This window comes from Microcaecilia unicolor, chromosome 7 (genome assembly GCF_901765095.1).
Source record: "Microcaecilia unicolor chromosome 7, aMicUni1.1, whole genome shotgun sequence".
NCBI classification, from domain to species: domain Eukaryota; kingdom Metazoa; phylum Chordata; class Amphibia; order Gymnophiona; family Siphonopidae; genus Microcaecilia; species Microcaecilia unicolor.
This window is the reverse complement of record NC_044037.1, coordinates 53,050,232-53,122,320: the sequence shown is the minus strand read 5'-3', so window position 1 is coordinate 53,122,320 and position 72,089 is coordinate 53,050,232. Positions and strand designations below refer to the sequence as shown.

Here is a 72,089-nt window from a genome sequence, read left to right as displayed (position 1 = left end):
TGGAGGAATTTGTCTCCTCCGATGTAGATGAGGGCAGCGTGTCTGAGGTCTCCCAACGGTCCTTTGCGGATTCCTTGGAGGAGACGGATCCCCGCTCGGATGGAGCGGATGACCCCTCTGCAGCGCGGCTTTTTAGCCCAGAGGATTTGCCCAACCTGTTGTTACAGGCCATGGACACTTTGAAGATTTCCTCTCCGGAGGACGTCTCTCCCTCAGCCCCTGTTGGCTCTGCCATTATGCTGGGGACGAAGCGCCCGCCTAGAACCTTCCACGTGCATGATGCCATGCACACCTTAATTTCGGCTCAATGGGATGTCCCAGAAGCGAGCCTTAAAGTGGCTAGGGCTATGTCCCGCCTCTATCCTTTGGCTGTGAGTGAACGTGAGGCCTATCTGTGGCCTACCGTGGATTCTTTGATCACTGCGGTGACTAAGAAAACGGCGTTGCCGGTGGAAGGTGGCACAGCCCTAAAGGACGCCCAAGACAGAAGATTGGAGGCGGCCTTAAGGTCGTCCTTTGAGGCGGCTGCTTTAAATTTGCAGGCCTCAGTTTGCGGCTCCTATGTGGCCAGGGCGTGCCTGACTATGGTACAGCGGGCTTCCCCCTCGGATCATTCCTTGAGGGCTGATTGGCCGGCCCTGGAATCGGGCTTAGCCTATTTGGCAGACTTGCTGTATGATGTCTTGAGAGCCTCAGCTAAAGGCATGGCTCAGACAGTCTCTGCGCGGCGGTGGCTTTGGCTGAAACATTGGTCTGCTGACCACGCCTCTAAATCCCGCCTGGCTAGATTGCCTTTTAAAGGCAAGCTGCTCTTTGGGGTCGAGCTGGACAAAATCGTGACCGATCTCGGCACGTCTAAGGGCAAGAAGTTACCAGAGGTCAGGGCTCGGGCTAGTGCTCGTCCCGGTACCTCCAGAGGACGGTTTCAGGAAGCCCGTCGGTACCCGCCCGGGCAGGTCGGGTTTTTCTGCCCCCTCTTCCTTTAAGAGGAATTTCTCCCCCAAGCAGCATTCCTTTCGCAGAGACCGCCGTCCCGGAGGTGCTCCCTCCGGTCCTCCCCCAGGGTCTCGTACCCAATGACGGGGTCTTGGTCCACGCCCCAGTGCAGATTGGAGGACGGCTGTCCTCGTTTCTGGGCGAGTGGACCACAATAACTTCAGACGCGTGGGTGCTGGAAGTCATCAGAGACGGCTACAAACTAGAGTTCTGCCGACCCTTAAAAGACGGGTTTGTACTCTCTCCCTGCAAGTCTCCGGTCAAAGCTGTGGCAGTGCAGCAGACCTTGGACAATCTGATCCGCCTGGGCGCGGTCGTTCCGGTGCCAGAAAGTCAGCTTGGCAAGGGACGTTACTCCATTTACTTTGTGGTACCAAAGAAAGGAGGTTCTGTCCGGCCTATCCTCGACCTCAAAGGGGTCAATCGGGCCTTGAAAGTGCGGCACTTTCGCATGGAGACTCTCCGCTCTGTTATAGCGGCAGTGAAGGCAGGAGAGTTCCTGGCATCCTTGGACATCAAGGAAGCTTACTTGCATATTCCCATCTGGCCTCCTCATCAACGCTTTCTGCGTTTTGCAGTCCTGGGACGACACTTCCAGTTCAGAGCCCTCCCTTTCGGGTTGGCTACTGCTCCGCGGACCTTTTCCAAAGTAATGGTGGTCATCGCGGCCTTCCTACGAAAGGAAGGGGTACAAGTCCATCCTTATCTGGACGACTGGTTGATCCGAGCCCCCTCTTATGCAGAGTGCGGCAAAGCTGTGGACCGGGTAGTTGCTCTTTTGAGCTCCCTGGGATGGATCATCAACTGGGAGAAGAGCCAGCTGCGCCCGACTCAGTCCCTGGAGTACCTGGGAGTTCGATTCGACACCCAAGTGGGCAGAGTGTTCCTGCCAGACAATCGGATTGTCAAGCTTCAGGCTCAGGTGGACCAGTTCCTAGTAGCCTCTCCCCTTCGGGCTTGGGACTATGTGCAGCTGTTGGGCTCTATGACGGCCACGATGGAAGTTGTGCCCTGGGCCAGGGCTCATATGAGACCACTTCAACACTCTTTGCTGCAGCGCTGGACTCCGATGTCGGAGGATTATGCTGTGCGCCTTCCCTTGGACCCAGCAGTGCGCAAGGCGCTGAGCTGGTGGATGCAGACAGACAAGTTGTCTGCGGGAATGCCTCTGGTGACCCCAGAGTGGATTGTCGTCACGACGGACGCCTCGTTGTCGGGCTGGGGAGCCCACTGCTTGGGAAGGACAGCGCAGGGGCTATGGTCTCCTGCAGAGGCAAAGTGGTCTATCAACCTCCTGGAACTCAGAGCCATTCGGTTGGCGCTTTTGGAGTTCATCCCGGTACTGGTGTTGAAGCCTGTACGGGTCTTGTCGGACAATGCCACGGCTGTGGCCTATGTCAACCGCCAGGGAGGTACCAAGAGCGCCCCTCTAGCCAAGGAGGCTATGAATATTTGCCAGTGGGCGGAAGCGAACCTGGAGCAGCTTTCAGCGGCCCACATTGCCGGAGTCATGAATGTCAAGGCGGACTTTCTCAGTCGCCATACCTTGGAGCCCGGAGAGTGGCAGCTATCTGCTCAGGCGTTCTTGGACATCACGAAGCGCTGGGGCCAGCCGAGCCTAGATCTGATGGCGTCATCGGCCAATTACCAAGTGCCGCGCTTTTTCAGCAGAGGACGGGACCCTCGATCCCTGGGAGTAGATGCTCTTCTCCAACAGTGGCCGACACAAGAGCTTCTCTATGTGTTCCCGCCCTGGCCCATGTTGGGCAGGGTGCTAGACCGGGTGGCAAAGCATCCCGGCAGGGTAATCCTGGTGGGTCCGGATTGGCCCAGGCGTCCCTGGTATGCGGACTTGATCAGGCTCTCAGTCGACGATCCTATGCGGCTGCCAGTGGAGCAGGGCCTGTTACATCAGGGTCCCGTGGTGATGGAGGATCCCTCCCCCTTTGGTCTTACGGCCTGGCTATTGAGCGGCAGCGTCTGAGGAAGAAGGGCTTCTCAGACAAGGTCATCGCCACTATGCTGAGAGCGAGGAAGCGCTCTACTTCTACTGCTTACGCCAGGGTTTGGCGTATCTTTGCAGCGTGGTGTGAAGCAGGCTCACTTTCTCCCTTCACTGCTCCAATTTCTTCAGTGTTGGCGTTCCTGCAAGAAGGTCTGGAGAAAGGCCTGTCGCTCAGTTCCCTTAAAGTCCAGGTAGCGGCTCTGGCTTGCTTCAGGGGCCGCCTGAAGGGTGCTTCCCTGGCTTCGCAGCCAGATGTGGTGCGCTTTCTCAAGGGAGTTAATCTCCTGCGCCCTCCTCTGCACTCAGTGGTGCCTGCGTGGAATCTCAACCTGGTGCTAAGAGCATTGCAGAAGCCGCCGTTTGAACCCTTGTCGAGGGCATCTCTGAAAGACCTGACGTTGAAAGCAGTCTTTTTGGTGGCTATCACTTCAGCCAGAAGAGTTTCCGAGCTCCAGGCGCTCTCATGTCGAGAGCCTTTTCTGCAGTTCACTGAGGCAGGAGTGACTATTCGCACAGTGCCTTCCTTTCTGCCCAAGATTGTTTCTCGCTTCCATGTGAATCAGCAGCTCTGTCTCCCTTCCTTTCGTAGGGAGGACTACCCAGAGGAGTACTCTGCTCTTAAATATCTGGATGTGAGACGAGTCATCATCAGATACTTGGAAGTGACCAATGATTTCCGGAAGTCGGATCATCTGTTTGTCCTGTTTGCAGGTCCTCGTAAGGGTCTGCAGGCTGCTAAGCCTACAGTGGCAAGATGGGTCAAGGAAGCCATTGCAGCGGCTTATGTGGCCGCGGGGAAGGTGCCGCCTATCCAGCTGAAGGCTCACTCCACAAGAGCTCAGGCGGCCTCGATGGCAGAGGCCGGTTCCGTCTCCTTGGAAGAGATATGCAAGGCGGCAACTTGGGCTTCGGCCCATACATTCTCCAAGCATTACCGCTTGACTGTGGCTGCTCGGGCGGAGGCCCGGTTTGGAGCTTCAGTGTTGCGGTCAGGGATTTCATTGTCCCGCCCTGGGTGAGTACTGCTTCGGTACATCCCACCAGTCTATGGATTGATCAGCTTGATGATATGGAAGGTAAAATTATGTATAATCATACCTGATAATTTTCTTTCCATTAATCATAGCTGATCAATCCATAGCCCCTCCCAGATATCTGTACTGTTTTTAGTCTGGTTGCATTTCAGGTTCAAGTTTAGTCTTCAGTTACTTCAGAAAGACTTCGTGTTCAAGTTTTTTCACTTGGATTCTTCAAGAGTTAAGACGAGTTTGTGTTACAGTGAGCTGCTGCATTCCTCTCCCCTCCGTTTTACGGGGCTGGATTGAGACTTAAAATTCTGCCGGCACTCCCTCCCGCTTCGTGCGGCTGTAGGGCAGCTTTGTACCCCTCCCGCTTCGGCGGTGTTAGGGTCAGTCAGCTCCTCCCGCGGTTGCGGTTGCAGGATAAGCCAGATCCCCCCGCATCAGCGGGTGTGGTGTCCCTCCCCCGCTCCGCGGGGATGAGCTGGACGGATTCCCCTCCCCCACTTGTGTGGGGATGAGCTGGGTTAATTCCCCTCCCCCGTTTCGGCGGTGGTGAGCTGGGCAGAGTGTCCCTTCGTGGGTGTAATTCTCTAAGTGCTGAGTCCTGCGGATGGAGCTTTGATATCGACATACTGAGGAGTTTCCGGCAGCACATGACCACATATAGGGAGGCAAAAGTTTGCTCTCTATCTCCACCTGCTGGTAGATGGACACAACCCACCAGTCTATGGATTGATCAGCTATGATTAATGGAAAGAAAATTATCAGGTATGATTATACATAATTTTACCTTTGTGTCTATCCAAGAATGCCTGTTAGTGTTGCTCCTTTATGTGTATCCATGTGAACAATTTACTTTCTCAACAGCTTGGTCACACTAACTTCCTACTTTTAGGTCAGTAGAGGCGATGACTTCCAAATCTCTTTCCTGTTTGCTAATTCTTCCTCTCCAAAATGGCATTTGGTCCTTTTAATTCTATACACTAACGGGGCAATTCTATAGCTTGGTGCCTTGATATAGGCAAAAAACAAACACTGAAGAACTGTCCTCCACAGAAACGAAGAACACCTCAATATAGGCACAGTGGCGTTCCTAGGGGGGTGGACACCAGGGGCGGTGCCCCGCCCCCCCCGGGTGCAGCCCCCCCCGATGCAGCGCGGAACCCCCCCCCGGGTGCACGCCGCTGGGGGGGGTGCCACAGCGCGCGCCTGCTCAGAGTTCCCTGACTTCGCGCGTTCGCTGCAGCTCCTTCTGACCCGGAACAGGAAGTAACCTGTTCCAGGGCAGAGGGAGCTGCAGCGAACGCGCGAAGTCAGCGAACTCAGAGCAGGCGCGTGCCGCGGCACCCCCCAGTGGCGTGCACCCGGGGCGGACCTCCCCCACCGCCCCCCCTTGGTACGCCACTGTATAGGCACCACAATGGAGCTTGCTTAAAGAGCAATTCTATAAGATTGTGTCTAATATTATATGTCAAATATAATATCCACAAAATCATATACGGTGCAGTCCCAGGATACATGACAGACATTATAGATCTGCCAATAAGAAACAAAGTCAGATCTTCAAGATCTTACCTAAACCTACACTACCCAAATTGCAAAGGACTGAAATACAAAACAACTTACGCATCTGGCTTCTCCTACATAAGTACAAAACTATGGAATGGCCTCCCAAAAGCTGTGAAAACAATCCACGACCACCTGAACTTCAGGAAATCACTAAAAACCAACCTCTTCAAAATGGCTTACCCCAACGATCCCACGTAAACCTCTTCACCCAGCAACATAGCAAGACTATAATCATACTGGACAACACGCAATCTTCATCCCTTCCGACTCTCCACTTATACCTCATGCGATCATTATACAACCTTGTATCTGTTATCAACTGACTAGGCAAACACCTCTGACGGTACTATGTAAGCCACATTGAGCCTGCAAATAGGTGGGAAAATGTGGGATACAAATGCAATAAATAAATAAATAAAATACGCATATACCCCCAAATTTTATATATGGTGCCTTAAGTTGTGTGTGCTAATTTGGCCACATGGCCAAATTACATGCACAACTTAATTGATTAACAAGATAATCATCTCTGATAATTGGTACTTAACAACCAATTAGCAGTGCTAATTGGCTAAATTGGAATTTACGTTCACAACTAGACGTATTCTACAACACTGCTCCTAAATTCTAATGCATGCAACCGAAAAAGGGGTGTGGTCATGGATGTGGAATGGGCGGGTTGTGGGCATTTCATATAATTATGCGCACTATTATAGAATACACCTGATTTGCGCCTAACTTGGCTCAGGTATTTAGGCTTGAGTGTATTCTATAAACTACACCTAAATTTAGGTGTACTTTATAGAACCACACTAACCACCATTTTTAAGGTGCTCTCTCTCTCTCTCTCTCTCTCTCTCTCTCTCTCTCTCTATATATATATATATATATAATTTCCCCCATAGGTTATAGCTTACTAGCACTTTCATAGGAGTGAATAAACTTGTGGACAGAGGTGTGTATTTGGATTTTAAGTAATAATTTCATCAATTTTTACTACCTTTAGTTTAGTTATATCTGATACTTGCAGTTAAAAAGTAAAAGCAAAAGTGACACTTAAATGACAATTCTTCATAAACCAAATGAAGCTGCAAAAACTAGAACAGGATTTTACTAATGCAAAAGTCATCACGCAATGGATGATCTCATCTTAAATTTTGCTGCTTTGACCTAGTGCTTTTGGACAACACTGACTATAAGACTGTATTTTCCAATAATGCCAAACAGTAAATTCTACCTTGACTGCAATGTCTTTTAAGGGGAGTTTCTCACGTTTTGCCACATGATGGCGCTTCAACTTTAAATTGACCTGAAACTAGAGCTCAGTTTTCTATTCCTGTACTGTTTACCAGAAGTCTTGCTAACAAGTGTTTTGCTGCTTTTGCTTTCATAATGAGTATGATACAAGCTGTGCACAAGTGCAAATAAATTCACTATATTAATGGCCTCTAATGCCCGCATTTACATTTGTTGGGCAGACTTGATGGATCGTACAGGTTTATCTGCCTTCATTTACTATGTTACTGTTACTATGTTTGTAACAAAGCAGCAATTTCTTACCCCAGTTTTAATACCTCCCATTTCCCCCCCCCCCCCCCCCCCCCCCCAATGTACCTAGGCTGGTTATTGCAATATTTTGGAAGTCTCATTGTAGAGAGGTTGTCTTGAAACTTTTGATTTTTGTTTGTGAATTATGTTTATGTTTATTTATTTATATCCCACCTTATATCCAAGACGGGTAAAAACACAACATCCATAATATCAAAAACAACAATGCAATATAATTCTACTGACATCTGCAACAGAGTAGACTCCCTGGAAGGTGTAGCGAAAATGGCACGGGATCTAACAAAGCTTGAGGAATAGTTAGTGCATGTCATATAAGATTTAATGTTAAACAATGCAAAGTCGAGGGGAGAAGTCAAGATGGTGACAAGTTCCTGATGCTCTGCACAGGGAGATCTCTGCTGGTTTTTACTTATGTCTTTTTTTTGTGCTCTCTGAATGCCTCATACTAAAAGGAATGGGGTAGTCAGGACAGTACCCCCAACCCAGCTAAAGATCGACCAGTTTAACATCAGTTCCCCCAAGACAAATGCCGGGTGTGTGAGTTCTGCTTAGGAGGAAGGCAGAGGAGTGTCTCCCTCTCTGGAACATGAAACATCACTTTCTCTCTCGGTAGCGGGCACGTCTCAGTGTCCTTCATGCAAAGGCGGCAGTTCTGGGTGTTCTGAATGCTGATAATAGAGCAGAGATGGAGGCGCCAGTGGGGGACGGAATGCTGAGTGGAGAACTGCTGGAGGAAGGTTCAGCTGGTGGCCGTTTGAAAGTGCCTGCAGCAGTAACTTTAGAGTTCATTTGAGGCCTTTACAGGTTGTGAATACTACGGTAATGAAGACTTCGACTGAGGTAACAATTCTGGTTGCTAAATTTGAAAACGGATTTTATGGGCCAAATTGACCATATTCGATCAGAGGTCAAAGACATAAGAACATAAGTGTTGCCATACTGGTATAGATCGAAGGTCCATCAAGCCCAGCATCCTGTTTCCAACAGTGGCCAATCCAGGTTATATGTACCTGGTAAGATCCCAGAACAGTACAATACATTTTATACTGCTTATCCTAGAAATAAGCAATGGATTTTTCCCATCTATTTTAATAATGGCTACAAGAATTTTAAAATGCAGCAATTGTGGATAGACTGTGCTTAGGCAGACTGAATACTTGGAAAATCACAATAGAAGACTTTATCTGTGCATTTTGAACTTTCCTAAGACTCTGGTCTCTCTCCCCCACCCCAATCCCTACCCCCCCCCCCCCCCCCCCCCCCCAGATATCAAAGCATTTCATTGATATTCTAACAGAATGGGTGTTGGTAGGTGAGAGGAGGGTAATAAACAGAGAAATAAACAGAGAAATACAGCTTTATAGTTTATAATGGGTTACAACGAAGGATGCTATATTGGAGAAACAGGCCAGATGCTTAAGACAAGATTCAATCTGCACAGACATCACATGAAAATAGCCGGTGCTAGTCAAGCCCCCACCCCTGTGGGCCAACACTTCACAAGACCAGAACACTGCACCAGTGATTTCACAGTAAGAATACTGATAGGTAATTTTAAAACAATACAGGAACGTAAGACCTTTGAAATAAGAATGATTGAATATTTTGACACCCAACAAACAGGACTTAATAAGGATCTGGGTTTTCTATCCCATTATAAACCATAAAGCTGTATTTCTCTGTTTATTACCCTCTTCTCACCTACCAACACCCATCCTGTTAGAATATCAATGAAATGCTTTGATGTCCCCATGCATACCCCCACCCTCCCACTCTGTCAGACTGTCAAAGTAATGCTTTGATGTTTCTCTTACATATACTATCTGCTACCACATTTGCTTATTTCCGATCTGACGAAGAAGGGCAACCTTCGAAAGCTAATCAAGAAATGTTTTGTTATGTCCAATAAAAAAGGTATCATCTTATTTTCTTTTCCATGTTTTATTTTGTTTGATTTCTATTAAAGTCACCCAAGAAAGAAGAAAAGCTTTTCTTGCAATGAGGCAAGAGGTTAAGGATTTGAGTGGTACTTTTTTGTTAACGTTTGCCTGTAAATTTAAAATCCGATATGGTTAACCAAAGTGCGAGTTTTTTGTTCCAGAACAGCTGTGCTCCTTTTTAGACTTGAAGAAGTTATAATGCCAATAACAACTATACTTGTGTATTAAGGATAGGGCCTCGAGGATGTAATTGCTAAGCCTTTTCATTTATTTTATTTCTTCTTTTTCAGTCTCCTAAATTCTGATATCTCTTCCCGTATCTTTTTGTGGTCTAAGGAGGCCAATTTACAATGTATGATATCTATGGAAGCTGATTTACAATGTATGATATTTATTCCCCCCCCCCCCCCCCCCCGTTTACTAAACCGCGCAGCAATGCTGACACAGCCAATTCAAAATGAATGGGCTGTGTCAGCATTAGTGCACGACAGTCACTAGCGTGGCTTAGTAAACAGGGGGAGGAGGTAGTTTCTTTTACTTATTAACTGTCTGTATTTCATTTTCAAGAGAAATCTTGTAACATTGTTAATAAATGAATAAATTAAAAAAATGTAAAGTCATGCACCTGGGCTGCAAAAAGGCAAAGCAGCAGTACAGTATAGGGATGAAATTATTCTATGCACAAAAGAAGAGTGGGGCCTGGCGGTGACTGCAACTGATGATCTTAAGGTTGTCAAATACGTAAAGTCTCTTTTTTCTCATTAAAGTACATAAGAATAGCCATACTGGGTAAGAACAATGGTCCATCTAGCCCAGTATCCTGCTTCTAACAGTGGTCAATTCTGGTCACAAATACGTGGCAGAAACTCAATTAATAGCACCATTCCATGCTCTCAAACTCAGGGCAAGCAGTAGCTTCTCCATGTTTAACTCAATAACAGGCTAAGGACGTTTCCTTCAGGAACTCGTCCAAGCCTTTTTTAAACCCAGATACGCTAACCATTGTTACCACATCCTCTGGCAGCAAGCTCCAGAACCTAACTATACTTTGAGTGCAAAATATTTCCTCCTATTTAAAAAAAAAAGTATTTCCATGTAATTTCATTGAGTATGCCCTGGTCTTTGTACTTTGAAAGAGGAAAAATCAATTCACTTCTACCAGTTCTACACCACTCAGGATTTCATAGACTTCAATCATATCCCCCCTCAGTTGTCTCTTTTCCAAGCTGAAGAGCCCTAACCTCTTTAGACTTTCCTCATATGGGAGGAGTTCCATCCCCATTATCATTTTTGGTCACTCTTCTTTGAATCTTTTCTAATTTCGCTGTATCTTTTTTGAGATATGGCAACAAGAATTGAATGCAATATTCAAGGTGAGGTCGCACCATGGAGTGATTCAGAGGCCTTATAATATTCTTGGTCTTATTTTACATCCCTTTCTAATAATTCCTAGTATCCTGTTTGCTTTTTTGGCTACCGTCACACACTGGGCAAAAGATTTCAGCATATTGTCTACAACAGTGTTTCCCAAGTCCGGTCCTGGAGTAACCCTTGCCAGTCAGGTTTTCAGGATATCCATAATGAATATGCATGAAAGAGATTTGCATATAATGGAGGCAATGTATGCAAATCAAGTGCATGCATATTCATTGTGGATATCTTGAAAACCTGACTGGCAAGGGGTACTCTAGGACTGGACTTGGGAAACAATGGTCTATAATGACACCTAGATGTTTTTCTTGGGTGCTGACCCCCAAGGTGGACCTTCGCATCAGGTAACTATGATTCGGATTATTCTTCCCAATGTGCATCACTTTGCATTTGTCAGCTCTACATTAAATTTCATCTGCTATTTGGATACCCAGTCTTCCATTTTCCTAAGGTCTTCCTGCAATTTTCACAATCCGCATGTGTTTTGACAACTTTGAATAGTTTGTGTCATCTGCAAACTTAATCACCTCACTCGTCATTCTATTTTCCAGATAATTTATAAATATGTTAAATAGCACCAGCCCCGGTACAGATCCCTGTGGCACTCCACTATTCACCCTCCTCCACTGAAAAAATGGCCATTTAACCCTCTATTTTCTGTCCAATAACCAATTCCTAATCCACAGAAGGACATTGCCTCCTATGCTATGACTTTTTAATTTTCTCAGGAGTCTCTCATTTATTTATTTATTTATTTGCAGCATTTGTATCCCCCATTTCCCCACGCATTAGCAGGCTCAATGTGGCTTACAAGTCACTGTATTTGGGTCGATGTTAAACAAATACAAATAAAATCAGGGTAAGATCTTTCTGAAAATCCAGATATACATCACTTGGTTCACCTTTATTCACATGTTTATTTATGCCTTCAAAGAAATGAAGCAAATTGGGAGGCAAGGCTTCCCTTGGCTGAACCCATTCTGACTATGTTCCATTAAACCATGTTTTTCTATGTATTTCCATAATTTTATTCTTTATAATAGTTTCCACTGTTTTCCCTGGCGCTGACGCCAGGCTTATCAGTCTTTAATTTCCCAGACCACCCCTGGAACCCTTTTTAAAAATCAGCATTACATTGGCCACCCTCCAATCTTCAGGTACTACAGATGATTTTAATGACAGGTTACAGATCACTAACAACAGATCAGCAATTTCATGTTTGAGTTTTTTTCAGTACTTTGGGGTGTATGTCATCTGGTCCAGGTGATTTATCACTCTTTAACTTGTCAATTTGGCTGAGTACATCTTCCAGGTTCGCCAAGATTTCTTTCAGTTCCTCCACATCATCACCCTTGAAAACCATTTCTGATACAGGTAGATCGCTTACATTTTCTTCCGTAAGGACCGAAGCAAAGAATTCATTCATTTATTAAGATTTATGTCCTGTTATATTCAATAATAGTGTAATTTGTAATTTACAATTAAACATACATAATTGACCAATACAATTTCAGACAAAGCTGAGATTTTGTTTTTAGTACTGTGTACAATTCTTGAGATTGTATCTCCAAAAACAAATAAACCAGATGGAGTCAATCCAGAGTGCAGCTACTAAAGTGGTCAGCAATCCTCATCGTAAAGCACAGGAAGACAGCCTTAAAGATTTAAATATACTCTGGAAGAGTGAGGGTAAGGTGGAAATAGTATAGAGGCATTTAAATACCATCAAGATATCAATACATGGGAATCAGGCCTTTTCTAACAGAAAGAGGCTCTGAAATGAAGGTCATAAGATGAGGGTGAAAGTAGGCAGGCGCAGGAGTAATATACGTGTAACCCTATGGGTTAAAATTTAAAGATTACCTGGCTCCTTCTGGATCTGGTGTGGAGACAGTGAGCAGTGTAGTGAAACTGAGTAGTCTGTGTGCATGCGCTGAGTGTTCCGCGTGCTGATGGAACTCTCAGGAGAGTGACAAACAGCTCAGGCTGGCAGTTGGGAGGGAGCTGTATTGGTGAGAACATGTTACTAGGATAAGACTGGAAGAAGGTTGATGCTGGAGATCATCACCTGAAAGAAAAGGCGCCCACCGTTCAAGAGAGCCAGAGAGAAAACAAAGAGAACAGCTAAGTGACTGAAACTATTTAAAAAAGTGCACATAAGAGAAAATAGTAAAGGAAACCTGAACAATAAGTGAGAGATAACTAAAAGAAGAAGGAAAAAAAAGAGTAGAGGAAAACTTACATGTTGAGATCCTTGAAGGTCTCCAGAAATCTGAAAGACAGGAGAAAAGAAAGTTTAAAGAATCTAGTGTTTTGTAAAATTGAATGTGCTTAAATGATTTATGTACCTAATATTTATACTTATCTGAAAATGCTCCCAATGTTTCTAAACTGATTTGTGTTGCAAACCTGTAATTGAAATACATATGTTAAATTTGCAAGTTGGTAAAATTTCATTAACATTTAAATATAATTCAAGTAATAAAAAAATATTTTCTTTTTATTGTTAAACTCCCTGGTTGGTGTTGAGTCATTTGGGGAAACATGGTGACATATTTGGTACCATCATTGTAATACCTTGCTCTGCCACCAGGGGGTTTACATAAGGAAATATTTCTTTCCTGAAATGGTAATGGTAATACAGAACCCTCAACGGAGAAACACATCCTTAGCCGAGGCAGGAAAAAATCAAAGAACTAGCAGCCTCAAACACACACACAGACACAAACACCACAGACCACAAACACACTCACAATCACACGCACACACCCCGAGCCTAAGCAATCCCCAAGATGACCAATCTAAAGGCATGGATCTTCTACTACATGATAATAATGTGGATAACCGGGATACCATCATCAACTCCAAATGAATGGAACAAAATACCAGTGTATACGCTCACTCCAACAACTGGAAGAGCCCAATCACTTTCTAACCAACAATGCAAAGGCCAAACAAACAACCAACACTGAGAAACCTGACATGAACAACATCCAACAAAACCACAACAGCAAAACAGGCAGTCCACATAAAGAACTACAAACTGTAAAAAACACTGACAATAAACAAGACATATATGCCTTGATATTCATAGCTTACACAAACACAAGATCAGCAGTAAACAAGACAACTCTACTAAGAGACTGGATAGAAACAGAACTCGGACTACTGCTCATAACTGAAACATGATTACACCTTGAAGACAACCCTGCACTGCTAGACCTATGCCCACTAGGATATAAAATAGTTTAACTGACATTTTGGAAAATTCAGAAGTTATAGATAGCGTTATTATTAGTGACTTTCGTCTTTGATTTAGATAGGAACAATGTTTTGAAATTGTATTTCCGATACATGGTTGATAGTTTTTTGGGTTCAAAGATGCATATATTTCCTGATACATCAAGGGAATCGCAGACTGGGAGGTGTGAGGCCTTGGCTTTTAAGCCAGGAATCATTGCCCTAGGTGGGACCTTCCTAGCGCGATTCCCTTGTAAGCGTTTTATTTCCTTATTACTTATTTGTTTGAACCTAAGAAATTATAAGAGTTTGTGGAAACAGATGAAGAATCCTCTGCAGCAACTTCCTTTAGTTACCACTGTACTGGCTGCAATAACCAATTAACCTTCCTCCCTCAGAAAATGTGAAGTGTAAGATTAACCATTTTGAGTTTTTCTTATTTTCTTTCTTTAAGATTGTTTTCCTGATCTTGGATCTTCCAATTGTGGACAATTATGTAAATACATATTGAGAGAAAATGTTTTCCTTTTTATATTAATTTCTGTATTTCCTTACATTTATGTGATAAATGTGAATGTAATTAAGTAAAATGATAAATAAATAAATAATAATAAAAAATAGTATAGATCAACAGAACCAAAAAAAAAGGAGGAGGCATTGCAATAATATACAAATCCTCCTTCACAGTAGAACCTGTAGTTAAACACATATCCTCAACACTCAAAATCCATGCAAAGTCACTGACAAGACACTAACTGACCAACTATGCATCATACTATTCTACCACCCACCTAGAAGCTGGACAAAAGCCTAAGATCATTTCATGGACTACATATCAAACATCTGCACCAATCACCGAAATGTCTTAATATTAGGAGACATAAACCTGCACCTAGAAAAACAAAACGACACAAACACCAGAACACTAATAAACTTCATAAACCAATGGAATGTCACAACAGAACAGGGTGACTCATCACACAGATTCTCAACGACCAACAACCACATACTAACAAACCACATATGGGAAGAGATATGTGGTTATTGGTCATTGAGAATCTGTGTTCAGACCACAGCAAGTTCACCTTCACACTAAAATGGAAAGAGAACGGCAAGAAAAGAGAATTAAGAACCCAACATACTTTCACAACCAGAGGATAAGTGGACAACCATACATTCTGGACAACAACGATAAATGAACTCAGTGACATATCACCTGAATATAAACACTTCATGAGAAAATGAGACGATACAAGCGAAAACACATTAAACAAAATAGCACCACTCAAAACTAAAGCAAAAAAATAAAAAAACAACCACGACCCTGGTTTAATGACAAACTATTACACATGAAAAAACTATGTAGAAAACTCAAAAGAGCATGGGTCAAAAACAAAATAGACACAAACAAAACCGTAAGGAGAAAAGCCTTAAGAACATATACAAACAGCATAAAGAAAGCAAAAGCAGGACCCTACAGTACTTATACAAACCTCGACCAGACCAATATGAAAAAAATATTTGAACTCATGAACTCACTACTGAAAACCCAGAATGCACTGGTGACAACTGAAAAACTACCAACTGCAGATGAACTTGCACAATACTTCAAAAACAAAATAGCAAACACAAGATCAAACCTTGAAAAAACACAAATATAAAAACTGTAAAACAATCAAGAACCCCACTGAGGCAGACAGAATATGAACCACTTTCAAACCACCTCAACCAGACATAGTAAAGACACTACTGACAAAATATGCGCATGTATACTGCCTACTAGACAACTGCCCCAATTACATGCTATGATCGGGGTTCAGACAGTCATAACCACCCTCATAACGAAATTCTGAAACTTAATATGCCAAGGACAAAATGTATTACTACTACAATTCGACATGTCAAGTGCGTTCGACTTAGTTGACCACACCTCACTAATGACACTGCTCGACAACATGGGAATCAGCGGTGCAGTGGCAACATGGTTCAATGGCTTCCTAAAGACCAGATCCTATATTGTAAAAAATGGCAAAACAAATGTCAACTTCATGGATCTCTGAGTGTGGGGTACCACAGGGATTGCTAATATCACCAATAATGTTCAATGTAATGATGGCGCCACTTGAAAAAAAATGGAATTAATGGGTTTCAACCCATTCACAAATACAGATGATGTCACCATCTTCATACCTTTTCAAAACAGTATCTCAAACATACAGGACAAAATTTTAAAAAGGCTTGGACCTCATTGAAGAATGGGCAACAACTTTCAAACTCAAGCTGAACAGAGATAAAAACAAATTTCTAGTACTATCCAGCCCACACAATCCCACACCATACCAAAAATTCACAATCAACAAACAAACATACCACATCGAAACACAACTTAAATTACTAGGATTTATTATTGACAAACAACTAACACTGGACAATCAAAATGCTTCAGAACACTATGAAAACTGAGAAGAATAAGAGACTATTTCCCTAGACAATCCTTCCGGATACTGATCCAATCAACGATGCTATCACAACTAGATTACTGTAATGCAGCATATGATAGGGTGCAAGGAAAACACACTAAAATCACTGCAAACAGTCCAAAAACACAGCAGCAAGACTGATCTTCAAGAAATAAAAAAAATTTGAAATATAAAAGCGCAACCTCACTACTCGAAACACTACACTGGCTACTAATCAAGGCAAGACTACTTTTCAAAGTGAGCACCCTAATCTACAAGATACTATTCGGAATGGCACCCGAATACATGCTTAACATGATCGAACTATCCCCAAGAAACACAAGCCCAGAAAACAGAAGCTACCTACTCCAATATCTATCCAACTGCAAAAACACTAACTACAAAACCATCTATTTTATTTTAGTTACATTTGTACCCCGCGCTTTCCCACTCATGGCAGGCTCAATGCAGCTTACATATACAGGTACTTATTTGTACCTGGGGCAATGGAGGGTTAAGTGACTTGCCCAGAGTCACAAGGAGCTGTGCCTGAAGTGGGAATCAAACTCAGTTCCTCAGTTCCCCAGGACCAGAGTCCACCACCCTAACCACTAGACCACTCCTCCACTCTACACAGTAGGATTTAGCTATCTAGGTTCCAAACGGTGGAACTCGATACCAAAAACCATGAGAAGCATCACAAATCTCCTACAATTCAGAAAAGAAATGAAAACCTACCTCTTCAAAAAATTCTACAACTAAACACAAAACTACCATTGCTTTCCCTCTTCAAATCTACCTCTTCAAACACTATGCAATTAAATATCACCTAAACTCTACAACTAAATACAAAAGCTACTACTATCATTTCCTCTTCAAAACTATTTCTTCGAACATCTGTGAATAACTACATGAACTATAGAAGCCCACTCCACATTGCACAACACTATTGTAACTCTACTAAAATGCAAATTGTAATGTAAACTGTAATCTCTACAAAGAAATGTAAATTGTAAGCCACTTTGAAGCAAGACTTGGTTTTGGATAATAATGTGATACAAGAATAAATAAACAAACAAACAAACAATACAAGAGGAGATGCTAGGTGCATCTGTGCTAATTGCTACTAGGTTTAAAACACATTAGTGGACATTTCCTTGTGGTAACTGCAGAGGACATGCTGGGCAAACCCCCCAACTACCACAAAGCTTGCGCTCTTACCATGCATTAATTTTTGCTAAGGCAAAGTAGGGGCAAAATCTTAGGGCTCCTTTTACTAAGGTACATTAAAGGAGCTTAGCCGAAATTGGGTGGCAGAGCCGGTGGTGGGAGGCGGGGCTGGTGGTTGGGAGGCGGGAATAGTGCTGGGCAGACTTATACGGTCTGTGCCAGAGCTGGTGGTGGGAGGCGGGGCTGGTGGTTGGGAGGCGGGGATAGTGCTGGGCAGACTTATATGGTCTGTGCCAGAGCCGGTGGTGGGAGGCGGGACTCTTGGTTGGGAGGCGGGGATAGTGCTGGGCAGACTTATACGGTCTGTGCCAGAGCCGGTGGTGGGAGGCGGGGCTGGTGGTTGGGAGGCGGGGATAGTGCTGGGCAGACTTATACGGTCTGTGCCCTAAAGAGGACAGGTACAAATCAAAGTAGGGTATACACAAAAAGTAGCACATATGAGTTTATCTTGTTGGGCAGACTGGATGGACCGTGCAGGTCTTTTTCTGCCGTCATCTACTATGTTACTATGTTACTATGATTTAGTGTGTGCTAACTGCTAAGAAGCCCAAACGAATAAAATGCATATCTTTAGTAAATACATGCTGTAATTGACAAGTTCTCTGTCAACTCTTTTTGTGATATCTAAGGTCAAAGAGGGGCTTCGCAGGGTGGGAAGGGGCTAACTACAGATTCAAGGATTTCCATATTTACAGTCCATTTTCTGAAAAGATCAGAAAATAGCAGTTTTAATTTGAGAATGCTACATTTGTAGAGGAGCTGTGGGAGGCACACAAAAGGTTCCGAAACATTTTATGTCACCTGTTAAGAATCTATGTTTGCATCACCGCTTCCGATATTTTCCAGAGAACAAACACTACTAGAATTTTTAGCTAACATATATTTTGTAAACACAACCACTGTTTTAAGCCATAAATAACTGCCTGCTTTTCTGCCTTATTCACAAAAGGCTTTTAAAAATAGATTTCTGAACTGATTGTCTAACAACTTGCACAGGTGTTGCTCTAAACAAAACCTAAAAGGGAACAGACTCTGCTTCTTAGCCCACCCACTATGTTCTGTAGTCTTGCAAATTGGTTAGGAATACATTCTATTTGAGTACTCAGTGAAATGTATTGCAGACTCATTGCTGGCCATTGAGACTATTGCAGATCTTTCTAGTTAGGAATTGGTACAGTGGTTGCTTAAGGGAACTTAGGGCCTCTTTTACTAAAATGCAGTAAGGTTTTGCACTTATACATGGAAGATACCGCATTAATGCCACACAGAGCAGAGAGTTACCGCATGAGCACTGCATTATGGGCCCCTTTTACCAAGCTGCGGCAAATGTGAGCAGGGCTTGTATTCAAGGAGGGGCTTATTGCATTATGGAATTTCGTAAGGTTCAGGGTTGGGATTTGAGGTGTTTGGAGGGGAGTTCAGGGTTGTAATTGATGGATGTCAGGGGTTAGGGGTTTGCATTATGGATGTTGGGGAGTTTAGTGATGACATGGGGGAGGGGGGGGGGGGCTGAAGGATATCAGAAGGAAAGGCAAGGTGGCTGCAATCTTCCACTATTTTGTTTGCCCACAGTGCAGCTGCATTTACTGCCTGGGCACCAGCAGCAGTCAATAGGCAGAGCACTCAGATAGTGGCAAAGCTCCACAAATTTCTGCCACAAATGTGCACTAAAGTCCCATATGTGTGGAGAATGTGCACTCTTAGGACTAGATTCTATATATCATGGCTAAACATTCAGCACATATTCTATAAAGTATGCCTAAATTTAGGTGTACTTTATAGAATAAGCCTAAATTCCTGTGTGGTTTATAGAATATGCCGAGTGCTAGTCCACATGACTAAATTTAGTCTCAGGTAGTTATGTCAAGTAAAACCTAGTGTAAATGCCAATGCCTAAATTACACACAAACCGGATGTATTCTATAACCATGTGCATAGATATTAGAAATGCCCATGACCCGCCCATTCCATGCCCATGGCCACACCCCTTTTCAACAATGTGACTTTGAATTTACACACATCACTTTATAGAATACTAGTAGAACCAAGCCCATTTCCTCAACAATGAAACGGGCCCTATAAAGGCTCTCTTGTAAGTGATTTTTTGTCTCTCCCCTGCCTTCCCCTCCCCTCCATGTCCAGCGATTCTCCTCTTCCCTGCCCTCCCATCTGTGTCTCGCGATTCTCTTCTCTCCTGTCCTCTCCTCCCATCCCATCCATGTCCATCGATTCTGCTCTGCTCTGCCCTCGATGTGCCGCGATTCTCTCTTCCTTTTACTTCATCGTTTTCTGGCTGGCCTGACTGGCTTCCCTTCCGTTGGTAACATCCTGACGTCAGCTCGCCTCCAGCGTTCCCTTCCCTCTCACTGTTCTGCCCTCTGATGTCATTACGTTTTGACGCAAGGGCGGTGCAGTGAGGGGGAATGGAAAGCTGGAGGCTGGCTGATGTCATCAGATGTTACGAACCCAGGCAGCCAGACAGCGATGGAATGTTGGAGGTGCAAATTATTATATAGGATGCTTAGACAGTTCTGTGCTTAAATTCTAATTAATGTCAATTAGTGTTAGTCATTGCTTGTTAAGTGGCAATTATCAGCACCGATTAGCTTGTTAACTAATTAGGTTATGTGCATTGTTATGAAATACGCTTTGATTTCTTCAAGGAAATCTCAGTGCGATATATAGAAGCCGGGGTTAATTACATTAGCCCACAATGAAAAGAAAGACTAAAGACACAACACTAAGGGTCGCTTACTAAGCCATATTGTAGGTGTGCTAGCGTTTTTATTGCATGCTAATAATTAGCACGCGCTAACGCTAGAGACACCCGTATATTCCTATGCGTGCCTTTAGCATTAGCACGTGCTAAAAACGCTAGTGCACTTTAATAAACAGGGCCCTAAGGGGTCTTTTTACTAAGGTGCACTGAAAAATGGCCTGTGCTGGTGTAGACACGAGTACTGGATGCGCGCAGATCCATTTTTCAGCGCGCCTGCAAAAAAAGGCCTTTTTGTTTGGCTGAAAATGGATGTGCGGCAAAATAAAAATTACCACGCCATCCATTGACATAGAGGTAAAGTCTCACACATTAAACTGGGCGGTAATGATCTACACACACACAATGAAATGAAAATGTTTAGGCTACCTATCCCTAGCAAATAGTGATGTGGTAGTCACAGCTAATATTCACTGGCACTATGCTGCCAAATATCAGCTTGGGAGCGAGCCATCTGGATTTAACTAGGTACAATCCTTTCTACCCAGTTAAATCCCTTTTTCATATTGACCTTGATGTATCATAGAAATTTAAGCAAAAACACTTCAAAGAAATTATGAGCCTGATTTACTAAAGTTGTTTTCCCCATAGACACAGAATACTTACAGAGTAACGTGGAGCCTCATTTTCAACAAAATTATATAGGTTGTTCTGGGGTTAATTTTCAAAAGAGAAAATCATAAAAAAATGGGCCCAAAGCAGCAGATGGATGTTTTTTTCTTGCAAAAATGTCCAAATCATTATTTTCTAAACATATTTTTACAGATGTTTTCTATGCAGTTTGTCAAAATCACAAAAGGGCATGTTGGGGGTGGAGTTTGGGCATTCCCATAATCTGGATGTTTTTCTGCCATAATGGAATAAAGCAAAAATGTCCAGGGCTAAAAGTTGGATGTTCTTGTCTGGACCTGTTTCAATAATGACTAAGTCATAAAAAGATATCCTAAATGAACAGATGACCACTGGAAGGATTAAGACATGCCCCCCCTTACTCCCCCAGTGGCCACTGACCAACTCCCACACCCCAAAGGTGTGAAAGAAACAGTATATATCAACCTCTACAACAGTTTCAGATGTTATGGCCAGTCCTATTGGAGCAGCGTGCAGGTCCCTAGAGAAGCCTAGTGGTCGGAGCAGTGCACTGTGGAGAAGGGGACCCAGGCCCAGATCCCAATCTGGCTGTTATACTTGTGGTGGAAAGTATGAACCCCCCAAAAACCTATTATACCCACAAGGTGATGCCTGCAGACATATGGGCTATTGCAGTGGTGTACAGTTGGGTACAGTAGGTTTTTGGTGGGTTTTGGATGGCTCTCTATACAATACAAGAAGGTAACGGTGAGATGTGTACCTTGGACCTTTTATGTGAAGTCCACTGCAGCGCTCCACTGCTCTGCTGAGATGTCTGTGGTGCCAGTCTACTAAGAATGCTGCCCCCCCCCCCCCCCCCCAGACGTCCCAGTGGCTTGATTTGTGCATTCTTCTCTTGGATATATATTTTTTGAAAATGGTCACAAAACAAAAATGCACTGAGCACAACCGCCCAAATTCTATATATGGCACCTAGAGTTATGTGTGTTAAATTGGGTGTGCCCAATGTTAACGCATGTAACTTAATTGAATAACAAGCTAATCAGCACTGAAGATTGGTGATAACAACCAATTATCAGCACTAATTGGCCCTAATTAGGACTTACACGCATATTATATTCTACAACAATCTGCGCATAAATCCTATTGTGCTTAACTATTTGGAGGCGTGGCTAGGGATATTTTTGGGCATTCCTACATTTTATGTGCATACATATAGAATTGCCCAACTGCAGGCACTTACAGTTAGGCCCAGTTATGTGCAAACCCCCGGATTCTATACAGTGAAGCCTAGAGATCGGCGCCAAAATTGGAACGGATTCTATAACAATGCATGTAATTTAGCAAGCTAAATAAGCTAATGAGCGCTGATAACAGCACTTAAAAACCAATAATGAGCACTAATTGGCACTGATTAGAATTTAGCCGCACAATTTCGCTAAGCATATTCTGTAACAATGTGTGCCGAACTTCTAATGCGTGCAAGTAAAAAGGGGCACGGTTATGGGTGTTTCGTGGGTGTTAGAAAATTTACATGCCTAGTTATAGAATATGGCCCAATGCACCTAAATCTACATGCTGGGATATATGCCACATTTTCATTGGTGTAAATGGATGCGCATAGATTTAGACGCTGAAATATCAAATAAGGTTATTCTATAATTGGTGCCTAAATCTAGGCACCGATTATAGAATATGCATAGTTGCAACTGATTTCAGCGCTGATTTTTTAGGCACCATTTATAGAATCTCCCCCAAAGTGTGATTCTATAAAGGACAGATACCCTTTATAGAATCGCGTTAACATAGTAACATAATAACATAGTAGATGACGGCAGAAAAAGACCTGCATGGTCCATCCAGTCTGCCCAACAAGATAAACTCATATGTGCTACTTTTTGTGTATACCTTACCTTGATTTGTATCTGCCATTTTCAGGGCACAGACCGTAGAAGTCTTGCCCAGCACTAGCCCCGCCTCCCAACCACCAGCCCCGCCTCCCCCCACCGGCTCTGCCACCCAATCTCGGCTAAGCTTCTGAGGATCCATTCCTTCTGAATAGGATTCCTAAGCATGTTAAATTTTCGTCAACTAACAGAATTTAGCACAAAATGTCTAAAAACTTCTAGAAAATGGCCATTTTTTAAACGAAAAGAGAGACATTTTTCAGGTTCGAAAATGGCCATATTTACCACTTGATTTTTGGATGTTTTCAGCAAATGTAACTTTGTAAATCTATATGCTTTGAAAATGAACACCATAATAAATGATGGTAGATTTCGACCACAGTTATGCATTTAGTCTATCCATCATGATTTGTTCAACTATGAATAAATGTGTATACCAATAGTTGTATGGAAATCAACACACTCTTTCCTTTCCCTGTCCCTTATCTAGAGGGTAATTATATAACACACCACCTAGCTTATGCAAATATGCCTGAAAGTTACACCAACATTCAAAGAGATAATGTATACACACTTTGCCTTTGAAAATTATCCCATGGAAAGAACATGCACACATTTACACCTGCTGTTTAGTACACATACATTTCCCGGCTTATTGTATATCAGCTAGGGCTGTACTGAATATTCGTATTTGATTCGATTCGACCCCAAATAGTGCCCCAAATACACTATTTGTATTCGACTGAATAGTGATTTAAATTCAAATACAAATAATCTGGGGCTCTACTATGCTAAATCCTACTGAAATACTTGATCTCTGATTCCACTTGATCTCTGATTTCATGTTGCTTCTTTTATTATTATGTTAAAGCTCAATGTCCATTATTTGTATTCAGCCGAATAGTAAAATATGCTATTTGATACAGCTCTAATACCAACATATATGTATTTTATAAAATGGATGCATAAACGATAACCCTTCCTCAGTCCTCATCCCTAGGAAAGTGTTGGCTCAGTTTGGGTACATGTATGAACATACAAACTGATTATGCATCCTTTTACCCACAAATCGGAATGGAGGAGTAGCCTAATGGTTAGACTAGCAAGCTGAATACTATGGGAACCTGGTTCAAATTTCAATGCTGCTCCTAACAATCTAGTGCAAGTCACTTAACCTTCCAATGCCTCAGGTACAAACTCAGATTGTGAGCCCTTCAAGGACAAGAATATAACTATTGTACACTGTTTAAATAGCATTTGGACTTGCAGGTGTGTGATGTGAACCACGGCAAGGCATGGAGTCCTCATAAAATACAGACGGAGGCAATGCACTGTGAAAAAGGCAAAAGACTTTATTCCATACAACAAAAGGAAATAACAGGCCTGTTCCCTCACAGGGAAGTTTCTCCTTTATATGATGTGCAGCCCCACCCAGCGCATCCCAGGATACACTGGGCAGGGCTGGGTGCCGCCATTTTCGAGGCGGCGCCAATGGAACAGGAGGGAGGCCACCTCCCTTCAACTGAAGGTAGGGGGGTGGGGAAGGGCCGCTAGACTCCTGGGAGGGGATTGACCCACGGCCATCTAGGGTTACCATATAGCTCCAGAAAAAGGAGGACAGATTGAGCCAGTCTGGGTTTTACTTCCATTGCTTTCAATAGAAGCAAAACCCGGACTGGATCAATGTGTCCTCCTTTTTCTGGAGCCATATGGTAACCCTAGGCCCATCAGGGACATCTAAGGGGATCCTGGGGGGGGGGGGGGGGGGAGCTGGAGACCCACTGGATCTCCAACCCCCTCTGATCCTGTGTTGGGGGTTGGGGGACCAGAGGTCCGCCGAACCTCCGGCCCCCTGTTGCTGGGGGCATCAGGTTAGGTTTCCCATAGGGGGGGAATGGGGGCCTGCTAGCATGCAAATGCATGCTGGACAGGGCTCACCATTCCTCCCCAATGGTCTGCAAACCTTAACGCCAGCTCTGAGCTGGTGTAGGGTTTGCCGCGGCCAGCGAGCCAATTTTTGGTGCGCTGGTCGCTGATCATTGGGGATGAATAGGTTTAGCATGCATTGCATGCTACTTGTGCTAAGAGCCCCGTTTTGCATGCATTTGCATTCAAAGCCCACGAGCGGGAGGGTCGTCTGCTCGTCGATCATGGAGCTGATTCCAAAATGGCGCTGTGAATAGACGCACCTGTGTTTGCTCCTGGAGGCTGCTGTGTTTGTGAGTTTCTCTCGGTGCCTCTGTAGCCTCGTTAACCATGGGGAAGCGGAGGGGGAAGGTAAAGGAATTTCCCTCAGTTCCTGTGACCTCCTCGACGATGAAACAAACAACCCTGCAATTTCCCAGGCAGCAACCGGGTCCTCAGGGAACTTCGACCCCCACTGCAGCTCTCGGCCCTTCGGAGTCGATTGAGAGTGGAAACTGGGCTTCCTTGAGCCCTGTGGAGTGAATTGCACCTCCCCAGCCTGGAAGAAAGTTGCTGGCTGTTCAAACAGAGACAGACGCCGAAGTGGCTCAGCTGGTCCTGTCTGAGGGTGTGACTGCAGCAACGGAGATAGATTCTCAACTTCGGGAAACATTACTACAACAGGCTTCAAAGGTATTGCCTCAAGCTATTGTTTCCAAGTTAGCTCCGGCTGATAGTCTACCTCAATCTCCTCCTGTGGCTAGTGGAGTGATTAGACCAGCAATTGTGACGCTGGAGTCACTATGGGATATGGTTTACAATATCCAAACCTCTATGCAAACTACTTTAAAGCAGAATTCTTCTGATATTGAAGTTCTTTCTGAGGCTGCCCTGCTTCAAGCACAAATGACTGCACAGCAAACCCAGAAATTGGAACGTGTGGATATCAAAATTCAAGAAATGGGATCTATAGAGACAGCTTTGGTTAAAGACAATAATTTCCTACATAAACGACTTGAATACCTTGAAAATCAGACTAAAAGGCTTAACCTTAGGTTTCTTAATTTTCCCAAATCGCCATTAATTTCTCCTTTGGAGATGGTTAAAAAATATTTGGTGGACATCCTGGGAATGGATAAGGACTCACTCCCTCCCATTACATGGGCTTATTACATCGGGAGTACTAGAGTGGTGGTGGGAAATCCCCCCGTAATAGGGGAGGGAATGAATCGTACCTCATTCCTAGAAAGCTCATTAGAAATAGTTACTCAGAGGTTAACTCTGCTTGCCACTTTCGCGTTGGAGCCTGATAGGAATGCCGTACTACGGCTTTCGTTGAGACACTTAGAAAATCTGTTTTTGGGCTCAAAGGTCCGTATCTTTCCAGATCTCTCACGGCCTACACAGATGAGACGAAGGGCCTTTTTGGAACTTCGCCCCAGAGTGGTGGCATTGGGAGCAAATTTTGTTTTGCGATTTCCTTGTTTTTGTAATGTGATGCTTGAGGGTAAACATTTTCAGTTTGTAGATCCAAAACAGTTGAAAGAGTTTATTGATGCAAGAGTTGATGTGAATATAGTAAACTTTCCCTAATTTAGCAGGCTGGGGTCTGAACCAGAGGAAGCATCTATTGATTATTAATTTTTGTATCTTTTTTCTTTTTTAATTTCCTTAATCTTGGAATCAAATTTCTTTAACTTGTGGACAAATGGGCTGTAAAGATATATACTTATCATTTTTGTTTCCTAATGTTAAATAATGCCCATTGCATATTCACTTTATGTGGTGATATATTGGAAAATTTAAATAATAAAAATAAAAAAAAAAGCCCACGAGCGCATTGTTTCAAGCGCTCAGGGACTCTGATCATGGAGTGGTAGCAAACGCAGTTGCTAGTATGGCGCTAACAGCCTCTAGCGCTGCGTTTACTTCTGATCATTGAACCATGAGGAAACAGGAGATAATGCCTTGCCTAAATTCAGAAGTAATGTCAATAACAAAAGCAGGATATGCAGGACACGAACCATGGCTTCCCTGCTTCCCAGACTATTGTTCTAAACATACCCCCTCTCCACTCAGCACCTTGAAATCACAAATTCTAAAGCAGCCCTTCTTTAATAGAAATAACTTCCATGACTGACAGCAAAACCTTCATCTAAGGGGCAGTAATAGTCAGCTACTATGTTTTCTCACTCTGTGGTGTATATTTTACTGTACAAGAGGATTTTTGTTTGTTTGTTTGTTTGTTTGCTTTTACATGTTGTTCTCTGCAGCAGTAGTTTTTTTTTCTGGAATAACAATATAAGAACCTATAGTGAAACAAAAAAATCACACAGTGTTAAGTATATTCACCTTTAGATATATTGGTTTAACTGTAAAAAAATGTCCCAAGCTTCACAATTTCCTGTACAAAACAGTCACAGTAGATAACATTTACTGTATTTACTTCTTTAGTGCTGATGCAGGTGTTGCAACGTTTCTATTTTTAAATATCAGGTTTAAAAGGAAGGAAGCCATCTGTGTGCTAAAAACACTGTGTAGGGAAGAAACTAACCCTTTATGCTTCATTATAGAATATGCTTATCTTCCGCCTGGATCGTTACACTCATATCACCCCTCTCCTCAAGTCACTTCACTGGCTTCCGATCAGGTACCGCACACAGTTTAAGCTTCTCCTATTAACCTACAAATGCACTTGATCTGCAGCCCCTCCTTACCTCTCTACCCTCATCTCCCCTTATATTCCTACCCGTAACCTCCGCTCTCAAGACAAATCCCTCCTTTCAGTACCCTTCTCCACCACTGCCAACTCCAGGCTCCGCCCTTTCTGCCTCGCCTCACCCCATGCTTGGAATAAACTCCCTGAGCCCATACGCCAGGCCCCCTCCCTGCCCATCTTCAAAGCCTTGCTCAAAGCCCACCTCTTCAATGTTGCCTTCGGCACCTAACCACCATACCTCTATTCAGGAAATCTAGACTGCCCCAACTTGACATTTCGCCCATTAGATTGTAAGCTCCTTTGAGCAGGGACTGTCCTTTTTTGTTAAACTGTACAGCGCTGCGTAACCCTAGTAGCGCTCTAGAAATGTTAAGTAGTAGTAGTTCCTATCCTGTGAGTATAAAATGTAACACAAAATATATCAACCAGGCCTTGATTGCACTTATTTGTATATTTACTTCCATGAAGGAATAACATTAGAGGAGCACAATCATGGAGTCCCAACCCAGACCAGAGGACACAGCCCACCCCTCCCCCCTTCAAATTTCCACCCTGAATCCTTGCATCTTTAGCCCTGGCTCTGCTTATATGTGGTACTTAACGATTTTTAGTGTTTTCCGTATGAAAAGATCAGGGCCAGCTCTACACGTGAGCAGGCTAGATTCTTTGCACATGGCCATACTTTATGCAAATATTGTGGGATTTTTTTGGATTGGGTTATGGATTTAAATCATGCCTTTTTCAGTAGTAGCTCAAAATGAGTTACACTCAGATACAGTAGGCATTTTCTGTCCCTGGAGGGTTTAAAACCCAACAGGTCAATATTCAAAGCGATTTAACTGTGCAGAACAACAACAACAACAAACATTTCTAAAGCGCTACTAGGGTTACGCAGCGCTGTACAATTCAAACATTGAAAGGACAGTCCCTGCTCAAAGAGCTTACAATCTAAAAGACAAGAGAACAATCTAAAGACAAGTGAACAAGCTAGAGGACGAATGAACAGTTAATCTGATAGGGTGGATGGATTGGGGCATTTTATATTTCTCGAGCGGTTAGGCGCCGAAGGCAGCATTGAAGAGGTGAGTTTTGAGCAGAGATTTGAAGATGGGTAGGGAGGGGGCATGGCGTATGGGTAAAGGAAGATTGTTCCAGGCATAGGGTGAGGCAAGGCAGAATGCACGGAGCCTGGAGTTGGCAGTGGTGGAGAAGGGTACTGAGAGAAGGGCTTTGTCCTGTGAGCGGAGGTTGCGGGCGGGAACATAGGGGGAGATGAGGGTGGAGAGGTAGTGAGGAGCCGCAGACTGAGTGCATTTGTAGGTAAGGAGGAGGAGCTTGAATTGTATGCGATATCTGATCGGAAGCCAATGAAGTGATTTAAGGAGAGGGGTGATATGAGTATATCGGTTTTGGCGGAATATAAGACGTGCAGCAGCGTTCTGAACGGATAGAAGGGGGGATAGATGGCCGAGTGGGAGGCCGGTGAGGAGTAAGTTGCAGTAATCAAGGCGAGAGGTAATGAGAGCATGGACGAGAGTTCTGGTGGTATGCTCAGAGAGGAAAGGGCGAATTTTGCTGATGTTGAAGAGGAAGAAGCGACAGGTCTTGGCAGTCTGTTGGATATGCGCAGAGAAGGAGAGGGAGGAGTCGAAGATGACTCCGAGATTGCGGGCAGATGAGACGGGGAGGATGAGGGTGTTATCAACAGAGATAGAGAGTGGAGGAAGAGGAGATGTGGGTTTAGGAGGAAAGACAAGGAGCTCGGTCTTGGACATGTTCAGCTTCAGGTGGCGGTTGGACATCCATGCCGCAATGTCAGATAAACAGGCCGATACCTTGGCTTGAGTCTCCGCGGTAATGTCAGGTGTGGAGAGGTATAGCTGGGTGTCATCAGCATAAAGATGATACTGAAAACCAGGAGACGAGATCAGCGAGCCCAGGGAAGAGGTGTAGATTGAGAAGAGGCTCCTACCAGGGGCGTAGCCGGACACCAGATTTTGGGTGGGCCTAGGCAAGAAGTGGGTGGTCACCAAGTGTTCTCCCGCATCCCACCACCACCAAAAATATCTCAGCTGGCGGAAAAATGCTTCTTTCCACCTTGGCAGTCTGCAGCAGGCATGCACTGAAAACTGAGCATGCGCAGGTGCCAGTATCGTGGAGAGTAGCATTTTCTTTACTGTCAGAGGGAAGTCTTCAGCTGGCAGAGCTTGGGATCCCCACCAGCTACTGCTAAATTTATATTACTGTTAGGTGGGTGGGCCCTGGCCCACCTGTGGCTACGCCACTGGCTCCTACCCAGTTAAATCGCACCAGCTGGCCCAAATACTAATATTCAAGAGCACTTAACAGAATAGTGTGGCAGAGCATTAACTCTGACTACTGCAGCACTCTTCAGTTAGCACTAGGGTAATCCTAGGGCTGGATCAGGGAGTTACCCAGGCACTGCCAATATTCAGTGGCGGTACCCCAATAATTACCCAGTTAACGTAGGACAGAAAAAGGTTGTCCTAAGTTAACTAGATTGCTGTTTGGGTACGTTTACTAAATATCATTGGAAAGAAACAGTGTGTTTTAAGCCTGTAAAAAATATTGGATATTTTGCGGTCTTAAATATGTCTGAAGTGTATTTCTCTTGTTTGGCCAGCGGATGGTGCATGTTTATGTTTGGAGCTATAACAGAGGACTGACTTCTCTTTCTTTTATTTGGCACACAGACAGTGGCGTTCCGAGGGGCGCTGACACCCGGGGCGGATCGCCAATGCGCCCCGTCCCCCCCCGGGTGCAGTGCCCCCCCGTGCAGCGGGATACCCCACCCCAGCGAAAGAACCCCCCCCCCGGGTGCACGCCGCTGGGAGCGTGCTGCGCACTGGTCAGCGTCGTTCGTTTCCATGCTCCCTCTGCCCCGGAACAGGTTACTACACTGAATATCAATATACTAATAAGGAAGGCCCGTTTCAAATCGCAATGAAACGGGCGCTAGCAAGGCTCCCCTCCGTCCCTTTGTGTCTCCGTGTGTCGCCGGCCCCCCTGCAGCCTCCGTGCGAATGTGTGACCCTGGCCCTTTTGGCACGCCCCCCGTGTGCTCCGCCCTTGACGTCATCGCGTTTTGACGCGAGGGCGGAGCAGAGGTACAGTGCAGTACAACGTTGGAGCTGAGAATGTGCTCCGCCCTCAACGTCATAATGTTTGACGCGAGGGCGGGGCCCACAGACTGTGATTTTCTGTGGCTTCAGAGCTTCGAACTTACGAACCTGGCTTCAGTGGTGTCAGTGCAAATAGAACGTTGAGGGTGAGTTTTATATATATAGATATAAATGGCGAGTGTCGTACTCAGTCGCAAATGCGCAGTAGAGACCCTCTCTGACCCACCCCCGCGTCAATATGTGATGACGAGGGCGGAACAGAGAGGGTCTCTACTGCACATTTGCGAGGGACACCGCCGTCGCTAACGTTCCCCCCACCCGGAGTTGCCGCCGCCACCCACTTTCCACCCAGTCGGGCCCTCGCTCCGCTATTGAAACAGCAAGGGCACGCAGCACACAGCTCTGCTGAGCTGCCGTCGGCCTTCCTTCTTCTTCTCTGCCTGTGTCCCACCCTCGACGACGTTACGTCACATGAGGGCGGGACACAGGCAGAGAAGAAGGAAGGCCACAGCAGCTCAGCGGTAGAGCTGTGTGCTGCGTGCCCTCGCTGTTTCAATAGCGGAGCGAGGGCCCGACCGGGTGGAAGGTGGTTGGCGACGGCTCTGGGGGGTGAGGACGAACTCGGAGGGGAAGCGGCAGCGGCGAACTCGGCGGCGGGGTGAGGGGCCTTTCAACCCCCCCCCCTCCTATACTAGCCCATTTTTACGGGCTGAACAGCTAGTCTGGATATAATTCAGCAGGGGTTGGCTAGCTTTTTAAAAAATGCTGCTGTCACCAGCTGCAAATTGATTAGTAAATTAGTATTGGAGATTTTGGAGAGTTAAGACACTTGTCCAAGGTCAGGAGTGGCAGTGGGATTTGAACCTCATTTTGCTGATCTAACCATTAGGCAACTCTTCCATGCCGCACCAATAAAGTCTAGTGCACGTAGATGCTGCAGGGTGGCCATAGTAGTCCTGGAGAAACGCATAACTCTCTTTTTGCAGGTTGTTTAATATCTATTGTTTACTTTGTACAACAAGAAAAGCACAAAGGGAAAGGGAAATGGGACTTGATATACTACCTTTCTGTGTTTTTTGTAACTACATTCAAAGCGGTTTACATAGTATATAGTTACTTATTTGTACGTGCAGCAATAGAGGGTTAAGTGACTCCTCCAGGACAGAGAACAGCAAACAGATCTGATAATAAAGATCTGTTTTCTAGTCTCAGTCCGGGAGGCCTTTGGTGTTTTTTTTTTGTTGTTGTTTCACGTCTTGCTTTGGTTTCCCTCTCTTTGTCTCGTTTGCCTTGTACAAACAAATGGAGTTTAGCTCACCCCTTCTCTACTAGCTCAAGGTAAGTTAAATAGGTATTTCCCTATTCTCAGAGGATGTAAATGCAAACGGGATGCGAGGATGCTGTGCATATGTTTTTGCTAGCCAAATAAAAGATGCCACACACACCCTACAAAGTTTTTAACTGCTGATCTGAAGGCTTATAGGGACTGCAGAATTATATCTCATTGGTTGGAATAGGCAAAAAACCCGCCCTCCACTCCAATGATGATATCCCTATCAATTGAGCGCTTACGCATTTCCGGCGGGCCTGAAGTGGCGTCGTTTCGTCACGTGGTATTCAGAGGACGGAAAGGCCGATGCTTGGTGCGTCACAGGCAGCTGCCAGCTGAGGGAGGAAATAAACTACTGCTTGTGCCGGCCTAGCTTTGCAGACGCGATGGTGAAAATTGCTTTCAGCTCGCCCTTCGCCCACAAGCAACCCAAGAAAGATGCCGAGGCGCTGGTGCCAGAGCAGGTGGGTGGCGAGGAGTTAGTTTTGGTGAGAACCAAAGGGAGGGCGGCGATAGGCCTTTCCCCTTGTTCGTTTTCGGTTCGCACCCGCTGTTCGATGCGCGAGCGATGATGCTTTTTAAGTTTGGCTTCGGGATATCCAGGAAGTGTCCGCAGCTTTGCTTTCAAACGAATAATGGAAAAGACCTACTTCGCCCGGTTGTTTTCTCTCTTCCACTGACCGTCCCCCCCCCCCCCCCCCCCCCCCCCCCCCTGTGAGTGTTGGAAACGGTCCTCAGCCATGACCCGAGCTTGAATCTCTCCGATGTATGGCGGCAGCGTCTCTAGTTTTTATTGTATTGAATGGTGGTTCAATAACTGCATAACTCGTGCTGGAGAAACATTGGTCACTGTCAGAGGTTGGTAACGCGTTTAATGGGATGTCTGAAACTTTAGATATGCATTGCGGGCAGAAAGGTAAAAAACGGATACAGCGGGATCCTCCCGGATTCGATTTAAACCTTTAAAAGTTAATATTTTTCTTTGACCAGTCGTTACCATGTGAACATTTTATATATATTCTCCAAAATGTTTTTAGAAGAAGAAGGCTGGTGTAGTTAACGCTGAGGATTATTCTCCCGGGATCCTCCTATTTCCTTACCAATCTTGTCCTTCTCAAAAGTTGCGATCCTTCGTGCGACGGTACCATTACGTCACAGCGGATCGGGCGTTTTCAAGCTTAAAATAAGGTTTAATGACAGAAGGAGCGCTTCTTTGTTTACATTGTCCCTACTGTTTACAATATGCAGCTATCACCAGCCATAACCCAGCGTTGCACAGATCTTTTAGAAAGTTAAACAGAGGTGCAATAGACTGGCGTGGAAGTGAGCCTATCTAGTCCACTGTAAGCAAGGAAGCCAATTTGGTTAATCTCTGGTTCCACTCCCCCTCGCAGCCCACATTGCCATTAACTCAAAACAAAGCAAGCAAACCTATGAGCTGCTGCCATGAGGTTTAATAGACAAGTAATAGAAATAAAACAAAATAAAACATGGAAAAGAAAATGAGATGATACCTTTTTTTTATTGGACATAATACATTTCTTGATTAGCTTTCGAAGGTTGCCCTTCGTCAGATTGGAAATAAGCAAATGTTGGTAAATGACAGTATGTATGAGCGAAACATCAAAGCATTTCAGTGGCAGTCTATGTGCATGGAGGGGATGAGTGAAAACATCAAAGCATTTCAGTGACAGTCTAACAGGATGGGGGTGGATAGGTGAGAGAGAGACAGGAGAGCACTGCAATTTACAAAGCAATACAATTTTATGCTTTGTAATGGACTAGAAAACCTAGATCTTTAAGACCTGTCTGGTGGGTGTCAAAATCATTTTGACTTCAAAGGTCTTGCGTTCCTGTATTGTTTTAAAGTTCCATTTCAGGATCCTTATGAAATCACTGGTACAGTGTTCTGGTTTTGTAAAGTGCTGTCCCACAGGCTTGTTGTACTGGCTTTTTTTCATATGATGTCTATGTAAATTAAATCTCTTCTTTAGCATCCGACTTGTTTCTCCAATGTAGCAGCCTTCATGAGCATGTGAAAATTGTATTGCTCTCCTGTCTCCCTCTCACCTATCCACCCCCATCCTGTTAACCTGTCACTGAAATGCTTTGATGTTTTCACTCATTCCCCTGTCTCCATGCATGTACACTGTCACATGCTTTGATGTTTCGCTCATATATACTGTCATCTACCAACATTTGCTTATTTCCGATCTGACAAAGGGCAACCTTCGAAAGCTAATCAAGAAATGTATTAAGTTATGTCCAATAAAAAAGGTATCATCTTATTTTCTTTTCCATGTTTTATTTTGTTTTATATCTATTGATGAGTACCTTTAAAAGTGGACTAACACGGCTACCACACCCCTCTATTCATAGACAAGAGTGGAAGTGAGCCTAACTAGTCCACTGTAAGCAAGGAAGCCAATTTGGTTAATCTCTATTTCCACTCCCCCGCGCGGCCATCATTGCCATATATTCAAAGCACAGCAAGCAAACCTATGAGCTGCTGCAAGGAAGTTTAATAGACAGAAGAGGATGTGAGCCTATCTAGTCCACTGTAAGCAAGGAAGCCAATTTGGTTAATCTCTGTTTCCACTCCCCCACGCAGCCATCATTGCCATTCACTCAAAACAAAGCAAGCAAACCCATTAGTTGCTGCATCTGCATTATTGATCCATCTGTAACGAGCCTAAAGCTGTTTCAGTTGGATTGGCAGGTCTTAAAAGGTAGAAGATAAAAGACATAATTGGGGTGACATGATACAGACGTTCAAATATTTGAAAGGTATTAATCCGCATTCGAACCTTTTCCGGAGACGGGAAAGTGGTAGAACTAGAGGACATGAATTGAGGTTGAAGGGGGGTAGAAAATGTCAGGAAGTATTTTTTCATGGAGAGGGTGGTGGATACGTGGAATGCCCTCCCGCAGGAGGTGGTGGAGATGAAAACGGTAAATGGGATAAACTCAAAGGAATACTGTTTAGAAGGAATGTATCTATGGAATCTTAGCGGACATGGGTGGCAACACCAGCATTTGGAGAATAAAAACCAGTGCAGGGCGGACTTCTCTGATCTGTGCCCTGAGAAAGGCAGGGACAAATCAAACTCGGATATACATATAAAATATTACATACCATGTAAAATGAGTTATCTTGTTTGGCAGACTGGATGAACCCTTCAGGTCTTTATCTGCTGTCATTTACTATATGTTACTATGAATATCATTTAACAAAAGCTTCAAAATGTATTGTAAATGGTAGTTGTAGTCATTTTTCTTCACTGTTCTGTGCAATATAGATGACCAGATTTCATTCAGTGAGGATATCTTGTTTCCTAATGGGTTCATCTTAACTGTTGTAATCTACCAGGGAAGCCTGGTATTTATAAAGATGATGGAATATATTGAAATTAAATGGAAGTAGAATTAAACTCTCCTTTCATTGGGGCATATGGAATCACATTTTCATCTGTTTTGTAGAAGTTTGACTTTCAGATATAAAAATGGATTATTCTGTTTTGGAACATGTTTCAGGGGCAAGTGGTTTTACAACTCCAAATAAATATTTTGTTTCATGCAGATCTCTTTTGTTTAAACATAACTAAATGGGCTAATAGCCCCTAATGCAATCTAGTGGTTTTCTTATATTTTGTTCTTGTGGTGTCTTATACTGTGCCAAAACTGAAAACTCTTATCTCCTTGAGGTTAAATGAGGGGACATGGGATGAGCTTATCTGGTCCACAGGAGACAGTATGACTCTAAAGTTGAAGCCAGTCCCCCTACAGCAGCCATCTTGTTTGTCAAAAACAATAGCAAAGTAGATTTGCATTCTCTCTTGGGGGGGGGGGGGGGGGGGGGGGGAGGGGGAGAAGATCTAAGAGGAGTTGTGGGGGCTGGGCTGGTGGAATTTTCAAGGGTATGTGAAGGGGAGGGAGAGTTATTTTCAAAATATATTTGTCAGTACTGCAGAAGCTGCTTTTATTTCCAGTGCTGGTTTTCAATGGAACACAAGATGCCTGCTTTTTTCTTCATGATGACAATAAACAGTCCTGTATAAAAATATTTGCAAAAGTTTTAATGCCTATGTGTCTTTTTTTTTTTTTTTTTTTTTTTTTTAATTTGACAAAAATGTCATTTATTTTAAAGCTTCCCCTATGAACATATAACAAATTTTAAATCAGCCAAACAGCATTAAAAATTATTGTACCTGCTAGACACAGCAGAAACTCTCTCTGCATATGTCCAAATCTTTCTGGAAGGACTGCTTGCATCTAGATCCAGCTGTATTCATTGTCTGAGGGGCAGCATACACCTAGATTCTGCTCTGTTTCTCATCAGAAGGGCCGCATACACCAGGATCCTGGTGTATTTGGCCCTTCTGATCAAAAATACACCGGTGTATTTTCGATCCGAACATTAGAGAATGACACGGGGATGGGGACAGATCCCACGGGGGCTGGGATGGGAACAGAGCCCACAGGGATGGGGGACAAACTTTGTCCCCGTGTCATTTTGTAGTTGGAAGGGTAGAAGGGTGGTGGTGGGAGGGTTTTATTATAGTTGCTCATTGTTGTTATTATTATGTTTGTATTTTATACATAACGGTTGCACAGCATATTCCTTTGTATACTTTAATAAAAAGATTTAAATATAAAATTATAAGTGTTCAAGGCTTCTGTAGATGACAGAGATGGTGCGGGGACGGAGACAGAACCCATGGGGACGGGGCGGGGACAAACTTTGTCCCCGTGTCATTATCTACTTAAGCTGTCTTCCCCTCCCCTATAGAGATAAATAACATCCACACTCATAGCGTATGATAAGTATTTTCCTGACTTATAGTTGCAGTTTTTGAAATCTGCCTGGCATTGGCCTTCCCAATTTTTGGAGTAGTTGTTGAAGCATCTCTACTGCCTCTCATAAATGACCTGTGAGAGCATTGGGGAATAAAAAAGCTCTTACAAGGATCCTCTATCTATTTACATGAAGTATAGCTTCTAACATCCAGTATAGAACATTTTCAAGATCATAAAAACACAAATATCGAAATTTGGCTTAGCCTATAGTCAGAGAGGAAACAGCTCAGTATGATAGAGTTTAAAAGGGAATAGGACACAATGGCCTGAACAGTCATCCACACCTTACATATGTGAGTTAGGGAATCACCCATGGAGTGTCTTCTGGGCACATCTCCAAGGGTTGAGACCCCATCACTACCCTACTAGTAACAAAAGAGCTTATTAACTAAGGTGTCTTTGCACTTACTGTGCATTATTTGCTCTTAAAGCATGGTAAGTAGAAAACAGATCTTAGAAAACACATTTTTCTCTTAAACTTGAAATAAGTTCTAAACAGCCACTCCTTATCTGTACCAGTAGCTGGAGCTACAGCTTCAGTATCCAGCATAGCCAGAAATCTTTCCTGTTGAGTAGCTGACTTATGTTCTCTCCCCTGCCCCCCCCCCCCCCCCCCCCACCTCCACCCATGTGAAAAAAAAATTACATTTTGGAAATGGGTAAAATAAAGGCTTGAAAAACTTTCAGAATTTCCTCCAGTATTTAAGTATTTTATACAGGGAAATTGATAACTAGTGTGTCACATGAATCTATGTATTTTTCCAGATTCTGAAATTAGACTCATCTACTTCAAAAAATGTCTAGCTTTAGAGTTGGAGTCAATAGTAACAGTATCTAATTGAGCAATTTGCTGACATAGTGTCTTGCATCATTGCTGTGTTTTCCTATAGTGTCAGTTTGAAACTTCAGGCTGTTCAGAGGCTCTGCCAGTTTTTCCTCTGTTTCCCCCAGCAGACTGGGAGGGGACATGACAGAAGCAAGAAGGGCACCTCCTAAAGGTGTAACATCTCTGCAGCCTCTGTTCCTACTCATTGGCCGTGCCTACCTGGTGGAGTCACTGGTGGTAGTGTGAAGATACTGGCATTATCCTGAGGCTGCTAGGCCTTTTCATTTTGTTTTGGGAAATGTGGAGATTAATACATACCAGCTCCTGAGGACAGGAATTGTTCAGCCCTCTTTCCTGCTTATTGGCCTCCGCTATCTGGTGACAACACTATTGGCAGGTGACGATGCTAGTGTGGTCCCAAAGTGTTGTGATAAAAGCTTGCCTCTTCATACATCCTTTCATGTGATTGTGTGGTAGTTGGTACGAGCTGTGTGTATAGCTTGAGTTGTATTTTGGATTGATTTAAGGTTTTGGTTGTCCTGTGAATGTGGGTAATGTGTGTCCTGGAAGTGATTGGTTTCTAGGTTACTGGAGTGGTCAAGGCCTGGGGCTCAGGTATTGAATGGGGTGGTTATATTTGTGGCTTTGCTTTAAGGATATTTCTGCTTTATGGTGCTTGCTGGCTTGTAAACATTATTTTGATACAGGAACCCAGGTTTATCCTCTGTAGTGGGAGCATGGATAAATGCATTCCTTTGGTATTGAGACGAAGCAGGTACAATGAAGCAACAATTAAGGACGAGTAGGTGGGAGTCAGCAGGGTAGTGATCTTTATTCGCTGGCTAAAGATTGTCAGCTCTGTGACCTTACTGAGGTTAGTATGTTAATAGAAGATCAGTATAGAATAAAACCTCTGTTGTTTTGGAGCTTGATTATTGGGGTGATGTGAGCACTTGGTTTTGGCACTTTGATTTATGGTTTGGACCTGTAACCAAAGAGGAGCTACATAAGGTTTTGGTTAATTCTGTGGTCCTCAAACCTGTCTTGGAGGGCCTTCCATCTCTGTCAGCCAGTTAAGTTTTCAGGATATTCACAAGAGATTTACATGCACTACCTCCACTGCATGCAAATCTCATGAATATACATTGTGGATATCCTGAAAACTTGACTGGCTGGGAGGGCCCCCAAGGCAGATTTAGGAACCGCTGGATTAACTCTTTATTTTGCCCTGGTCTGATTACATTGTAGTCAGTGGTCTACATGTAGGAAGATTATAGATCGGTGGCAGAATATAGTGGAGCACAGAACAAGGAGGTAGATGTTGAGTAATCTGATTTCCAGGACCTGACATTGTGGTGGATAGCTGGAATGCTGTCTCAGATGCTCTAGATCAGTGGTTTTCAACCTGGTTCTAAGGGGACCACCTGGCCAGTGATGTGGATCTACTGCTTGAGATCCTGCTGGGTAAATCAGGCTGTGGTCCAAGGCAGGAAACCTGGCTTAATGAACTTTTAAGTCTGGTTCATATGGCACATCTTATGAAGTGAGAGTGAACTTTAGGAAGTTTCAGTTGTCAGAGAACTTAAACCTTCTATCAGTCGTGCAATCATGGAGTAAAACCAAAGAATAAAATCTGTTGGAGTATGTATCTGAGAATAGAACAAAAACTGAGATGGCGATGTTGAGGATAATTATAAAATGTTGTATTTAGTGATGTTTAGAAGCATTGCTTTTGTCGTACAGAATATACTTTTGACATTTTGACAACACAGTTCAGCAGTTCAGTTCTAGTGTCGGAGAAACAGAGACTGTGTTTTCCTGCTACAATACGTCTTTTAGGTAAGGCCATTCCCATTACGTTCATTCCTACTATTCCAGGCCGAGTGGGTAGTTATGTCCATCGACCAGCAGGTGGAGATAGAAAATACAGAACTGAGCACCACTACATAGCTCCCTGCTAGCAGCTGAGCTCCCAGCTCCTCAGTATTTTCTATCTCCAGCAGGTGGATGGACAGACTTCCTCTGTCTCTGGTTATGAGGCCTTGCTCCTGGTCCAGTTGGTCAACTGGTTCCCAGTTGAGCAGACATACCTGGTGGTGCTGGGTCCCTGTCATGCCTTCCTCTGGGATGTTCTGCGCCTTTTCCCTGTTTTTCCTCTGTGTGAGAGCCTGCTCAGCAACCAGTCTGCTCAGAAGATGAGTCGTAGGCAACCCAGTGAATCTGGCAGGCTGGTGCTGCTGCCATGCCCTGCTGTGGTATGAGGGTGGCTGTGTCCCCGGGTAGCGTGAACTCAGGGTGGTGGGTCCTTTTTGCTGTGCTTCAGGCCTTGGGACATCGATGGGAGCACTGTGTGGTGTTGCTACAAAAAAAAAAAAACCATGGAGGAAGTGAAGGAGCAGTTTTAGTGATTGAATCAATGGAGTGAGAACCAGGGGAGCCTGGTGCAAATCTCACTACTGCTCCTTGAGGTCTTTGGCCGATACAGACAGACTATGATTCCTCCTAAGACACAAACTGCCTATTCTCCTAATTCTATAAAATAAAATAAAGCGGGTGGGTAGCGCAATGCGCCACATGTTTTGGCAGTCACCAGCCATGGCAGCCTCTGCTTAGTGCAACCTGCTGCCTGTCATTGGGCTGCTAGGAGCAGTGGGCGGTGTTCTTGGACTGCGGCACAGTGTGCAGTCCGGTTTCCGAGTGGAGGAGCTGACAGTGCTCGCACATACAGGGCGCGCTCGGTCATACCAGCGCTTTTCATTTGACTCCGGTCCCTGATGCAGGGCCTCAGTGCTTCGCCTCAGAAGGCGGTGGGAATGGCGGCCATTTTGTTTTTCGGCAGAAGTGAAGCCCCTACACAGCCGGCTATGTCTGGCAGCTCAGGGCAGAAGTTCAGTTGAGGTGCTTCTGGCCCTTCGGGCCATTGTTCCCATCCCTCCTGTTTTGGAGTTTCTAGGAAGATGGGAGCAGTGCAATCCAATCTGGATCTCAAGGGGTCCACTGGTGTCTGTTTTCGGATGGTGACCCTGAGGTCTGTGCTCCCGTCCGTTCGGAGCGAGAGTTCTCTCTGCTCTTGAGACCAGGGAGGCGTAATTACCTTCTCCTCTGCGGGCTGCTTCTGCAGTTCTTTTTCAGTTCTGATCCCGGCCATTTGGCCTCCACTCGGGCCCGGGGACCTTTTTTCCTAGGTCATGTTCATAGCAGTCTTTCTGCGGAGATGGAGGTTTCGTTTCCTCTTGCACTTGGACAACAGGCTAATCCAGGCCTCCTCTTGTCAAGCCTGTGTGGAGGCCCCCTTCAACAATGGTTTACCTCCTGTTTTGTTTTCCTTTCTGGTTTAGGTGTTCTTTTGGTGTTCTTTTGGTTTCCCTGTGAGCTTGAGTGTTTCTCACAGAGGGCAGCACTTTAAGTTACCGCATCGGATTCTTGGCTCCTGCTTCGTTCCCAGCTTCCAGTCTGGAATTTCGTGCAGGTCCTCGGTTCTGTGGCAGCGGCCCTGGAAGTGGTACCTTACACTCTGATGCAGCCAATTCATAGGGCTCTATTAAGCCACTGGTCTCTGGTTTCAGAGGGTTACAGCTTCCGGCTTCCTTGCCCCTGGCAGTCAGACAGAGCTGAGGTGCTTGCGGCGTCCCCAGTTGTTGACCCTAGGGAGGCCGTCCCCACTCCTGCCTTGGGAAGTAGGGTCTACGGAGGACAGTTTCTTGGGCTGGGGGCCCTTTGCTGAGGTCGCCTGGCACAAGATTCTTGGTCTCCAGTAGAGGCACATTGACCCCTTTCCTCTGGAGCTGTGAGTGGTGCTCTAAGCTCTGGAGGCTTTTGCCCCGTTGTTGGGAATTCTTTGGTGTGGGTCTTTTCGGACATTGCTATGGCACGGGCCTACTAGCTAAGGGAGGGACTCCTAGCAGTCGGCTGACTCGTGGTTTTTGGCCGGGGCAGAGACACCTGTTGTGCCTTTCAGCTGTTTGAGGGGTTCGGGACCGACCTTCTTAGGCATGCTCCGACTTCCAGCGAGTGGGAGCTGTTGGTCAAGCCGTTACAGCTGGTGATTTGTTGATGGGGCTTAGTTCTCTTGGCCTATTCCTATGTCATGCTTCCTTGGTTCTTCTGCCATCGCAGGGAAGAGGACTCTCGGGGACTAGACACCCTGCTGCGTTTGTGTTTGAGCGAGGGACTCCCCTAAGCCTTACCCCGTGTCGAAGTTAGGCCGGGAGTGGGGGAGAGTGGCAGTCCCTCGGGATACAGTGCTCCTGTTCTCCAGCCTGGTCATGGCTCCAGTGCTATGCAGATCTCGTGAAGCTCGTAGTTAGGGAGCTACTTCGATTACCTCAGTTTCAAGGTTTCTTCTGTCAGGGCCTGGTGGTCATGGAGGATTTTTGGTCTTTTGGCCTGGCCCTTGAGAGGGCTCGGCTGAGGAAGAAGAATTAGTGGATTCATTCGTGGCTCCTCTGCTGCAGGCTCTTCTTCCTTGGCACCGGACAGTTATTTGCTTCCTCCTTGGGCCATTTCCTGGCATTTTTGCAGGAGGGAGTATCGAGGGCTAGCGCTGGGATCCTGGCTTGCTTTCAGGGTCATTGTCAGACCGCTTCTTTAGCAGCTCGTCCGGTTGTGATTTGTTTTCAGAGAAGTGTGGTTCGCTTAATTTTCCCTTCGAGTGCCTTTTCCGAATGGGATTTTATGCTGGTCTTTCGGGTGCTGTAGCACTCTCCGTTTGTGCTCTGTTGCTAGGTGTTCCTGACAGTTCTCGCATAGAACTCAATGCTATTGGGGCGCTTGAGGAGGGGGTATTGTTTCGGGCAGTTTTGTCCTTCTGGCCCGAGTGCTTGTTGGTTTTTATGTAGTTGGCTATATGCCTCTTGCAGGGCTCTCTTGCGTTTTTTCGAGATTCTCGATGTCTTCCGCCTTTCCTATAGACTTTTTGGGCAGTTTGTTTAAACAGCAGTTGGGTCTCTTGGCATCCAAGACTTCCTTTGCCCGGTGGGTGAAGGTGGCTGTGGTCTCGGCCTGTATTCTGGGAGGCTGTTCTCCTCCTTGGGTTGGAAGGCACACTGTACTGGGCTTGTTCTACGTCTTGGGCAGAGGCTTCGTTGTCTTCCCTGATGGATTTTTGTAGGGCAAAGGCGTGGGCTTCTCTGCTTGCCTTGAGTAAGCATGATGGTATAGCAGGGGCCACGCAGGCAGCGGCTGCATTTGGGGGTGTCAGTTCTGCGTGTGGCAGGTTCGGCTTCCCACCCTCGTAAGGATAGCTTTTGAACATCCCACTCGTCCTGGAGTAGTGGGAATGAACGTAATGGAAGGAGAAATTAGGACTTAACTGATGATTTTCTTTCCATTAGTTCTTCACACTATTCCAGGAGCCCTCCTGTGGTTCGACACCCTCATTGGTGGCTCTATGTACTGTCTTGTATCCTGTTTTCCAGGGGCCTTGTCTTCGAATGCTTCTTAGGGCTGGATGTGTTGGTTGCTGACATGCTCCTGATTGGGCGTTCTTCCTTGCTTGAGGACTGATACTGAGGAGCTGGGCTGCTAGCAGGGAGCTATGTAGTGGTGCTCAGTTCTGTATTTTCTATCTCCACCTGCTGGTCGATGGACATAGCTACCCACTCATCCTGGAATAGTGTGAAGAACTAATGGAAAGAAAATTATTTTGTTGCAAAGTAGAAGATTGGTTCTGTAATCAATTCATTACCAATTGAGTTCTCAGCCAGTTGAACTGTGTCCCATCTTAGCATATCATCCTGACTTTGAAAATTCAGGAACTAGATTTTCAGGAGAAACTTGCATTAATGTGGTAACCTATAAGCATTGCTGACCCAACCATTAGACAAGAGGAGGTAGAAAGCTGAAGTTTTTGCCTAGGACACCCAGTACCTTTACACTGGCCCTGTATAGAAGTGCATATGTTTAAATGAAGATATATATTTTTTTAATTTTATAAGCATATAGTGTTAATTACCATAGCTGCCTGATGTCTTGTATGGTGATTGTTGACCTGGTGCTCAGTTCTAAGACTGCATCTTTGGCCCTTGAGGGGGATGGGACCAGTAGCCAAAGTTAAATGACATCTATGATCAGACTTGTGATCCCTGCTGTGAGGGAGCTTCTCGACTTAAAGCTGAACATTTTTACTGTAGTGTCTGGGCAGAGAAAGTTAGGAGGTAAGCATTGGATAACCATAATCAAGTAATAATTTATTGTACTTCCATCGTTACAATGTATTGTAAGCCACACTGAGCCCGCAAATAGGTGGGAAAATGTGGGATACAAAAGCAATAAAATAAATAAATAAATCTGCTGGGAAACAATGATGATATCTGGAGTGAAGTCACTAAAGAAATCCACTGTAGCGACATTTTAATTTTCAAAAGAGTGACTATGACAAAATGAGGAAAATAGTTAAAGCTGAAAGGGTCGACCGCAAAGGTTAGGATATTAAATCGGGTGTGGACGTATTCCCCGTATTAACAAAGGTTGAAAGAGAACAAACGACAGCCAGCATAGTTAAACGGTGAAGAGACTATTAGAGCCAAAAGCATGCTTCAAAGAATGGAAATGGATCCGAATGAAGAAAATAAGAAGCAACATAAGTAGTATCAAGGTAGATGCAAAGTATTGATAAAGAAGGCTAAAAGAGAATAAGGGAAGGGAAATGGGACTTGATATACCGCCTTTCCATGGTATTTTGCAACTACATTCAAAGCGGTTTACATATATACAGGTGCTTATTTTGTACCTGGGGCAATGGAGAGTTAAGTGACTTGCCCACAGTCACAAGGAGCTGCATTGGGAATCGAACTCAGTTCCCCAGGATCAAGTCCGCTGCACTAACCACTAGGCTACTCCTCCACTTGCAAGAAAAACTTGCCATGGAGATACTCATAGTAACACCTTTTTTCAGGTACATCAGAAGCAGAAAGCCTGTGAGGGAATCCGTGGGCATTAGATCATGAAGGAGCAAGAGAGGCACTCAAGAGGACAAGGCCATAGCAGAGAGATTGAATTCTTTGCTTTGGTCTTTATGGAGCACTAGAAAAAAGGCCCGTTTCTGAGAGAAATGAAACGGGCGCTAGCAAGGTTTTCCTCGGTGTGTGTGTGAGAGAGAGTGAATGTGCGAGTGTATGTGTGTTAGAGAGAGTGGGTGCGAGTGTGAGTGTGTGAATGTGACACAGTGAGAGACAGAGTGTGTGAGAGTGAGAGAGACACTGTGTGTATGTGAGAGAAACCTCCCCGCCTCCCTCTGTGTGTTCGCAGGACCCCTCCCCCCTTCTGGTGCCCCTGCTGTCAGGTGTCAGCCCCCACCTTCCCCCCCCCCCCCCCCGTATGCATAATAGGTAAAAAAAAAAAAAAACAAAGAAAAAGAAAGCTTTGCATCTCCATGGGGAAAAAGATGTGCTTGAAAAGTGTTGCTACCCTGTTTCCCCGAAAGTAAGACATCCCCCGAAAATAAGACCTAGTAGAGGTTTTCCTGAATTGGTAGATGTAAGGCCTCCCCCGAAAGTAAGACCTAGCAAATTTTTGTTTGAAAGCAGGGCCGCCGAAAGCCGGACAAGGCCGCCCCCCCCCCCCACCCGAGGTCGCCGGGCCCCCCTCCACCCACCCTCCGTCGCTCCCGGAACTAACCTTAAACGCCTCCTTTCACCTTTGCAGCAAGCAGCAGCAGAGCAGACCTCTCCTTCCTTCCGTGCCCCGCCCTCGCGGACGTTACATCAGGCGAGGGCGGGACACGGAAGGAAGGAGTGGCCTGCCCTGCTGCTGCGAAGGTGAAAGGAGGCATTTAAGGTTAGTTCCGGGAGCGACAGAGGGCGGGCAGGCCAACCCCGATCCAATCCCGATGTTTCCCTGAAAAATAAGACAGCCCCTGAAAATAAGACCTAGCGCATTTTGGGGGGCAAAAATTAATATGACAGTCTTATTTTCGGGGAAACACGGTAATTGTACCTGTTTCCCCAGAGAGAGCACAAATTGTTGTAGGAGAAGAGTTTTTTTTTTTTTTTTTTTTTTTTTGTCCAATACGCAAGCACAGAAGCAGAGGCCTAGAGGGCATTGTTTTTGTTTCACAGGCCAGCGTTTCTGTCGTTTCTGTTTCTGTCGCTTCCCTTCCTTCAGTTTTGAAGCCTCAGCTGTGGGCCAGTTGTTGGCTTTGGGAATTGCTGTGTTTACGGGAGGGAATGAACGTTTGACAAAGAGAGTGAGAGCCGGGCTTGCTTCTGGAGAGAGGCGGTGTTGCAGTGCTTGTTGCCTGGTTTGTAAGGTTTTGTGGACGCACACAGAACTGCCAAGGAAAAGACAGAGATCGGTCCCGAGAGGGAGGTAGGGCTATGAGCGGCGATACGATTGGTTGAGTGTGATTGCTCCGCCCTCGACGTCATCGCGTTTGACGTGGGGGCGGAGCAAACAGGCATGGGCAAATTTGGGTTTCACCACCATGCAGCTCTTGTGGAGGCTTCATAGAATGTTGGAGGTGAGAATTATATATATAGATATGAAGTCAAGGGTGATGATGCGGAAGAACTGAAAGAAATCTCTGTGAATTTGGAGGATGTACTGAGCCAAATTATAAGAGCGATAAATAACCGGATCAGATGGCATACACTCCAGATTACTGAAAACTAGATTAAATTGCTGATCTGTTGGTGATTTGTAACCACTCGTTTAAAATTGTTTGTAGTACCTGAAGATTGTGGTGGGTGGCCAATGTAATGCTTTTTTGATGTAGTGTATGTAGATATTTTCAGAAAGCTTTTGACAAAGCTCCTCATGAAACTCCTGAGAAAATTGTCTCCTATCCCATGACTTAATATCCTTCTGTGGATTAGGAATTGGTTATTGGACAGAAAACAGAGGTTAGGGTTAAATGGCCACTTTTTTCAATGGAGGAAGGTGAGTAGTGGACTGCCACAGGGATTTGTACTGGAACCGGTGCTGTTTAACATATTTATAAATTATCTGGAAAATGGAACGATGAATGAGGTGATTAAATTTGCAGATGACACACAACTTCAAAGCTGTCAAAACAGATGCAAATTGTGAAAGTGGAGGAGTAGCCTAGTGGTTAGGGTGGTGGACTTTGGTCCTGGGGAACTGAGGAACTGAGTTCGATTCCCACTTCAGGCACAGGCAGCTAGCTCCTTGTGACTCTGGGCAAGTCACTTAACCCTCCATAGCCGCATTAAGCCTGCCACGAGTGGGAAAGCGCGGGGTAACAATGTAACAAAAAAAAAAAAAAAACTTGCAGGAAGACTGGGCAGCCAAATGGCAGATGATTTGGACAAATGCAAAGTGATGCACATTGGGAAGAATAATCCGAATCATAGTTAGTTGGGTCCACCTTAGGAATCTACACTCAAGAAAAAGATCTAGTCATTGTAGACTATACACTGAAATCTTCTGCCCAGTGTGCAGCAGCGGCCAAAAGATTCTAGGAATTATTAGGAAAGGGATTCAAAATAAGACCAAGAATATTATAATGCCACTGTATTGTTCCATGATGTGACCTCACCTTGAGTATTGTGTTCATTTCTGGTCGCTGTATCTCAGAAAAGATATAGTGGAATTAGAAAAGGTTCACCAAAATGATAAAGGGGATTGAACGCCTCCTATATGAGGAAAGGCTAAAGAGGTAGGGCTCCTTGGCTTGGAAAAGAGACGGCTGAAGGGAGGATATGATTGAGGTCTATAAAATCATAAGTGGTGTAGAATGAGTAGAAATCTATTTTTTCCCACTCTTTCAAAAAGTACAAAGACCAGGGTGCACACAATGAAATTACATGGAAATACTTTTAAAACAAATAGGACATATTTTCACTCAGATAATAAAGCTCTGGAACTCGTTGCCAGAGGATATGTTAACAGCAGTTATCATATCTGGGTTTTAAAAAGGTTTGGACAAGTTCCTGGAGGAAAGTCAAAATAGTCTGTTATTGAGATGGAAATGGGGGAAGCCACTGCTTGCCCTGGAATTGGTAGCATGGAATGTTGCTATTGGGTTTCTGCCAAGTACTTGTGACCTGGATTGGCCACTGTTGGAAGCAGGATACTGGGCTAGGTGGATTGGTCTGACCCAGTGTGGCTATTCTTATGTTCCTTACATTCTTAAGGTTGTGTTTTGTTGATTCTATGGGTTCCTTAACAGACCTGTCTTTCCTGCCCCACTCCATTTTTGCCTGAGGGATAAAAGAAATGAGGCTCTGATTTTGATGCACCTATTACAAATTACATTTTTTGTGTATGTTTCTTTGTGTTTGAAGGATCCTGAAATAGCAACCCGTGGAACTGAAAATTCAACTGGAAGGTGTCTGCTTACTCTTTTGGGTCTTGCATTCATTCTTGCTGGTGTTATAGTAGGTGGGGCCTGCCTCTATAAATACTTCATGCCCAAGGTAAGTGTGTGTGTTATGGTCAGTTTAATTTGGGGTTTCTCACTCCCTGATATGCATGCTTCTGATTATATACATGTAAAGCTGGGGTGTCTTTCTTTGCTGTGTGGTTGCTGCTGCAGAACCTTGAAGTTATCCACCTGCATGAAAGAGGGACATGCAACTTACAGGAAAGCTGCTTTTGCACCCTTTATACCTTGTGCTCATTCCTCTTTTGGTTTGATTTTGGCGACCCTTTCTTGCAAAGGGTGATTGCTCCTGCTGAACATGTAGTCCTTCTTCCCTCCCTCCCTCCCCCCCCCCCCTGAAAAAAAGAGGTACTGAAAGAGGTAGGAAGAAGAATTGATGTCCTCGGGGAGGAGGGGCTTATTCTGAGAGGAATATGGTGAAAAGTGATGCGATAAGGTGGCTTTCACCTGTAAGAAGGGTATGCAGGCTAAAATGGGAACAGTGGCGTAGAGGGCAAAATGTGGAAGATAAGCAGGGAGGAAGAATTTGGGGGGAGGCAGAGTGGGGTAGATGGGTGACTGATAAGTGGAATGTGAGAGGGCTCTGGGATGAGAGCAGCAGATGGAGCAAGAAAAGAGAAGGGGTGGTCAATGTAGTGGGAGTATGAGAGGGTGCAGCTGGGATGAGCAAGTGAAGGGGATAGAGGGCTGCCCGAGAGAAAAGGGTTAGGTGGTGATGTATTGGGGCCCCCAAGTCTCCGTCCTTTTTGTATTGTAAATTAGGCATGATATTTTTCTGTAGTACTGGTTGTCTTTTACTGGGGGTGCTTTGGATTTCCAGGTGTTCAGTAGTACTTGCAGAGGCTGAGAAACCCATGTATGACCATTTTCAAGAGTCTTTACTCAGATTTTCAAAGATTTTTCTTATTGCATGTATGTGTGTTCCATTTTTCTCAAAGGGACAGAGGCTTATGTGATTGCCTTATCTAATATGATTCTTGTTTAGATTTCCTATACAGTATCCTTTCAGACACAAGATTAAGGCATGTTGGGGTAAGGTGGAGATTAATGAAAATGAGGGTTTAGTCCATATATTCCACAAATACCCATATAATTGTGTTGATAGCTACTTTGGTTTCATTGTTGACATGTCCTTTTGCATCAGTTGCACCAAATTTTGTATAGTTCACACAACACTTTCAGTTTGAGGGTAATCTGGATACAAAAAATCCACATTAATAGGAAAAGTACCATTGGCTCAGTTTAACCATCTGTCTACTTTTGGGTGATGCATTGCAAATTTTGTGAGACACAACCAGAGCAGTAAGATGTTGGTGTTTTTTTCTTTTTTTTTTATTTTTAGCATAAGGTTTACCATGGGCAGTTATGTTATTCTGAAAGTCAGGATCGTGTTCCAGAACCCTACTTCCTGCCCATTGTGGAAGAAGCAGATATTCGGGAAGAAGAGAACTTTGCACTCATTGATGTCTCTGTTCAGAAGTCCTCTGATAGTGACCCAGCAGCTATCATGCATGACTTTGATAGGGTGGGTATAAGACATCCACCTTCTATTTGAAGACTTTTATGGTAAACAAAATTACTGTTCTTCCTCCATTAGAATAGTAGTTGGAAGTGATATGGGAATTTTTGTCTAACTTGAGTATATGTATATTCACTTAATACAGTAATAGGTCAATTTCCTAATTACTTGCAGCATGTTGACATCTTCATGTTTTCAGCTGACCTGTGGATTTAATGAGCCTTCTAAACATTTATCATTCTGTTTACTCCTTTGAATAGCTTCTAACTGCTTACCTGAACTTGCATTTGAATAAATGCTATGTAACACCCCTGAATACATCAGTTGTCATGCGACCAAGAAGTCTTATTGTCCTCTTTGTTAAACTTGGGGTATGTATTCTACTGTATGTATTTATGAACCAATTTGCTATTCATTTCTTTCAGTGTTTTATAATTGAAGCATTAATGAATTTTTAACTTTTTGTTTTGTGATGTATGTGTGGTGGTTTTCTATCAGACTTGATTTTATGTTTTAAAAAAACTTACGGTGCTTTGCAAAAGTGTTGTGTGTGCTAAGAGTTGATATGTATCAAAGACTTCAATAAAGTTGAGTAGGTACGTGGTTTAAAAAAAAAAAAAGTTTATCTACCTGTCAAAGTGGAGGAGTGGCCTAGTGGTTAGTGTGATGGACTTTAGTCCTGGGGAACTGGGTTCAGTTCCCACTGCAGGCACAGGCAGCTCCTTATGACTCTGGGCAAGTCACTTAACCTCCATTGCCCCAGGTACAAATAAGTACCTGTATATAATATGTAAGCCGCATTGAACCTGCTATGAGTGGGAAAGTGCGGGGTACAAATGTAACAAAAAAAAAAAGTCCTAAGAGGGCCACAGTCTTCTTAAACAATTCTTTGACTAAGCACTGCTTCAGGTCATACCAAGAGTGGAAAAATTCAGAACTGTGCTACACATAACATTTTGGATTCTGGGTATAACCTGGCTGAGTTCAAGCATTAAAGGAGGATGTCCAAATTCAAGACTGCTTCATTCTCTGTGAATGTTGCAACGTAAATAAGAGCATAGAAGCACATCCCTTAATGAGGAACACACCCCATACCGGTCCAGTGTGCTTGTTCTCCCAGAGGTGTATTTTTCTGCTGTCCAGAGGATAACTATTCACTGTCTGCTTCCTAGACTCTACAACTGCTGTGGTGTCAGCTGCAAGTTCCTAGCCTCCACGGTCAGTGGTCAAATGTTTGAATTCTACTGAGCCTCACACTGGCTAAAGGAAAACAAGTGCAGTTTTTCAACATCCATATTCTATAATGGCATAAAAAAGAAATGGATTTCCAGAAACCAATGTCCATTTGGTCTTGTTTAGAGAAGCTAATGAAAATGCTCATTGCATTTTACCATTCTACTACTACTACTTGACATTTCTAAAGCGCTACTAGAGTTACGCAGTGCTGTACAATTTAACATAGAAGGACAGTCCCTGCTCAAGTAGCTTACAATCTAAAGGACAAATGTACAGGCAGTCTAGATTTCCTCTCCTCAAAAAATCCATTCAAAACAAATGCACAACCCAGCTAAGCACATAAATGAGAATGATTAAGAAGCTTGGTTTTAAGCAGAGTTCAGTTCTCACCTCTGCCACTGTGACCTTGAGCAAGTCAACTTGATTTCTCATTGCCTCATGTACCCACTTTCATTGTAAGCTCTTTAGAGCAGAGACGCAATTGTACTTGAACAACAGCAGTGCTCTGTGTGTCTGGTAAAATAGCAGATAAAGAACTGCATGGTTCGTCCAGTCTGCTCAACAAGCTACTTGTAGCACTAAATATTAAGGGTATGACAAAATCCAGAAAGATGCTTGGGTGCATAAAGAGATGGCCAGCAGGAAATAAGGTGATTTTGCCTCTGTGTAAGTCTTTGAAACCTCATTGGAGTACTGTGTGCAATTCTGAAGACCATATCTTCAAAAGAATGCAAACTGGATGGAGTTGGGTCCAGAGGTTGGCTACTAAAATGGTCAGTAGTACGCCTTATAAAGCATACGGGGAATGGGAGTGAAGATCTAAAAATACTTCTCTGTGGAAAGGAAACTCTGGAGCAAGGAGTTGAAGGATAAGAGGAAGGGGAGCACGATCAGGAATAATGTAAGGAAATATTCCTTACAAGAGGATGGTGGATGCATGGATCAGTTGATCAGTGAAGCTTGTGTTGAGAGCATCTAACTGTAAGAAAACATGGGACAATCAAAGAATCTTTGAAGGTGAGGAAGAAATTACAGAGCTTAATTGCTTGTGTGGCTTGGTGATCTGGATAGCCTGTATAGTCTTTGCCATCATGTTTCTGTGGGGTAGATGCATCAAGCAAACGTAAAAAAATCAAAATCGTTATAGTCCCTAACGATTTTTAAAAAACGAAGAATGCACCAAAAAAAAAAGTCACACATGCTCAGATCGGTATTCAAACGTACAATGTATCAAAGAATCACAATACACATCGGTAATCGGCCCCTAAATCATGCGCAGAGCAGCCAAGCGTTTTGCTGGCTGCTCTGCGCATGCTGCAAACGTAAAAACAAACAAACAAAAAAAGCCACAACACATACACGTGGCTACCCGGTCAGCAAAATCCAAAAACAAAGGATCGGGAGGGGGCAAGGTCGCTCATCAGGAGCGTCCTGTATGGATGGCCTTGCCCCCCCCCCCCCCCCCGAAAAAGCAAAATGCTAGCTGGCTGCCCCGGTCCCCCTCCCTTCCTGTTCCTGTGTTCTGCAGAGCTAACTCCGCCTCCCGTCATTCTTTCGCCCCGTGCCCCGCCCCCGCTGCCCCCCCTGAGGTCGACTACGCCGCTCCCCCCCTCCACCGAGACCCCCCTCCCTATTAACGACCCGAGCAGCGCCTCTCACCTCTTTCAGAAGCGCTGCATGGGCAGGAATATCTATTGTGTTGGTTGTAGAGTCTCCATGACGTCTCTTCTTCCCTGGCCTAGGCCCCGCCTCCTTCTGACGTAAGTAACCAGAAAGTACATGATTCAACTCCAGGTTTGAGAGTGATTGTCAGCCATGAAAGTGAAACGTAACACCTGGGAAAGACCCCCAACCCACCCCAGATGGCTCCTTGTATGATCATTTTGAGAGAGGTGTTCAAAATTGTGTGCTAGACTTGTACCTCACCAGCTGTACACGTGTTCACTAGATCTACCTACTTGATCCCGATCTGAGCTAGTCTACAATCAGTTTTATTTGGCTGTTGCACCTCTTCATTGGAAGCTCAAGGTGAAATACATTCAGGTATAGAAGGTATTTTCCTGTCTCCAGAAGGTTATAATCTTTGTACCTGAGGCAATAGGGTTAAATGCTTTACTCAAGTCATAAAGACCATGTGACATTTGAGCTCAAGTCTCCCTAGTTCACAACATGCTTCTCTAACCACTTGGCTACACCACAATGTATTTTGATGTCTGTTTTTGGCATTTGTCATTGCTGCCAGGTACTTGGCATGGCTGTGAACCTAATCTGCATGTCCATACTAATGTAGCCAGTGCACATTGCACAGGTGACATGCTTTTTGTAATACACCATAATGATATCCAGTGCTGTCTACTGGTGGCAGAGTTTTGCTGATCTCCCTTCATTCATTAGCCAGGCTGCTTTGGTTGTCCCTTGAACATGATTATCACTCCCTTCTGACTCCGCAGCACACCTTGCCTCAACATGGAGGAGTGCTTTGCCTTTTTTGTCCTGGCTTCAACCCTTTGGAATTCATTTCCTATCGCCCTCTGGTCTGATCTCTTATTCCAGGTTTCAGAACAGCCTCAAGTCCTTTCTTTTCACTTAGCCTTTTCCAGGGTATTGTGTATGAACCTGCAGGCACTTCTGACTGCAATGAACTCTTTGCTTTTGCTATCCACATGATTATTGTAGTTCTCTTCCCCTCTCCCCATCACTTTGTATACACAACTTTTTGTTGCTTAGTCAGGCAGACTATCAAATCTGAAGAAACTAGCCGTTAAGCCGGTAACAACGGGCTAGTTTTTTGTTTTCCTATGCCCCCCCCCCCCCCCCCCCCCCCCCGGTCCGTCCACCAACCCTGCTCTCTCCCCAGCGTCTGTTTCCCTCAGTTCCTCCCCCCTCCTTCCCTCCCTGCTCCCTTCTCCTCCGATTTCCAAGCCCTTCTCCCTATTGGGCTGTACTGCTGGTGGAGGCGGGGCTTGGACTTCTACACTCTCAGCGTTCCGACTCTACTGCACAATTTGCAAGTGAGTCGGTCACTTGCCATTTATATGTTTGATGGACAAACCTAAGCCTCTTGGTTTTGAAGACTTTGCTACTGTAGGAAGAAGTTATTTCATCCTTTTCAGACCATTGCATTAGCCCTGTTAATGGCCTAGTTAGAGGAGATGGCTACTGTGCAGCCTACACAGTCTGTTTTTGACTGCTGTTGGGACACTTCTGTTCCTTTTGACACATATGCAACCTGCCCTACCTGTTGGGTCAGATGCAATTTTTTCTTTGAGGAGCAAAGAATAGATTCTTGAGTACTCATCTCCAATGTCACACACCCATTCCACATGGCACACCAAGAATTCCATCCCTATTCCATATATCAAGGATTTTATCTCAGATACTACTGCATCCTATATTGGACCTCTGATCTTGGACTTTTTTTTTTTTTCTTCACAAGAAAAGTTAAAAATGAACACATTTTAATCTTCCCAGTACCTCACCAAAAAGAGAACTGTGTGTTTATATTAGGATTTATTTACCAGAAATTCACTCAAGGGGGTGTACAGCAAGAATAAATCCAACATAAGCAAGACAGTTATCTTGTACTGTTTGAATATTGAATATTTTACATTGTATGTTTGATCTCGCTTATATACATTCTATTATCCTTGTTATAGAACGTACCTTATTTGCAGTAGCTCACCTCAACAAGTTGAATCTGTTTCCAGGTTTTAAATAGCCCATTTTAATAAAGCTTGCCAGCAGCTATTTTCTTTGATATTAACCCTGGACTTTGAAGGAAATAAATTATAAACAAACTTGACTCTTCAATCCGCAAAGTTGTTATTCCTAACATTTCCTGGACACGGATCGGGCCAAAACTTCTTCCACAAGACAGAATGCTGATGCTAATATGCTGTAATCATTTCCCATGGATCTTGTCCAGACTAGAGTCTGCCTACTTGCTAGGTAGGCCCATGGCTGTTTGTGTATGTGATTCCCTTTACTAGACTCAAAAACCACAATGGAACTCAAGTTCAGTCGAATTGGCATACTATCTCAGTTCCATAATTCAGGTTTCCTCTCTCTTTAGGCATTGCTGAACTGGTAGATATCTGAAAGAAATTGTCTGAAAGGTGTCCTATTTAGACCATCTGTTATACTCCAAAAATCAGTTGGGGAACTCACCTTGGGCTCACTTAAGGATTTTGCTGAAAAGTTGAAGGGTGCTGCTTGGAGGAGCAGTAATGGTTAGTGCAGTGGATAGCTCCTTGTGACTTTGGGCAAATTGCTTAATGCTCCCATTGCCCCAGGTACCTTTTATAATGCGTATATAAAATCCCATTACCTTTCTCTATTGAGAGCAATATTTTTATTCTTTGCCTATATAAATCAGTATTTGTTGTTTAACATGGCTGGGTAAGTAAAAAGGGGCGATGAGGGAATGGTATTGGTTTCCATTGCCTATATTTGTAAGTAGCAGGGATACCATGTGTTGATTTCCCATCATGATGGTCTATGCCACTTAACTGGGCATTCAGCATCATGTAGCAAACAAGCTCAACAGAGTTCCTCGGATATAAGTTTTTGAGGTGGGTCACATCTCAAATAAACCTCTTTGCTTGCAGCGGTGAAAATACAGAGCTGCTGTTTATTTGATGCACATATCTCCAGATGTTTTGAGGGATGCCCTAAACTAGACTTGGGCCTAGAAAGGCAATCTGTTATCTCTCTAATAGCAAAATGACTACTGCACAAGTTTCAAGCAAAGCACCATGATAACCCTTTGCATCATGCTAGCCTTGTCAGAACTGGGTTCCTTTGCTGAAAAAGCTCTGTTTACCCTTGGTGCAGGCTTCTAATAATCCCAGCATTAATGCAGAACAGGAGCTACCTTCTGCATCCCAGTTCATCCCATTCTCAAATCCTTGGCTTTTAACAGAATGGAACTGGAGCAGTGCTTAGATCTTCAGTACATACTGGCAGCAGCACAGAAACCTTCAACAAAACGTTTGTATGTCTTGAAATGGGTGAGATTCGCAATATAGTGTGTGACAAAAAAAAAAAAAAAAGATGCTTTTCAGTTGACCTAATAAATACCACAATAATTGACTCAATAAGACTGCAAACTTCTCTGGGTTATATCGTGTTGCTAGATGAGGCTTTGGCTTCTTGTTATCCATTATTTTAAAATCCAGAAAAGGTCATCTTATCAAATTAATACAGAAGCCCCTGTGCTATGAGACCTTTAATGTTGCTGTGCCATCTCACAAATGTCGTTCTGAAAATCTTGCCTACAAGGTTCTTTCTAGCAACTATTTCAGCTAGAATCGATGTACCATACACCTAACCTATGAACCTTTATACAGAGTTTTATGGTAGAACACCACACTCATCCTAAATTCTTGCAATCAGTGCTTGTGACTTTTTTTTTATCTTACTGAAGAGAATTCTATTTACACTTGACATTTTATCCTAAACCACACAGATGTACCGGCAAGTCTTTACTCATGCTAGATTGTAAACAAACTTGCTCTTACTATCTTTCTGAAAAGAACAGAATCAGATTTACACAGCAGTTTATATTCTGACACCAGCTAACTTGGGCTCCAGTGGCAAAATGGAACAGAGCTAATAAGTAGCCTGTATCTGTTATGAACAGCCTTTAGCTTCTTTAACCAGTTGAATGCTACCCCATCATATCCCACTGTTACTATTTTATGGTGGGTTTTATTTTTAAATTTGCTTCACTGTAAAGCAGCTACCTGGTCTCTACTTTCATAACCTTCACTTAGCACTACTGCTTTTGACCAGTCTGCAATCACAGTACTTCTTGTTCAAGCAGTAGTAAGCAATCTCTTGAATGGTGCAGCTTTTATTAAATCTGATTAGGCTGCTACTAAACAATCTCTTAATGCAGAGTGACCATGAGCTTGAGTCACTTGTATGTCTGTGAACTTTCTCTTTCAAAATTTCAAACCAGCTCTTAGGACTCTGTTGTTGTTGGAAGCTTTCGGAGAAAGGCTGGGATAAATTACTCTACATATGCTGTGTGACTGGTGACTTGTTTTTCTGTATCAGTGAGAAATGGTGGTACTTTTTGGCATGTTCAGTGTCTCCTGTGTTTTCCTCTGAAAGGAACACCATTATATTGATAGGACACTTTCTTGAAATATTGTATATTGAACACACAGCAGAGCGGATAATGGGCAGTATATCAAGTACAATAAACCATAAGCAATAGCTGTAGGTTGGTGAGAAACAGATGGGTATTTGATGCCAAATGTGCCACAGCATGAAAGGTTGAGAACTACTGCCATAGAATAATCTTAATACATACAGTACCATAGATGCTGCCAAAAATGTTCTAATGGTTTGGGCTTAGAGTGCCATAAAGAAAATGGAACTTCAGGTACATGATGTGGCATTGACGTTTTAGCTCAAAGAAATTAGGTTATTGGGAGATAGTATTGGAGTATGAAGTTACAAAATTTATAGCTAATTCTTGGCGATTTTAAGTAGCCGTCAGTAAATGCAAGACTGATTATACACAGGCAATTGTGATCCCTTTCCATGTACATGTGGCTATTTGAAAATGTAGGTAGGTTATTAAAATACATTTTTTTCTCTCCTCTCATATGCTTTGCTTTTTTTTTTTTTTTTTTGTCTAGACCAGTCCCCATGTTCCTCCTTCAACTTTGGTCCATGAGGAGATGGTGGTAACAGAGACTGAAAATGTGTCTGAGTTGGGCATCCTTATTTACCAACTTTGTGCAGGGAAGGAGACCTTCAGAGTACAGCGCAGAGACCAGATGATTGGTACAGTATTCCCTTATTCTTTAAATAGGCATTGGGTTTTGGGATTCTATATACAATTTTTCCCCCCTGTGATAAATGGCATTAAGGATGACACAAAGCTGCATAATGTAGTAGGTTTCCTTATCTTTCACAGCACTTCTGCAGAATTTCACTTGACATGAACTCTTTTTTTCATGTTCTGTGCAGTGAGCTCTATAGTGAGTCTCCTTTCACCATATATTCAGCTTATTTAAACCTAGTATTCCACTACCAGAAAAACTCCAGACTCAATCCAGTTCTCTTTAATACAGTTGATCACAAAAGAAAAATGTATTCTGAGATGCGATGGAATAAATGTGTTCTATCAAAAGTGTTTGTCAGTTCTGATACAGAAGGAGCTCTGCAGGGGACAGCTTCACACTGCTGGCAATGGGTAGATAATTTTAAAGGTAAAAACATCATCATCGTGAATTTCTAAGGCTTGGGAAATCAAGCAGTAGTGTTTTGAACTAAATAAATATAAATATATTTCTCCGAGGACAAGCAGGCTGCTTGTTCTCATATGTGGATCGACGTCCGCGTTGGCCCAGGAATCGGCATTTTGCAAGCAAAATATAAAAAAAGTTTTGCCAGAGTCTTCTGGCGCGTGTGCAGCGCGGACTGATTTCCCACCCATCGCGTGAACGCGTTCCCTCTGTTTTCTTTTTCCGCGTTGAGGTGCGGTAGGTTTTTATCTCCGTTCCTCTCAGGCCCAGGAAAGAGTCTTTGTGAATTTTTCACTATTTGTTCTTTATTTTACTTTTTGTGCAGTTTAAAAAAAAAAAATCCATAGTGTCTTTTAGATTTCTTCACTTTTTAAAGTTTCCTTTGTTTTTTGACGCAGCCGGGTTATTCCCTTATTTTTTGTGCCCTTTTTCCTTCTAACAGGCACAATCGCGTCTTTTGATTTTTGCCAAAGCCGTTTTTCCTTCCATGTCATCAGACATCCAGCAGCTTCAAACGTTGTACTCGATGCAACTGGACCATCTCAGGTACCGATATCCATGCCTGGTGTATCCAGTGCCTTGGGCCCAACCATAGCCCAGCCACTTGTAGTCTGTGTCTTCGTATGAAGAAATGGACCCAAGCATCTCGAAGCCCAACGAGAAAAGCTTTTTGGGGTCTGGTCCTTCGATATCAGTACTGAGGTTGGCGGCATCGAGGGAAGCATCGCGGTCCCTCCTTTTCTAAGCCTAGCTCCCAAAGCGTTGGGTTTTTTTCCCCTTGTTTTACATACTCCAAGGCCAATGAAACTAATATTGAGTCTTTTTCTGTTCTTGGTTCTCCACTTGTGCTGCCAGAGATTTATGTTGTTGCTTGAGGGCACAGACTTTGCCTGCCAGCCACCTCAACCTCCTGATCATCTTGGTGGGAGATCTGTTCTCAGCATACTGAATGAGGACTGTGTGGGAGTACAGTCCACTTTCATATCCGGCTGCATGCAGCTCAGACAATTCATTAAGAATATGACATGTACTTGTAATATCTTTAATGGCTACTTATTTTAGCACTACCACCAGGCGTACCGATAACCATGCAGGAGAGGCCACTAGACTCAGTAAATTGGAAAATGCACTCTTTTGCGGGGTTGGGAGAGTAGAGCAGATGGCAGTAACTTGTACAGATGCCGAGTATATCATGTGAACCCGCCCCTTCCCCCTACCTCCCCCCCTCCCCCTCAAGAGGGATAAAGGTCACAAGATCTTTTATGTGCACAGGAAGTTGATCATTATTTGGAGGTGACAAACTTTTTGGAAGTCAGTAATCCTTTTTATTTATACAGTAGTCCTCTGAAGGGGCAGGAGGCTTCAGAGTCCTGCATAGCATGTTGGATTAAGAGCAATAAGGCTTGACATATTTTGTTGCAGAGACGTTCAAAAGGTGTTGAAGGGCACAATATGGGCATTATATCAAGGTGATGTTCTGGGCAGAAGCTCAGGCAGTTTCACTGGTGGAGTTTGCAGTGTGGCAGCATACTACTCCTTTTTACATTCTCTTATGAAGGACAACAGACTGATGTACAAGCAGAGGTAAAACAGCACTGCATGGTATATGATTATTGAGAGATCAGTCTTCCCACCAGGATAGAAAGCTTTGATAATATCCCACTAGTCTGGATTGGCCTAGCAGGAAGATGAGGAAAGGAAATTTATCAAGAACAAATTGCACCTTGAGTCCCCATCCAGGTCCCACCCAAAGAGTTGAAATTGAATTATAGCTACTTCTGAATTTAGCTAAGAGCTCTTCTGATGTGACGTGTTTTAGTTTAAAAAAAAAAGTTATCCTTGTCTAAGAGGCAATTTTTTAGGTGTCAGTTTGTCTTGTTGGTTGGGTAGTAACAGAAGTAGATAGATCCACTTGGGCAAAAGCATACTGGAGCACTACAGAACTGAACCAATACTTTGGGGGTGGTGTCACTGAAGTTCATTCTTCTCTGGATCTTCCTGCTGGTTGGGGAGCACAACCTGCTAATCTGGACTGGTCTAGCAGAACTCAAGGAAAGGAAATTATCAGATAAGAACAAATTTCATTTTAAGTCGGTGTGATCCGTGACATGTTTGTTGCTAGAGGAATACTAGACTGCGCATGTGAGCATTGTTGGGATAGTTGGCCAACTGACTGGGGAAAAACTGATCAAGGGTCCAGAAGTTACCTATGAGCCATGATTTGGGGATCACTGAAATGGACTGACCAATTTACTTCAATTCTTTGAAGGAGTAAACAAACGTGGACAAAGGGGAGCCGGTTGATATTGTGTATCTGGATTTTCAAAAGGCGTTTGACAAGGTACCTCATGAAAGGCTACAGAGGAAATTGGAGGGTCATGGGATAGGAGGAAATGTCCTATTGTGGATTAAAAACTGGTTGAAGGATAGGAAACAGAGTGGGCTTAAATGGGCAGTATGCACAATGGAGAAGGGTACCGTATTTTTCGGACTATAAGACGCACCGGACCATAAGACGCACCTAGGTTTTAGAGGAGGGAAATAGGAAAAAAAAATTTTCCTTTTTCCCTCCTCTAAAACCTAGGTGCTCCGGTGCGTCTTGTTCGGGATCGCCCTCCCCCCGGCCCTGTCACCATTTTTCCCTACTCACGTCATGCGATCTTCCCTGGTGGTCTAGTGACGTCGGGGCAGGAAAGAGCCCCCTCTTTCCTGCCCAGCGTGCTGCTCTCCGTCCTCCTGTATGCTGCCTGACGGTCTCGGCGAGATTCAAAATGGCCGCCGAGAATTGACGTCTCGGCGGCCATTTTGAATCTCGCCGAGACCGTCAGGCTGCATACAGGAGGACGGAGAAGCAGCGCAGCTGGGCAGGAAAGAGGGGGCTCTTTCCTGCCCCGACGTCACTAGACCACCAGGGAAGATCGCGTGACGTGAGTAGGGAGAAGTGGTGACAGGGCCGGGGGGATGGCGATCCCGAACTCGGGGGGAGGGCGGGAGGGAGGGAAATCGCTACCTTCGGACTATAAGACGCACCCCCCATTTTCCTCCCAAATTTGGGGGGAAAAAAGTGCATCTTATAGTCCGAAAAATACGGTAATTAGTGGGGTTCCTCAGGGGTCTGCTAGGACCGCTGCTTTTTAATATATTTATAAATGATTTAGAGATCGGAGTAACTAGCGAGGTAATTAAATTTGCTGGTGACACAAAGTTATTCAAAGTCGTTAACTCACGACAGGATTGTGAAAAATTACAAGAGGACCTTACGAGACTGGGAGACTGGGCGGCTAAATGGCAGATGACGTTTAATGTGAGCAAGTGCAAGGTGATGCATGTGGGAAAAAACCCGAATTATAGCTATGTTATGCAAGGTTCCACGTTAGGAGTTATGGGCCAAGAAAGGGATCTGGGTGTCGTTGTCGATAATACACTGAAACCTTCTGCTCAGTGTGCTGCTGCGGCTAGGAAAGCAAATAGAATGTTGGGTATTATCAGGAAAGGTATGGAAAACAGGTGTGAGGATGATGTTATGCCATTGTATCGCTCCATGGTGCGACCGCACCTTGAGTATTGTGCTCAATTCTGGTCGCTGCATCTCAAGAAAGATATAGTAGAATTTGGAAAAAGTGCAACGAAGGGCGACTAAAATGATAGCAGGGATGGGACGACTTCCCTATGAAGAAAGACTAAGGAGGCTAGGACTTTTCAGCTTGGAGAAGAGATGGCTGAGGGGGAGACATGATAGAGGTATATAAAATAATGAGTGGAGTGGAACAGGTGGATGTGGAGCGTCTGTTCACGCTTTCCAAAAATACTAGGACTAGGGGGCATGCGATGAAACTACAGTGTAGTAAATTTAAAACAAATCGGAGAAAATATTTCTTCACCCAACGCTTAATTTAAACTCTGGAATTTGTTGCCGGAGGAAGTGGTGAAGGCGGTTAGGTTAGCAGAGTTTAAAAAGGGGTTAGACGGTTTCCTAATGGACAAATCCATAAACCACTACTAAATGGACTTGGGGAAAAATCCACAATTCCAGGAATAACGTATAGAATGTTTGTACGTTTGGGAAGCTTGCCAGGTGCCCTTGGCCTGGATTGGCCGCTGTCGTGGACAGGATGCTGGGCTCGATGGACCCTTGGTCTTTCCCAGTGTGACATCACTTATGTACTTATGTTATTTCCAAGGAGTACAAGTTTTAGGTGTCTTATCAATAGAATATGATTGATACAGATATGATTTATGGATAATTAGTAGTTGTAAACTCCATGCACAATCAACTGTAGAATTTGTTATCGGAGGATGTTGTCAGGACACTGCTAGGTTTAAAAGGGCTTCAGTTTTGGTCAAAAATCTGTAAATGGCTGTTAGCCAGGTGGGTTTGGGGAAAACCACTGCATGTGCTGGGAATGAGGAGTAAGGAATGAATGTACTGTTGGGAGTCCTGATGGATACTAATGACCTAGATTGGCCACTATTGGACAAGATGCTGTGCTTGTTGGACCTTTGTTTTGATCCAGCATGATATGTAGGATAATTTCTATGCTGATTGGTCAACACAATAGCACTCTAGGAGGTTTTGTGTGTGTGTGTTTCATGATAGTGAAAGATTTGTGTGCATGTGACACTATATTTTTTTATTTTATTTATTTTAAAGCATTTGCTGGTAGAAAACTGAACTGAGATTATAACATCTGCAAACTGCTGTTCTGAAGGGATTTGATATTACAGCTTTAATATATTTTTCAGATCTCTTTCTCTCTCCCCCCCCCCCCCCCCCCCCCCCAAGAATGTCAGAGTAGTTGCGGGAAAACTAAGAAGTCCTTATGGGCACTCTTCATCTGTTGAAACTCACATTCATATGGCAGGATGTCTGCTATGATACAATGCTGTCACCTTTTGACTAGTACTTGGCACAAGTTTTTTTTGTCAAGATTCCATTTACATATTTATATCCCTTCCAGACCATCACCAGCAAGATTCTGGCTTGGGAGATAATCTGCTTAAGTTTTTACTTAACTTTGCAAGTTTTGTTAGCAGTGCCAGAAAGTCAGTGGCATACCAAGGGTGGAGTGGTGGGTGCTGTCCGCCCCAGGTGCCTGTGGCAGGAGGGATGCAGGAAGCAGCTGTCGGCTGCTGGTTCCCTTCTCCCTCTACTGTTCCTGTTCCGGGGCAGAAGGAGCAGGGTCCGCCCCGGGTGCCTGTGGCAGGAGGGGTGCAGGAAGCAGCTGTCGGCTCTGCTGGTTCCCTGCGTCCTCTGCTGTTCCTGTTCCGGGGCAGAAAGAGCAGGGTCCGCCCCAGGTGCATGTGGCAGGAGGGGTGCAGGAAGCAGCTGTCTGCTCTGCTGGTTCCCTTCTCCCTCTACTGTTCCTGTTCCGGGGCAGAAGGAGCAGGGAACCAGCGGAGCCAACAGCCAGACGGCTGTTCCTAGCAGGTAGGAAGAATGCACTGGGGCGGGTGGTCGTGCTGCACCCAGGGGGTTGGGGTGCACAGCAGCGATCCGCCCTAGGTGGCAGCCGACCAAGGAACGCCATTGCAGAAAGTCTTGTACAAATTTCTCAATGTAAAATCATTGGCTGCGTTAGTGATTTGCTCAGGATCTGTTGAATTTTGTATGCATACTTTAAAGCATGGTATTTTTCCATATTTTATATAGGTCTTCAGAAGAGATCAGCTGAAGAATGCCACGTAATTCGGCATTTTGAGAATGAGTTTGCAGTTGAAACAAAGATCTGTGAACAGTGAAAAGCGCTGAAAGTGCCAGTGTTGCACATTCTTAAAGAAGTTACCTGCACACTTCTAAATTATGATCTGCAGTGATAATCAAAAGCCACCTGTGTGTTGTGTATTTGCTTTGGTTGAAAATACCAGTTTCAACTTTTTGTAGGTCATACATGTAGCTAATTTTTAATTATCTGGTAATTGTAAGCTAATCAGTTCTTGAAATTAGAGCAATTAATCCATGAACTTGTCAATAGCTTGATGAGGTTAACATTTTTAAAACAGTTTGCTTTTTGGGGGGTTGTGGCTTGCTTATTCATCAGCTAGAGAAGCATTCTGTGTTCCAGAATAACCTGAATTTTAACAATGACACTTGCAATAGCAACTTAACCCCTGTTTCACTTCTAATATGTTCTCATTTTTGTGCAGTTACTGTATTGAATGTATATTTAGAATCTTCCTTACCTTCCTTTTTTGTTTTCAGTACTGTATCTGAACTTGTATTCTTGTTCTGATATCTATATGCTATAAATGCCTTGTGCTTTTTTGTTCTGAAGTGTCATTATACAGTATTGGTTACTAAGCAGTATGTTAACTTCTGAAACTGCCTTATGACCTTTTTAGGTAGTCTAGTAGCTTTTCATGACATAACAGCATTCGGTGTGAAACTAAGCAGTTTTGACCCCAGACATGTAATTCCACACTGTTAAAGATCTGTTAATTAATTTACAGGACCTTTTGAAGCTTAACAAGATCAAGTTTATGGTCTGTTGATAACTTAAACTATCCCCACCCCCTCTTTGTATGAACATCTCAAAATTTCAACTACTTTGATGATTTAAGTATCTTAAGTCCTTCTGAACCTGAAAATTGTTAAGCCATTTTTATTACAACTGCTGACTTAAAAAATCTGCTGCATAGCAGGTGGTAATAAAGAATTGATAATGTACTACAGATTTGAATTTCTTTAACATGAATCTTTTTTATAAAAATAGGTGTTATAATAAATGTTTCCAGTTGATCTTTGAATTGGTCAAATTGAGTATGTGTTCTACAGAGATATATGCTAATTGATATGTGGCCATTAAAGGATATTTGGAATGATTAGTAGTAGTAGTATGGACTGTCCCCTGATCCTTTTTTATCTGATACTTCTGGCCACTTAACCAGGATTTCTGTGAGTAGTGGGGCCGAGAACAATTCCCTCATTTATATTCTGGTGGCTGCTGCTTGCAAAATGGTGGCCATAGGCCAGAGCAGTAATATTACAGGCTGCTAAATAAAAGAGCAGTTGGGGGGAGTTATGTGGGATTAAGGATGAAAAACTGTGGTGTGGGCAGGGAGGTGGGAATCTTTTTTTTTTTTTTTTTAAACAGTGGATTCAGAACTCCCTGCAGAATGGCTTCTGTATTTTATTTGGGTTTGGATTGTATCCTGCCCCTTTACAAGATAGCAGGTATAACTTGAAGCCCACTCTTTTTGCATTGCTGTAGCAACAGAAAATCACTAACTTGGGCTAACTCCCAGATTTGAATTGCATCCAGTGATGTAAAGTGCTACTCTGTGCTTTTTAATAAGAGCCCCCAGTTATGTTGTAATGCTAAGTATGGTAACCTGGTAGCACTTGTGCTAACTTAGTGGATGTTAATGCATTGGCATGATTGTGAGAGTATCAGCACAAACTACATAGCCTGTTTTGAGGTGGAGACATGAGCATGGACTGGAGTTAGCACATGGCCACTTAACTACACACCAGTGCTTGTGCAGCTCATGCGGATGTATTTAGCACGTACTAAATAAGAAGTGGGGAGTGTATCTGTGTAGTAAGTGCACTGACATGCTGGGAAATGGCCCTAAACAGTTCTGTACAGAACTTTACTGCAGTTAAGTAAAAGAGGGCTCCATAGTCACACACAAGGTGGGGGAGGAGATTACTCTTATCTTCTGTGGATGCCAGTGAATTCTGACTCCTACCCTTGTTAGTTTTTGACCTATGCTGGGCCTTATCAGCAGGAAGCACATACACCACTAGGCTTCCGATAGGGACTGTGGAAACATTCAGGGTGTTGATCAAAATAGTGGCTTTACATATAAGGGTGCATTATATAGCAAATAAGCACAAACCTCAGCTGTACTAGAGCATGTTGGCATAGTCAACACTAGTCTTAAGCTGACTGTATCTGCTACCCCTTCTAGTTGCATATGACTAGAGGCTACTCAAGGCATTCTAAATGGATTCATAACAGCAGGTGCAGTGCATCCTGCCTATCAATGGGGGAGCTAATAGTAAGTGTATGCTAAGAGGCAAGGGCGACAAGGGGAATAGAAGGTTGCTTCTGACTTTGGCCTCCCTCCTTTCCTTTAGCCTTACTGCTGCTTTTTTTTTCTCCTTTTTCCTTTTTCAGCTTATCCCTTACTTAGTCCGCCTGTACTATGTTGGAGCCTCATGATTGTGTTGACAGGTGGTATTAAAGAACATGCTTCCCTACTTTGAAAGCTTTTAAGAAGGCTTATTTGTGTTTTAGTGTTTCATTAAAACATCACCAGCCAAGAAATAGAAGAAAACCTAGCTATTGACATCATACTTATGAAAATAGGCACTGTGTGTGGTTGTCAGTATCTGTTGCCCAGTTATGATGAAACAAAGGAAGAGATTGTAATCTAGTACATAAGAATGGAAAAGCAATTGCAGTCTGGTTCCGGTTTCAGTTCTCATAAGTCCTTCATCTCAGTCCTTTTGGCCCTTTGAAACTTTTGTGATTTGCTTTTCTCATAATCTCCTTAAGATATGACTAAATAAAGCATTCTTCCTGTCAGTGAATGAGGAGGAAAACACAAGAAGCAAATCTTTCAACTACCAGTGTGACCCATATTTTATATGTATAGAAAGTGCATATACTGTGTGCTGATTTCAGTATAACTCATTTGTGGCCTCTGTGACTAAACAGACAAGTTTATGGTCTCTTGGGAAACATGAATTCTAGAGTAGCTACTTCTGTGGCATTATTGGGCAATTGTCTGTAGAAAGATCTACATACAGAGTGGGTAGAAAAACTTCGCTACAGTCTATATGTTTATTTTTCTGTGATATGCTTGGGAGTCTTTTTTTATTTTTTTTTATTTTTTAATGTGTATTCCTTTTTTTCTAAAAGTGAAGGGAGCTATAAATGGGACATAGTATCAATCTTGATTGTCTAAAACACTTTATGTAGCTTTTCCTTCCTTATGTGAAATGTATACTAAGTGTGAAAGTACTTTAGCTACAGAATGGAAAGTGCTCATCTTACATTTTTACCAGTAAGTGGGTGTAGTTGCTATGTAAAACTGTTGCTTTTGAATGCACAAAGCATCAGTCATAACATAAAAACATGTAGGCTAAATTTTAACCACGTTGGCGCATATATCTACACCTACCCTTTTTCTCACATCAACCTCCATCAGTAACCCTTCCCTTAGACAGCCCACACAACAGTTCCTACTTAACCACCTGATACTTGGTTCATGTAACTTAAAGCAGGTACCTTGTTTCTTTAAAATAATGAACTTGTCTGGTGCTATTCTCCACTTTAAAAAAATGTGGGCTTTTTTTTTTTTTAATGTTTTTATACAGGTAGGGGCTATTTTAGGTGGTAATGGAGTTAATGATGGAAACGCTATGGGCCATTCTTTGAAAAAGACCTTGAAGAATTAGGCCTAAAAGGGCTGGGCCAGTAGTGGTAATCAAGGATTGGCACTACTACTGTCCAGACTAAAACTAGTGCCAATTCAATCTCATCCTATTGTGTCCAGTATGTGTGTAAACACCAGTGGGTTCTTAGTCATGATTAGGCAGCTAGTGTAGTTGAACTAGTTGAGGTCAAAAATTATCTCTCTACAACACTGCTTAGACTTCTCTGTGTTGGAATAAACATAGAGGTAGAGGAAACTGTAGGCATTATTGAAGCTAGGCCCAGGAAACATTGTGATAGAGGGCAGGAACTAAGGGCATTATGGGCAGAGAATGAATGTGGATGTGATGAGTACATAGTACTTACCATGGTGGGGACATTTGTGCAGTTAGGCCCAATGCTCAAAGCTCCAGCGCTGTAAAAAAATACTGCTGGAACACTGCAGAACATCACTCTAATTCTCTGTGCTACTTAAATGGCGAATATATGCACACACACAGCGTTCAACAGTGGTGAGTTTAGTGGGTGGGATTGTGCATGGCACATGTGCAGAAGAGTTCGGCAGTAAGCTCGTCTCCTGTTCATATATGCCTGCTAAAACCCAAATGTGAAGCACACATTGGCTGTTTTCTGTGGCCTAAATATCAGCATTTTTTTTTTTTTTTTTTTTTTTTTTTAAAGCTTGGATGCTTATATTTAGATGCAGGAAACAGATGCTGATGTGTGCCTTTACTGTTTCTCACACCCAGTGCCTAAGGGCTTGTATGGTCTTCCTTCTGCTTCCAAAAGCGGCAGATGTAGCAGAAGCATGAGAAATCCTCTCTAACACTCTAATGTCCTGCTCTGACCTGTTGTGTTTTGCTGCAGTAAGGCAGTTTTGTTTCAGGTGCTCTTTTCTGATCAGTGGGGAGGAATACAAAATTACCTTATTTACATGACATTAAATGCAACCAGATCAACACAAACTTACCTAAATCTCCACTAACCAATCTGCAAGGGTCTCAAATACAAATCAACTTATGGATCCAATTTCTCCTACATAAGCACACAACTGTGAAACACACTACCAAAAGACGTGAAAACAATGTACGACCACCTAAGCTTCCGGAAATCACTAAAAACCTACCTGGATGGACTGTTCAGGTCTTTATCTGCTGTCATTTACTATATGTTCAAAAAAGCATACCCCACAGACCCAACAAGTGCCTAAACTCTGCCACACAATGAAACCAATGCTTCTAACTCTTGTAATTCCCCAATGTGTCTATAACACCTGAACCTTAACCGACCACATTAACTCGTATCTGTTTCCATGCGGGAGATGGCGAACGCCTCTAAGGTACAGTGTAAGCCACATTGAGCCTGCAAATAGGAAAATGTGGGATACAAATGTAACAATAATATAATGCCTGGCACACACTTCCTGCACTAGACCCCTCTGCACAAGTAAATGTGGGTGTGGCACCCATGTTTACTTTTGAGCAGTGGACGGAGATGCTAAGTGCAGCAGTACTAGTTGCAACCAGTTTCTGTGCATGCTAGTGCACATCCATTCATTAATTGCAAAGGCTGTGCACATGCCCCCAACAATTATTGTGAAGCCTTTATATTTATTGTGCACTAAATGCAACTTAGTAAAATACCTTTATGTAAAAAAGCTGTCTAAAAATTACCCACCCTTAAACTTTGCACTTTATCTTAGAAGAGGAGGGGATGTTGTGGGGGAAAGGTGTGTGTGTGTGTGTGTGTGTGGGGGGGGGGGGGGGGGGGGGTTATGCATAAATTACATTTTCAACTTTTTACATGCATTCTCCAAAGGCCTGCATAAAAGTTAGAGATAGCTGTAGTAATTTGCAAAAGTGGAAGTCCTTTTTAGAATAATGAGCATGGGTAAAAAGTTTCCCTAACCTTTGCAGGAAGGTAGGCAGTTTGAAAGTGGCCCTCTTACTGTGTGCTCAGTTAATGATTGTATTTTGTCATTTCTCATCATACAGTCTAGAGTATAGGTGAACACAAGGTGGCAGTATAGCACTAGGTCATATCTCAGGGAAGAGTACCCTGCTATGCTGTAGCACAGTGGTCTTCACAAATTAAGTCAAGGCCAATTTGAAACCTTTTCTTATTACTGTTTGTTGATATATTGTATGTACAATACTATGAAAGGGAAAAAATCATAAAGAAATATAATTCAACAACTGCAAACAGAAGAACTAACAAGCTTTAGCTCACAAGTGTGAGTGGATCGAAATCCACTAGCCAAAGGAAAGTTGTCATTTTCAAGACACAGTCCAAAAGTAATAATGAATGAAAATCCCTCCTTCACAATCAATATTGTCCTGTAAAACTAGCTCCTGTTAAGGGTATAAGTAAAAGATTATAAAGGAGCTCCTTTTCCTTCCAAAAAGAACTTAAGAAGTGAAGATTACACATTTTAAACATTTAATTATCTGGAAAGTAGTATCAATGGAAAAAGTTCTGTTTCAGTTCCAAAACTTTTTTCTCACTGTGTCTATTTGAACATTGGGACTTTTTTTTTTTTTTTAACAACAAAGTTTGTCCCTTGCCTGGTAGTATAATCTCAATATAGCCTCTTTATCCTGTAAAAAGACAAGATTGACTAGCAATGATAAAGATGCCTGCCATTTCTTTTGAAAAGAGTCCAACATTGTTGTCGCATCCAATGGAGTGCATATCCCCTCGTGTCTATTGAGTTAAATACATTTTTTGTAATGGGCAAGATAGTGTTCCAAGTGAACCCAAATTTCTTATTTAAATTTAGTAAATCAGTCCTTTAATGTTTGACATTGGAAAATTTAGGAGTCTTAAATTGAGACTCCTACTAGTTTCCCAAATTCTGTTTTTCTTGATGTAAAAAAAAAAAAACTAACAATTTGAGTCTTTACCTCAACAGTTGCAGTTTCCAAACTTTCTACCTTAACTGAAGGTACGTTCACTTTGGTTTTCAAATCCTGCAGTTTAGCCAAAGGACATAAAGAGGCTTATTTTCAAAGCACTTAGCCTCCCAAAGTTCCATAGAAACCTATGGAACTTAGCCTCCCAAAGTGCTTTGAAAATATGCCTCAAAGTCTATTCCAATTTTGTGTGCCTCTGTAGATGTAGATTTTCAATTGTTCTCTGTAATGCATCCAGACTTGTAATCGCCAGTCACTGTTTGCAGGACAGTTATATTTGGTACTAAATGCTGTGGAGACAAAGTTTCAAGTTTATTAGAGACTTTCTAGCTTGCCCAACAGAACAAGCCATCGAGGTGCCATACAATTTAAAAGCAACAGAGAAGAGAGAACATATACTACAATTATGAAAATAGGAGAAACTGAGGTAGAACTACCTTTTAAACAGGACAGAGGAGGGAGAGGAAAAAAAGCAATAAGGTAGAGGGAACTACCAGGCACAAGTACTTCAAGAAGCTGCCGACTGTAGTATGTGAGACTTGAATCCCCCTTCAATTGTCAATAGAGTGCTTGAAGGGAACACTGGATCTCAATCAGTTTTGTTCTGTGCTTGACTGCAGCCTGACTGGTGTAATTGCATGCCACTTAGCCTAGGTTGCGAAGGGGACACACGGCTAATAGGGCTCAATGAAAGTTCACTGGCCAGGTCAGGGCGCTTCCTAGTCTTGACTACATCAGTGCCCTGTCCAGAGGGGAGCACAAGTGATGTTATTGCAGTTTGAAGAAGGAATGGATTGTACAGGGGCCAGGGCTCCTTGAATCTTGCCCCGTCGCATAGGCATAAAGGAAAAGGCAAATGATAGATCAATACAAGAATCTCTGGAGCATTCCTTAGACACATCTCACTTGGATACCATCCTGATCCTCCAAACTTTTTATTGTGTGTTTCCTTGAGGAGGTGGGTATTCCCAAATACATTCTTGTGATCGAGACAAATCTTGGCCTTCAATTATTCAGCTCTTCCATCTTTTTTTCCCCTTCCTGGCATGAGCTTGGGTGAAGAAATGGAGCATAGCAGAAAAAAAAGCCAGAATGATGATGAGGGCTGCCCCAGCGGTATCCAGGATACGCTATTGGCCCTTGCATTGAAAAAGACTGCTCTAGCATATTTTGTTCTAGCTTCAATGGTAGCCCAGCATTCAGTAGTCTGTGGAAGGGGCATCTTACAGACCAATAACCTAGCCTCTGCAACATAGTGTTGGATTTAACACTAAGATATTAAGGATGCTTATATGTTTTGAAAAATAAAAATGCAGTGAAATAGCATTATTTCATGTCACTTTCTTTCAGGAGTAGTGCACAAAGCAAACGAGGTGGTTTTAATTTGCCCCATTTCAGAAGTTCAAGGCAAGTTATTCAGGCACAGCATGTATTTCCATAGCAGATTTCCAATCTAACTTTATACCTGTGCTAATGCCCAGATGCTCAAAACTTCGGTGCTGTGCGAAACAGCACCAGAAAATACCATGACAGTGCTGAGGAATTATTTCCTCATGCTTGAAAATAATAGTATGCAAATGATATGCCTACTATTAGCTTCGACCATGAGGAAGTAAATTGGATGGATAGGGCCTAGTGGCTGGCGCATGCGTTGAAGAGTCATGCCAGAAAGGAGGAGAAAGTGCTGACAGTGTCAAGACATCCTGTGCCCAGGGCCGCCAAGAGACTGGGCCGGGCCCGGGACAAGGCTGCCCCCGGGCCCCCGGCCCTGCCCCCACTGCCACCCCCCAGGTTGTTGCTGCCCCCCCCCTGAGGGGGGCCTGGCGCCACAGTCCCACCCGCCTCGGCCACCGGGCCAGGCCCCTTCCACCCGAACCCCCGCCAGCAGAACTGCTGTGTTCTGACTCCGGCGTGCGCAGC

At 43.7% G+C, this 72,089-nt stretch overlaps 1 protein-coding gene across 1 annotated transcript; it reads left to right on the top strand.

Moving 5' to 3' along the window:
• The first annotated feature begins 32,110 nt into the window (after positions 1 to 32,110).
• ITM2A (integral membrane protein 2A) lies at positions 32,111 to 64,618 on the top strand. The gene is made up of 6 exons (XM_030209429.1): positions 32,111 to 32,296; positions 47,760 to 47,891; positions 49,200 to 49,382; positions 49,637 to 49,747; positions 57,263 to 57,410; positions 63,525 to 64,618. The coding sequence occupies exons 1-6, from the start codon at positions 32,219 to 32,221 to the stop codon at positions 63,611 to 63,613; spliced, it is 741 nt and encodes a 246-aa protein (XP_030065289.1). The 5' UTR covers positions 32,111 to 32,218; the 3' UTR covers positions 63,614 to 64,618.
• Positions 64,619 to 72,089: the final 7,471 nt, after the last annotated feature.

What these genes read in the sequence shown, in the direction of transcription:
- ITM2A (XM_030209429.1), top strand. Translation starts at nt 32,219, where the DNA reads ATGGTGAAAATTGCTTTCAGCTCGCCCTTCGCCCACAAGCAACCCAAG. An exon ending in TCATGCATGACTTTGATAGG is followed by an intron (nt 49,383 to 49,636) that starts GTGGGTATAAGA and finishes TCCTTTGAATAG; the next exon opens with CTTCTAACTGCTTACCTGAA. An exon ending in GCGCAGAGACCAGATGATTG is followed by an intron (nt 57,411 to 63,524) that starts GTACAGTATTCC and finishes TATTTTATATAG; the next exon opens with GTCTTCAGAAGAGATCAGCT.